At 34.5% G+C, this 72089-nt stretch overlaps 1 protein-coding gene across 1 annotated transcript; it reads left to right on the forward strand.

Moving 5' to 3' along the window:
• The first annotated feature begins 33582 nt into the window (after positions 1 to 33582).
• Positions 33583 to 57655, forward strand: LOC149414551 (serine protease snk-like). The gene is made up of 8 exons (XM_089643803.1): positions 33583 to 33722; positions 36989 to 37092; positions 37779 to 37902; positions 47649 to 47773; positions 53040 to 53146; positions 55274 to 55426; positions 56662 to 56767; positions 57546 to 57655. Exons 1-7 carry the CDS (start codon positions 33641 to 33643, stop codon positions 56735 to 56737), a joined length of 771 nt encoding a protein of 256 aa, XP_089499929.1. The 5' UTR covers positions 33583 to 33640; the 3' UTR covers positions 56738 to 56767; positions 57546 to 57655.
• Positions 57656 to 72089: the final 14434 nt, after the last annotated feature.

A 72089-nucleotide genomic window follows, 5' to 3' on the forward strand; every position in this document is an offset into this window, starting at 1 on the left:
TCCCACAAAGCTGTCACACATGACGGCTTGTCTGTAGGTTCTACAAATAATATATATAAACATTTTTAATTTTTAATACATGTATGACACAAAATTATACAATAAACAATATCACAAAATAATATATATCAAAGTACCTACCTATATACAAATTATTTAGGCAGGTACGTTGAGATGTTCAGGAATACATCAATAATAAAGTTCAGAGATACATTGATTCGTCGCTTATTAGCCAACGCTTAGTGTTTTTGGGGCAGGGTCTCTCATTATTCTGAGGTTTAAAAGAATTATTAAATTTATTGAAAATCTCTGGTATTAAATATTTAAGCGTTCGGCTTCCATACTTATTTGTTACTCTTGGAATAATGAGGCCCTTATTTTCAGTGAATCTTGTTGTGTGATTATGCACCGGTTGCTTTTTATATTTGCTATCTCCCTCATTATCCATTATAATAATGTACCAAAGAAGACCCTTTATTGGAAGTAGGCCCTCAGAACCATACAGTAGTTTTAGATTACTTCTTTGTCTGTAGATATTCGGTGGTACAATTTTTTTTATTATAGCAATTTGTAAGTTTTGTATATATTTAATATAAATATTGCTTGAGTGCCCCCAAGTTCGTATGCCATATCTGAGTATGGATTCGACCATAGAAAAATAAATTATTTTAAGAGTACAATGAGGCAAAACAAATTTCAGTTTATAAAAATTACTTGCAAAAGATCGAAGCTGGTTACAGATTTTAGCCACTTGTTTATCCCATTTAAATTTATTGTCTACTATTAGTCCCAGATAAGTATATTCGTTAGTAAAGTCAATTGTTTCACAGTGGCAGATATTTTCAATTTTTCTATGAATACATTCAGAATTATGAGCAATTATTTTGGGTATATTCCATATTCCCAGGCTTGGTGATTTTACATACATACATTTTGTTTTTTTAACATTAATAATTAAACCAACATCATGAGCCCATTTAAGTAGCTCGTTAAAGTCACTTTGCAATTGTTGAATAGCTATGATAGGATTTTCATTGGATACTACAAGTGCAGTATCGTCAGCAAAAATGAATCTAAAGGCCTTTTTAAAGAGTTTTGACATAACAATAACATATATAATGTACAATTTTGGACCTAAAATTGATCCTTGCGGTACTCCTGATTTAATATGTCTTCCTTTGCTCATATCATTTAAAATATTTACGTTCATTTTTCTATTAGTTAAGTAGTTTTTAAAAAATGAGAGGAGTTTACCCCGGATTCCAATGTTTTCAAGAACCTTAATTAATTGTATATGGCGGAGAGTGTCAAAAGCTTTTGAGTAGTCAATAAAAAGCACCAGTACATGTTTTTTAGAATTAAGTTGAGAATTTATAAAATCAGAAAATTTTTCCAGCAATTTATCACAACTTTTTTTTTTCTGGAACCCGTACTGGCATTCATCTATAATATTCAAATTATTCAAATATTTATCTAAATTTATCGAAATATATTTTTCTAAAATTTTTTCTAGTGCCGGGAGAATAGAATTTGGCCTGTAATTGTTAATTTCGGAGTGATCTCCATTTTTGAAAATAGGTCTTACAATGCTATTTTTTAATTCATCGGGGATGAGTCTGGTATCGATTATTCTGTTGATAAAGTGAGCAATAACAGGGCTAAGTAATTTGACATGTTTTTTAAATCAAACATACGAATTAGATCTATGCCCGGTGACTTTGAATTTTTCATACCTCCGATAATATATTCAATTTGCTTAGCATTAGCTCTAGGTAAGTACATTGAATGCGGTAGGGATTATTGCAAGTGATTAGACGCTCGGAAATCACATTCATGTAACAACTTATTCATCTCATTAACTCCTTCATCAAAAAAGTTAGCAAAATTTTCTGCCACTGCATCAGAAGATTGTGACTTTAGGAAATATTTAGATAAGACTTCATCGCAACCAGATTTATTTTTCCTACCCAAAATTTCATTCCATGTTTTTTTAATGTCCTTGAAACAGTGATTAAATTTGTTATTATAGTATGCCTTTTTTGTGTTTAATATTTGTTTATTAAGTTTATTTCTATATTTTTTGAAAGCGATTTCATATTTTTTATTATTAGGCGTGTTTTTCCACTTTTTCCACATGGCATCTCGTATTAGAATACTTTCAGCGAGACTGTCATTTATCCAAGTTTTTTGGTTATTTCGAAATTTTTTTGTTTTTAATTTTGTAAAGGTACTTTTTTCATAAATATTTTTAAAAATCGATTTTAATTCTGCATAAATAATGTTTGGTTCAGACAATTTTAACATTGCATTCCAATCGGTGATTTCGATCAATAAATCAATCCTTTTGTCCGATAGTGCAGTGTAATACTCTTGGTGCGATTTGTCGACGGTACATTTATCATAGTAACAGAAGTTAATACTAGCTGCAGTTAGGTAGTGGTCAGCTATTATTGAATCGCATACGCATGAACTGATTTCGGTCGTCTCCTTCACTCTTATATACTTCATAGATATGGTCTAAACATGAAGCCGTTACATAGTTAGTCAATATCGCTTCTCTAGTCACATCATTTATACATCTGGTCATTCCAAAATGAGACATGAGGTTTTCATATTGCATAGTTATGGGTTCGTGTACATTTAATAAGTTAATATTCGTATCACCTAGAACCAATACGGATTCTTTTATATCAATATTTCCCAATATTGTCTCCAGCTCATCAAGAAATAATTTTTTTTTGTATTAGGCGGTCTATATATTGCTAAAAGATGTAAGCGAATATGTTTGTTTACTGAAATAGTTCCGTAAACGCATTCAAAATTATTAGTCATAATATTTATTTTTTCAAATGTAAGGTGATCTTTCACGTACACAATAATACCGCCACCCGATCTTTTTGTTCGACAAAAATGGTACGAATTAAATCCCGGTAATTTATAAAGATTTATATTATTTTCATTAATAGACGTTTCGCATAGCGAAATTAAGTCGATGTTTCTCAAAGAGCTAGAAACAATTAATAGTAAAGTGTCCCAATATTTAGATAAAGATCGTATATTTAAGTTGAGGGCAGTTATTTTATTATTTCCTAACACATGTTTTTTTGTAGCCCAGTTTTCAAAAATTGACGTGCGTGCATAATCTATTTCTGCTGTGTCAAAATCACAGTTCAAGTCACCCATATAGAATAATATTTTAATTGGCAGCAATAATATATAAACATGTATTGGGATTTATAAATATAAATACGATAGATACATAACAATATAGCAGTAAGTATTTCCGATATGTTCCAGGTTAGATTATAGTTTTGTACAGAACAAGGTAGGTTTACTAATTGGCACCAATAATTACATATTGAACTTTTCAAATATATAATTTGGTTTTTTGGTTTAAACATTTTTATTAGTTTAATCGTGTTTTTAGTATCGCTATTCATGATATCTTTTATTCCATCGTTTTGTGTTTTTATTGCCTCAATTATGTCCTCTTCAGTTAAATCTACTTGAAGATTTCTTATGAATATTTTTGGATTTTTCTTTCTTAATTCCTCTGCAACCATGTTTTTTTTAAGGGTTTTATTGATTTCATCTGTCAATTTCTCTGCATGTTCTTTTGAAGGACAAGATATAATTAATTTATTTTGCGAGGCTTTTCGTATTCCGTTCACTGCGATACCCAAGTTTGCTATTTTAATTTTCTTTACGATTTGTTCTTTAATAGCATCCGATGTCATGTTCGAATCTTCACCTTTGATGATCAATGAGAATTTGGATTCCGGGATTACTTTGAGACAAATTACGTATGTTTTTTTTTCAAAATTGCTCGTATTCTCGATTTTTTTTTCTAATTTTTCAATTAGTTTTGACTGGAGACAAACAATCTCGTTTTGAAAAGATATTTTTTCCTGAGTCCATTTTTCTTCTAATAGTTTTATATTTAATTCCAGATTATTTTAAGCTTTCGAGTCCTTTACCGTAGAAATATTTGAAATTTCTAATTTTATGTTTTCTATTATCGACAGCACGTCCATAATGGGTTAAGCTTGTGACCGCCTCGCGGAACACCTCGCTCCCGGCAAAAATTAGATAAATGTGACAATTCTCTAATAATGTATTGTCTTTCTATAAACACGTCTACTCACTACCACGGTAGAATGACGAATGATATTTACTAATAATATTATTTATTATTTACTAATAATATTATCTACTAATAATGAAACAATAAAAGTACCATTGCTACACAAAAAATCACAAACACTGGTAAAAAATGTAGTCAAAAATCATAAAAGTTATTTTATTTTATTGTCCTTCTTCGAATTCGATACTGGCATTATATGACAAGATTCTAGATTGTTTTGTATCCACCCTTCACGTCTTTCAGGGCCGCAAACAGCAAAGCATGATGCAGTTACCACTTTGATGCATCTTTCCGTGGCTTGCGTGTGACAGGGCATTAATCGGAACTTACACAAAATGTTGGATTCGATAATTTCGTGGTCTGCAATGGCATCAATTATTGTCTCGCTAGATATCAGTTTTGTAAGAGGTGCTTCTGATGGTTTTTCCCAGTAGATCAAGTCAATATAGTCTTCTGCGTTGAAATTAAAAGTAGGTAGCTTAAATACTCTTATTGGAGAGAACCCCAACGTAAGTTCTCGGATACTTAGAATCCGTCTGAGAGCCAACTCTCTAATCTGTCTTCGTTCGTCGTTTAACATACTAATAAGTATATTTTCGCTTGGCCAAAATACCCGTTGCGTTGAATTACGGGATCTGCCACCTTTTTCAAATGCTCTGGAATGTAACGAGACAATTTTATGGTTTCGTGGAGGTGTCTCGCCGGTTGAAGTCTGCTCTCGGTTGTCTCGAAGGTTGTGTTTTTATTTTAAACCACATCGGAGCATACACTCTTAGCACAAATTCAGTCAATATCACCTGATTTCTGTCGGATTCTTGGTTGATGTGTAAAGTCGGAGAATAGTAATGGCTGTTGTTAACCAACGCGAATGACAGATTTTACCCGGGTTTCTTTTCGCTAAGATTTCATTACATTGTCCTTCGGCGATTGCTCGGCACATTTCCAATAAATAAAGCTGGTTTGTGCTAAGGTCGTCACGGGATTTTGTAATTTCATAAGTAAGGTTTATAGGTAAGTTGCATTCTATTGCTTGAAATTCTATCACAGGAAGATGTTCACAGTTCTTGAGTAACTTTCCTAGTTGGCCGCTAAAGCTTCTAGGACCTGTTGTCAATCCATCAAGGTATTCGAAAAGGTGTCTCAAACTTAACTCTTTAGCATGTAACTGACAGACCAACCACTGAAGTGAATGATGGAGCTTTCCTTCAAGAAGTCGAATAATGCCAGACTTAGTTTCAGTATTAACTGCTGTTCCGTCACATCCGATAGCCACGATGCACGCTAAATCAATGGATTTTGCCACAAAATATGCAAACAATTTGTGAGCCATTGTTTTAGCATCGCCGAACTTAACGCCTATGTGGCTAATATATTGTGAGCTAGGTTCATTCAAAAGACTGATTTTTCTTCTATCACAACTTTTCTGCGTCCATCCTCCATGATTAATGTTTTATCCTTTGACCGTCAAACGATATGCAAATGCACAAATCAAAATGGGGCTGATTGATGACAGTCAGTGTGGTCCTAGTTTTGGCACGAGCACGTCGAATCTTATTACGATCGATCACGTTTGTTAGATTGTCTGTTGTCACTAATCCAATATCTTGCAATATAGCGCAGACGATGGCAGCACCTGCCTGATCAGAAATACTGTATCGATCCAATGCTCTGGATACAACAGATAGTCCACTGTCTGTTGGATTTATTACATAAGAAGAAGGAGTAGATGAAGCAAAGTAATGTTAGTCAGTTGGAAGATCAAAGTTAGTAAAACTTGAAACTGTACTGCGAGATATGGAGGGTTGATCTAAAGATGCGCGGTGCGTGAGCGAGGCGCGAGAAAGTGGACTAGGCAATTTGTCAAATTTTCGCGGGAAAATAAATATCATCACACTTTTTTAGTATTATTATTTAAGGCGCGGCAATTTTTATTCATTATGAAATGTAAAAGTAAAAATTAAAGTATTAATATTGACACAAAACTGTTTTATAAAGGGACAATTTTATACGAGATTTTAAATAATTCAGCTGCTTTGGGGCAGTACTTGCTATCAAAATTTTAAATTGATATTTTGGATGCTTAATTATATGTACCTAGAGCATCTATTCCGCACCCCGCGAAAACTAATTTATAAAAAAAAAATCCATACAATGGCGATCCACCCTAACATGCAGGTGCTTCATTTATTATTTATTTATTCAATTATTTAATTACAACCTTAGGGCTTTTACCTTAAATGAGTCTTAATAAATTATATTAGTGCATAAAAAAATATTTTTATTCAAGAAATACAACAAAAGAGCCAGGACATGGAAATGTGCAAGAAGTCGACTGCCCTCATAATAATAATACTTGGATGACTTGTATAGCGCCGTTTTTGTGCAAAAACACCTCAAGGGCGCTGTAAAATCATAGTCTGATTGAAAGACATCTACGACACATATTTAGTCCGTTATCACTGCTGAGATCGCTTATGAAAACGAAGTCCAAATCTTTCAATTTTGAACTCATTCAATTAAAAGTTTCAGATTTTTTTTGTTTTTTAGTCGCATGAAAAACAATAAATAAATTCTTATCTATGAACTATAATAAAACCAACTAGGCACACGACTAACAATAATAAATATATTTTTATACTAGCGCACACCCATAACTCAAATCGCAGGATATTATAATTTTAGGATTTTAAGAGCTTAAAGTATTTAAAAAAATAATATTTTACTCACGATAAACAGGATAAATAATAAGCTCACGGCAAATAAAACCTTTCGAAAGAAATGTTTTTTTTTTAAGTAAACTTTAAAAATTACATTTGTCAAATGAAGGTAACGAAACAATAAAAAACAAACCAACACACATTTCAAATAAAAATTTAAAAAAAAGTTTAATAGTAATCAGTTCCAATTTTCAACTGAAAATTGAACTTGAATAATTTTACGCATCACTCAAGATTTTTTTTAATCACGCATGCACCGACAACCGATAGTAATATATTAGCAGTAGGTACCTTTGTACTTGTGCATTGTTTTCAAACTTACATAATATTTATGTAGACCAATTTTTGTTAAAAAATCACCTCAAGGATGCTGTTTATATATTTAAAAGTAATAATTAAAGTCAACTACTAACTAAGATAAAAGTAAAGTGTTTGAATTCTGAAAATCACCCTGTATAATATTTACAATTTACCACAAATTGGCTGATAGAATAAAAAATATCTCAAACTTATGGGAGCCCAATTGTTCAATCTCCAAACGATATGTTCAATATCCCAAATAATCATTCATCATTTCATTTCAAGCCATGTTCAACGTCCACCTTTAAAGTCATAATATGGGCATATTATAGATTCAATCTAATAAAAATTATCTTTAAACATTTCCTGTTACACATATGTTTTAAACGGAATGACCAATTACGAGAATTTTTTAGAATTTGCCTGTACAAACCAAAAAAACGTCTCCGGTAGAATTTGCTAAATGGTCTTTTGACCATACAAGCATTAAGGCAGCGAAAGTGAATTTTTCACAGTCATTAAAAGATGAATAAAATAATTGATGAAAATAATCATAAAAGTCATTGTTGTTACGTAACATCTGTTCAATGGTGTTTGACTTAAAATGGCAACACTTGAATTAAATGTTTTCTTCGATTTTTTTCTTAATTGTGTAATTTCTATGGCTAAATCTTCGCGGGCTTGCTGTCACTTTTTTGTTGGTTATAATATTTTGTCTTTACTCGTTTCGTTGATTTAAACAACTTGAACTAAAACAGCCATCCTTCTCATAAGAAATCCTTCAACCACATTACAAAGTAAAAGTAAAATCGAATTACCAGATCGTTACGTAAAAGCATGGATTCCACCGCCATCAAACTAGAACCAGGCACAAGTGCTGAAGAGAGAGTTCCCGTGATACTTGCGGAAATGCATATGGATTATCGTTTTATCAAAAAAGAATGTCCGCAATCCAGTTCCGAAAGCAATTCAGGTATTTCTTTGTTATTACATACCTGTTATACAGATGCAAAATACGATAGGAAATATGTAATATATATAATTATTTGCAGGTTTTTGCTAGGCTATTACTACGCTCATTGCTGATACCTACATATCGTTTCTACATAATACGCTACGAGTAAATGAAGATAATGTTGGTATGTCTTATTCGAAGTATGATTCAGTTTAATATGACCGAAGGAGATAGGGCCCCATTAGTTATGTTGGAAGAGCTGCGCCCCAGCAAGGCGTTGGTCCTGGGTTTCAAGCGCTAGATGCAACTATCTTTTTCTAATTTTTCTGTTTCAAAAGTTCCATCTTTAATATTTTGTCTTCAATAATCAAATATAACAATTTGAGGTTTTACTCATTAAGTTATTAAAAAAAAAGAAAAAAAGTTTCCTTTCTGTTTTACTAAGAAGGTGGGTTCGTTTCTTTCCGAAGTTTTTGCAAAGTTACCGTAGCTTTTATGTTTGGGGGTGACGGTAGAGAGAGACGAGTGAGAAAGGTGTGTGGTATAGTGACTTTAGGGAGTAGTCAGTGTAGTTGTAGCGATGACTCCAGACCGATGGTCGATGCTGTTGGTGCAGACCAGCGAATAGATGTCGCAAGACCTAGGCGCAACTGTGAGTTCGGTGGTTTGTTGTATATTCACTCAATGACTGAGTTTGAGAACTGACTGAACTGTAGCGCTGCGTGCCTTCATTTATATCACCCGCGTCTACTAGAGCCGGGAACATTCCAGCAGTCGTAAGTTGATAGGTGCGCCTTCGTTATTATTCCACAAAAAATCTCTATATTTCTACGATTTACCGCGAATTATTTTAGTAACTTGCCGCTATTGATTTTAAGAAGTTGTTGGTTTTTTGACAAAATTCTTTCAAATCTGTAAAAATTTTAGTTCCGCTGTTTTTTGATGTTTTATAATTCAGATTTGAATTTTCTTCTCGATATTTTCAATTTCCTGCCAAAGAACCCAACCCATTGCGTGATACTTCACAATTAATCTACACATTGTGGTTTATTTATGACATTGTCATTTCATTCTGGAATCTCTTTGGCTGTGGTGCTTGTTTAGCGGCAGTGCGTAGTGACTCAATAACTCTCGCATACAGATCGTCGATGAAACCTTATGAAGGTTATTTTTGCATCCTGACTTTTTCTTTCTTAAAAAAATGATGCTGTTGCAAAATAAGACATGTTTTGTGCTCTCCACTTTATTTGGTCCGAAGCTTTCGGGCAGTTATTTATTTAATTATTTATTTATTTAATATCTACGGTATAAATATACCATAAACAATGACAACATGTCACAGTTAAAATCGTGGAAATATTTTAAAAAAAGAATTGCAAATGTATGTGGCATTTGATTGTGAAATGGAAATAGAGAGTAAGTAAGTAAGTAAACAAGAGATACAAGTACATAAGTTTCTATAGTGCATGGGCCGGTGATCTGTCCATTCACCGTCGTATTTTATTGAAATATTTCTGGTTATCTTTTAAATTGTGGCCGTCCCTATACAGTGATATAAACAGCTCGTTGTGTATAATTTTGTACAAGTGCATCGACTAAAATATTGACTAAATGTATGAAAAATGGTAAGGCTCTCGGTTTCGACAATATTGATGCTGAATATTTAAAAGGAGATAATACCGTATAATTCGCGCGTGGTTGTGCAATCTTTTTAACCAATGTTTAAAAAAGGGATACACCCTTTAGATCGGAGAAGGGCTGTGATCATGCCATTATGCAAAGGTCACGTATAAAAAACAGAAACTTTTCTATTCCTTTGTAGATCTACAAAAAGCATATGACCGAGTCGAAAGAAAAAGCTATGGATGGTTTTGCCGAAGTATGGAGTGAATACGAACCTGAATCAGGCAATTGTGTATCTGTATGACGGAAGCGTTGCATGTGTTAGGGTGAACGGTGGTTTTACGGGGTGGTTTGGTAACACAAAAGATGTTAAACAAGGCTGTGTAATGTCACCGTGGTTATTCAATCTAAATATGGATAATTGTACGCAAGAATTTAAAGAGGTGGCCGCGCATTTGAGTAATCTGAAAGTATGTTGCCTGTTGTAAGCTGATGATGCGGTCTCTCGTTTCTAGGATGTGTATGTATGAAGAATGAGTTTATGATGAATATAATTAAGTCAAAAGAAAATTGAAGAAAATTGGTCAAGAGGGAGTACGAAAACAGTGTGCAATATAGTTGTGAATTAGGAATACTTGTAGCAGGTAGATGAGGATATGTAGTTAGCAAGGATGTTTACGAGAGATTGGATGGCTGACAGAGATATTGAAAAAAGGTTAAATGCAGGTAACTCCATAAATTGAGGACTGAACGCAGTTGGTGCTAACAAAAAACTGTCGGAAGAAGTTAGCAGTCCACAATGGATTGCTGGTACCTATCCTGATGTATGGAAGTGAGGCATGGAACTGGAAGAGAAAGGATTATGGTAGATTGAATTCTGTTGAATTGAGATCCCCGAGGCATATGTGTGGTAAAACCATATATGATGGTGTGAAAAAAGTGGAGAACCGCAAAGAGTGCATGGCTGATATAAGCGTAGTGAGTAAGATTAAGAAAGGGTCGCATAGATGGTTTAGGCATGTAGAGTGAATGAGCGAAGAAAAATTGTTATGAGAATATCGATGATAATGTGAATGGTAGCATAAGTCGGGGACGCCCGAGGGAGACATGGCACGATCAAGTGAACCAGTTACTCGAGTCGTGCCATCTCAAGAGTCAGAATTATAAAATAGTATGTATGAATGTGAATTAGGCAAGAAGAGTGTGTCCGTCCTCTCTGCGGAGTTAGTTAGTCTTCTTCCCGCGGAATAACTTTATTTGTTGATAAAACCTGTATAAGATGATGCAATTGCATTTATTTAAATCCCCTCAACCATTTGGTCGTTCCTTTGTATTATTTGATCTTGCATTTTTACATATTCGAATTTCAGTTCGTGTGATTTTCAGTCAACTATGAAATACATTTTTAATCATAATTTTTTTTCCGTATTAACTAACTCCTTAACCGCCAACAGGTGTCTTTTACGACCGTTAAAACGCTTCTCACAATCAAAATATCATTTGATATAGTGTTAACTCGGAGAGGGGCGACCGAAATTCTCAATGTTATACACTTTTGTTCTCAGCATATCACTATTCGTATTGTGTTTCGTTTCTCCAGGTGATATTGAAACTGTTACCATCAAGACAGAATCAGGACCCCGAGAAGAAGTTAGAGGGGGAATGCCTTATACAGATATTGACATAGACCTCCCAGATGTTAAAAAAGAATGCTTAGAGCACTCCGAAAAGATTTCCAAGATCGCAGGTAATCAGAATATTTATCCTTTTTTTACAAAATTAAATTTTATTGATTCTGTTTTTGCCTTTATCCAGGGCATCAAAAAATTAAAAATAATTTATTTTTGCACTGAGTTCACTAGTTAAATAATTGATTAAAGCGTTGGCGGTAAGTAAAACGCAATTAAGGAGTGGTAAGGTCCTCGACCAGAATATAAATAATTTGTTGTGTTTTCACATTGAATTTATATAAAATAATTCTACATGTAACACATTCCAGAGCCATGGAATTTTTGTCGTTGTTAATTTAACATTGTAAAACCCGCTTAACAGTCAAAGAAAATTTTGAGCAGGCTCAAGTAAACAATTTATGCTCTTCCAATGCTTTTATGATTTTACTGTTTCTGCTTACATTTATTATATGTTTATAAGCTTTATGCATAATCTTTTTCAGGCGGCTTCCGGAAGACAGGTTCTGGAAAAAAACAACACCATTGTCCTCATTGCAACTATTCCTGCAATTACGAATCAGCGTTAGAACGACATTTGCGCACCCATACTCGAGAAAAACCCTTTTCGTGTCCCGACTGTAAATATTCATGCTCTTCAAAAGGATCTCTTAAAAGTCATATGATTACCCACAGTGGTGAAAAACCTTTTTCATGTCCATACTGTAACTATTCATATAAGCGGAAGGTTGGTCTAAAAAGTCACATGCTTACCCACAGTGGTGAAAAACCTTTTTCATGTCCCGATTGTAATTATTCATGCTCTTCAAAGGGAAGTCTTAAAAGTCATATGATTACCCACAGTGGTGAAAAACCTTTTTCATGTCCGGACTGTAAATATTCATGTTATCGGAAGAGAGATCTAAAAATGCACATGTTTGCCCACGGTAGGGAAAAACCTTTTTCATGTCCCGATTGTAATTATTCATACTCTTCAAAGGGAAGTCTTAAAAGTCATATGATTACCCACAGTGGTGAAAAACCTTTTTCATGTCCGGACTGTAAATATTCATGTTATCGGAAGAGAGATCTAAAAATGCACATGTTTACCCACGGTGGTGAAAAACCTTTTTCATGTCCCGACTGTAAATATTCCTGCTATTGGAAGAGAGATCTAAAAAGGCACATCTTTAATCATGGTGGGGAAAAACCTTTTTCATGTCCATACTGTAACTATTCATGTAAAATTAAGTATAGTCTAAAAATTCACATGCTTACCCACAGTGGTGATAAACCTTTTTCATGTCCCAATTGTAACTATTCATGCTCTTTAAAGCGAAATCTTAAAAGACATATGATTATCCACAGTGGTGAAAAACCTTTTTCATGTCCCGACTATAAATATTCATATAAACGGAAGGTTGGTCTAAAAAGTCACATGCTTACCCACTGTGGTAAAAAACCTTATTCATGTGCTAACTGTAACTATTCATGCTCTTTAAAGGGATATCTTAAAAGTCATATGATTACCCACAGTGGTTAAAAACCTTTTACATGTGCTGACTGTAAGTATTCATGCAAAAAATAGAAATCTTAAAAGTCATATTCTTACCCACGGTGGTAAAAAACCTTTTTCATGTCCCTACTGTAAATATTCATGCCGTCAGAAAGGAGATCTAAATAGACACTTTTCTGCCCACGAATTAGACCTTAATTCTAAAAAAAAAAAAATCTTTAATACCTACTCCTATCATCCCGTAGAATCACCTCCCGAAGGTAGCTCCCTTTCCGCCGGACATCATGTATAAGCAGTTTGTTTCCCCTATCCTACAGCAGTAGTGTAGAACGTGACAGTAATGATTTAGGTATTTTGTGTGCATGAATTAAAAATAAATTGTTTGAGTTAATTTTTTTAGTCTTATATTTTTTTTAAATAATGTGTATGTATATATTTTGGTCAAAAATAACAAATTTTCTGAAAAAGATAAATGTTATAAGCTAGTTTTGTTTTGTTTAATTGCTGATAAAACTGAAATAGTAATATTGTTTTTTTTTTTTTTTTCGGGGTGTTATGCCGTGTTGCGCTAACTCCTTCTTTAGCCGACGTTTCGGACAGCGTTGCAGTGTCCATCATCAGGGCAGATCTGGTAGATCAGACACATCTTCGGATCTACCAGATCTGCCCTGATGATGGACACTGCAACGCTGTCCGAAACGTCGGCTAAAGAAGGAGTTAGCGCAACACGGCATAACACCCCAAAAACAAACAACAAAAATGCTTTTGGCCGTGAGAATCTAAAAACTTAAGCAATATTGTTAGTTTTTAGGCTATATTAAAAATGTTATTAAAATACAGGTAAAAAATTCTTATAATAGACTTTACCTTACCTACGAGAACATTGCATTCACCTTTTGATTTGTTTTTAACACACATATTGATGATTCTATACAAGTTCGATCATACTTGCTTTATATATTATCATACGTTGATTTATTTACTATTTCAGCTCCTGCTATTTTAAATCTAACAAGAAAAATTATTTTCTATTTCTCTGCCTTTCAACGAACATGAATATTTTTTTGTATTTATGTACAGGTAAACATACTTTCTTTCATATTGTAAGCTTTGCTTAATTTACAATATCAGGTGTTGTTATTTGAATTCGATGTTCACTAAAGTATTAGTATTTGCATTATTCTTAAATATAGTTATGCCACGTGTGGTTAGTATGCGATATAAAAATATGTTTATTCCTGTATCCTGTCATACTTACCTATTGTAATAAAGTGTTAATATCTTTGTAATAGCCCGAAAAGGCTTTAATCGTATAAATAAATAAAAAAAATTATATGTTCGTTTGATCAAAATTTTAAATCCTCAAAATTTCTTCACCGATTGCTTTGAAACTTGGACACAATGTTGCATTCGAATGCGGGTGTTTTTTAAATAACAATATCATATAAATTTTACTTGTGACAGAAAAAAAAAGCTTTTTTGTCACGCGTGACATGTAAAAACATGTTTTATTTTATAACAGCGCCATCTGTTCGACGTAAAAGCTACAAGCTTTTGTTTCTGATGTCAACCTTTGATTCATAACTCAGCCAGGCCGAAGAAGGGTGTAAAAAACCCTCTAAGGTCAACTAGTACATACACGATATCTCGATAATTAATTGTGTAATTCAATTCATATTTCTTGTAATCTTTTAGAAAATACCAACCTAATTTTTCCAATATTCAAGGTGAATATTACGAAAATTACGGATGCTGTCATTTTATTTTTTATTATATAAGTACATTTTTGTTTATTTGTTACAATATATGATCAAATATTTCAGGACCCCTCTTCCATAGAAGCATTAGCTTGTGGCTGGAAGAGGAGTGTACATTGTTTTATTACAGTAAGTAAGTAATTAAAAATAAAATGATTTTAAACTTATTTGAAGAATGGAATGTTACTTAACATACACACTCACACTAACGAGAGTTTTATGCCATATCTAAGTTGTTTTTTACACCACATACTCTGTAATTTAGGTTATCCTAAAAAAACTATTTGGTTATCGATCTGCATTTAAAAAATATATATTTTATTTCTAGTTTCTTAGATATTAAATAATTTGTACAAAATTCCGGCAAAATTCCTGTCCCCTGCCCCGCACCTCAGCTTCGTAGCATCGGCTAAAATTCCCCCGTCCCCATCCCTACTACCCGCTCACCACCGAGAACGATCCAGCGAGCTGCGAACTGGACCGTAAAAGTTGCATTTTATAGAAAGGGCTAACTCCCGGTCGCGTACACTGCACTACTGGTGTTTCCTTTTGCGATGCTAAAATATTCCAAGATACGACAAAAAATAAAAAATGTTTGTAAAATAAAAGTGTAAAATTGATCTTGAAGCGATCAAATTTGTAAAATGGTTAAGTTAGTATTTTTCGCAGATCCCCCGTGACATAGCGCTCAGAAAAAGAAAATATTCACTATGCTACGAGGTTCCTAGATTTTTGTGGAGGCAAAATAAGTAAAAATAATTGTACAAAAATGGTTACACAAATTCGTTTATAGAAAAATCTGAACATCTTACCGCTCGGCCGGGGTACGTGCACGATACGGTACCGATCCTTTTCGGAGTCAGAATATTCAGGCCATTTCGGCCGAAACGGGATACAAATGAGCAGTGGCGGTAGTGAGGATTTTGCCAGTGGCAAAAGTGGTGGAGTTGGCACATTTTATAAATGTAAACATTTTTTGACAAAATGAAATAATGTGGTCAACAACGTCCGTTACAGGAGGAATAGGTTTGTAATAAAATAGTTTAAAATTGATCCCAAGAATATAAGTAATATTTTGAATATTAATAATGAATCTATTTGCCTACTTGAACATGTTCCAACTAAACTCGATCCATAACTGTCAAGGTTACTGTCATGACCTGATCTTTACTAACACGCCTAGCGTTTGTGTTAGTGAAGCTTCGGAATCATTACTACCAATAGATAAATATCACCCACCACTCGATATCAACTTCACTAATCCTTTCGAAAATGTTACCTTAAAATCAACGGTTACATACCACTACAAATTTAACAAAGGTGACTATATTAGCATGAACAGATATCTCGCCCGAACTGACTGGACATTTCTTGAATCGAACATCAATATTAACGATGCTACATTTAAATTCAACGAATGTATAACTCATGCCATAGACTTATTTGTACCTAAGGGAACTTATTCCCTGCCTAAGTTTCCCATTTGGTTCAGCATGAAACTAAAGAAGTTGATAATCGAGAAAAAGAAAATACACAAATTATTCAAATGTACGAACAACTTGGCGCATTACCATAAATTTTCTCAGCTAATACAAATCCTACATCGAACTCACTGAGACACAATTAAATCTTAACCCTAAGCAATTCTGGAAATTTGTTAAACAAAAAAGTACTAATGATAATGATCTCCCTCCAAGTATGTTCTTTCATGAAAATCATGCTACCAACGGTCTCGACATTGGTAAACTTTTCGCTGAACACTTCTCCTCCGTCTATTCTGATACCTCGTGCACTATCCCTCCACTCAACTATACTAATACTATTGATTTAAATAATTGCCAAATCACACTCATAGATGTCTTTAACTCCTTAAAAAATCTCCCCGGCAAAACAAGCACTGGTCCTGATGATATTCCAGAAATATTACTGAAGGAATGTAAATTTACTATATCTAAGCCAATTTGTTTGTTATATAACTTGTCAATATCATCTGTCACTTTTCCAGACTCCTGGAAAGTTTCTTATATCAGACCTATTTTCAAATCAGGCAATAAGTCGAACGTAGAAAATTATAGACCCATATCGATATTATCACATATTACTAAAATATTTGAGTCAATAATCACGAAGAAAATCACACCTATCTTTAAAAATGTACTGATCGAGGAACAGCATGGATTTAGATCTGCTAAATCTACTACTACTAACTTACTATCCTTTACCAATTCCATCGTCAATGGTCTAGAAGATAACTCACAAATAGATGTTCTATATACCGACTTCTCTAAAGCTTTCGACAAAGTAAACCACTCAATCCTTATGGCCAAACTATATGCTATCGGTATTAGAAACCCCTTGCTATTATTCTTTAATTCTTATTTAAGCAATAGAAAACAAAGAGTTAAATTAAACAACTTTGTGTCTACTATTATTGAAGTAACGTCCGGCGTACCTCAAGGAGCACATCTAGCACCGCTTCTTTTTAACTTGTTTATAAACGACATTATAAGTATTGTTTCTCATACACGCTTTGGCTTTTTGCGGACGACAATAAGATTCTAAAGATAATAAAAAATCACGATGACTGCCTTCTTTTCCAATCGAATATCGACTCTTTCAATGATTGGTGTAAAATTAATTGCTTGAAACTAAATGTCGATAAATGCAAAATTATGTCCTTCTATAGATCAAAAAAACCGATTGTCTTCGAATACAAACTTAATAATATTTGCTTAACAACTGTTACATCTATTAAAGACCTTGGTGTCTCTCTTGATAGCAAGCTTTCTTTTCGGGATCACATAACTGCAATCGTTAATAAATCGCTCAAACTACTTGGATTCATCACTAGAATCACTTCTGACTTCAAAAACGTAAATACCCTTAGAACTCTTTACTGCTCCTTGGTTCGCCCCCATCTTGAATATGCTTGTGTTATTTGGTCTCCTTTTTATGCTGTCCACATTCGACGCATTGAATCTGTTCAACATCGGTTCTTAAGAGGGATTGCTAGGAGGCTAGGTTTAGAAAAAGGCAAATACTCATATGATGAAATTGAACTAACTCTAAACCTCTCTCCTTTGGAAGTCCGTCGGGAAAGAAATGACCTCATTTGCTTCTTCAAAATTATAAATGGTATTATTGATTCACCTACTCTACTGCAACTCATTCCCTTCAATATCCCCTCGCAAAGACTCAGAAATAATGAACTGCTCTTCCTCAACCATCATTCGACAAATTATGTATATTATTCACCATTGTCCAGAATGTGTAGACTGGTCAACTCAAGTCAAAACTTAACTTTTTTGGGATAAGTCTAAATGATTTTTGCCAGTCGCTAAACAAGTGACGGAATATTATAAGTGTCCTGTGGTCCTGACCCACGGCGTATTCTTGACTTGATTCGACTTGTCACTTTATTTTCTTATATTATATCTACCATATGTCTTTGCTTTCATGTACCTTTGTCTACTCCTATATTTTACATTTTACTTTATTCGTGTTATTATTTTGTAATTTGGACGATGTCCGTTAATAAGGAAATAAATAAATAAAACATCGTGGAACATAATAAAAGAGAACTCAAATAATTCTAATTCTAAAACTAAACCAAAAATCTGACTTAAAATAAATGATAACCTGGTATCAGAACCAAAAAACATTGCAAATGAATTTAACATTTTCTTTGCACCACCGCCACCACCACAAAATACATCTCTACATCCACAATCTGCCAAAACAGTCAAAAACAAACAGTCGCGATCATTCTTTATAACGCCTGTAAACAGGGAGGAAATTATTAAAATCATCGTAAAACTGAAAAATAAAAGCAGTGTCGGCACTGACAAAATCCCTATAAAAATTATAAAAGCATGTGCAGAAGCGTTAAGTTACCCGTTGGAAATATTAATTAACAAATCTTTTGAATCAGGAACCTTCCCAGAACAATTAAAACAATCTATTATTGTACCTTTGTATAAGAAGGGTCCTAAACTGGAAATCTCAAACTACAGACCGATATCCTTATTACCAAACTTTTCAAAAATATTTGAAAGAGCCATGTACAATCGCATTTATAACTTTCTCGAAAACTTTGAGATAATATGTCCACAACAATTTGGATTCCGTAAAGGCCGTTCAACAACACAGGCAGTATTCAATTTTTTAAACAAAATTCTAGAAAATATTAATATTAGTAAAAAAACTGTAGGTATCTTTCTCGACCTCTCAAAAGCATTCGACAATGTTGATCATGAGCTTCTTCTAATTAAACTTGAACATGTGGGTGTTAGAGGTTTAGCATTAAAATGGTTTGAATCGTACTTAAAAAATCGTCAGCAGAGAGTTCAAATTTCAAATATCAATGAAAAAATGGTTCAGTACATGGTAGAATCTAAATGGAGAACAATAAACAAGGGTGTGCCACAAGGAAGCATTCTTGGGCCTCTCCTCTTCCTTATCTATATAAACGAACTTCCAATAATTGCTGGCACAGAATGTTCAATGTTTGCTGATGACACCGCTTTGAATTTAACAAACAAGTTAACGAAACTTGCCAATTAATAGCAAACTGGCTGTTATCGCAACATCTATCACTCAACACAAACAAAACCTAAATCTTAAAATTTTGTCCAGTGCAAGCTACACCTATAAATATAAATGAAAACATTAAAAATAATATTATCGAACCTTCCCAAACATGTTCACTACTGGGAATAGAATTAGATATAAACATAAACTAGAAAGAACATGTCTCAAAAATTGTAGCAAAAATCAGTAGTTTTTCTTATTGTAAGAAAGACTTAAGTCGGAAACATCGGATTGCAACATATTGTTCGGGTCGGTAAAAAAGGCCGGACCGAAATTATTGTTTCTTCACTGGAAGGAGTGAAGAAGAAGAAGAAGAAGCCACTAAAGCCAGCCAGCTTCTCGGAAGGGGGAAGCACGGAAGGGTCCAGGGCGTCAAGCGGCAGCATCTCCAAGGGTCAAAGGATCGGAGGGGTCCGGGCTACAAGAGTGGTCTGGGGCAGCCATCAGCAGCACCGAGGGTCAAGGAGCGGTTTCCTGAGAGGGTCCAAGGAGCAGATTGGAGAGCGGAGAAATCTCATTGGGAAGTTTTTTTCTGTTTTTCTTTTCTTGTCTTGTGGGTACCTTCTGGGCAGAGGAAGCATGGAGTCAGGATTGGGGTCCTTCAGTTTGCGTGACGGTAACTGGGAGAACTTCAAGGTCCGTCTCGAGCAGTACCTCCTTGTGAATGATGAAAAGTACGCATCGGATGATAAAAAAAGAGCTATTTTCCTAAATGCTTTGCAAGATGATTGTTTTTCTCTACTGGTAAATTTGTGCATTCCTAAAAAAAAAAACAGAGGTTGATTTAAAAGATTTGATATCTAAGCTCAATGAATATTGTTGTACGACAAAATGTTTTTTTGAAGAAAGATCACAGTTCTATTCAGCTAAACAAAGGAATGACGAATCAGTTCGCGATTTTGCTGTTCGTTTAAAATCTCTTTCTAGCAATTACAAATTCGGGAATAGTTTATCAGAGAAATTAAGGGATTTCTTTGTATTAGCTTGTAAACCCGGTAAGATTAGAGAAAAATTATTTCTCGATAGTGAGTCATATACTTTCGATAAATGTGTGCAAGTAGCAGAGTGTATTGAACTGGTAGCTTCAACTCAATCTCAATCAGCTGTTAACAGAGTTTTAGCTAATGTAAAAGACAGCGGAGGTCGTGTTTCACCTAATACGCATGTGAAAAACAGAGATGGATACAGTTTCAAGCGAAACGGTAGCTATAATCGGGCACGTTCACCGTCTCATCAAGTTACAAAACGTAATTGTACGGTTTGTGGATATAATAATCACACGGCGGTAGAATGTAGATTAAAAAATTATGTATGTAAAATTTGTGGTACTAAGGGTCATTTAGCAAAACAATGTAAACATGTAACAAACACGTAAAAACGTGAATATTTTGTTATCGGATGGAATGGTTGGTGATGTACTAAGTATTGAGCCATATTATATAGAAGTTTCACTCGATGGAATAAATAATAAATTCATGGTAGATTCTGGAGCATCTTGTAGCGTAATTCCCGAAGAGTGTTATTTCAATAAATTCAGCAGTATTGAGTTAATGCACGAAAACGTGAGCATACGGAGTTTTGACAATACGCTCATTGGTGTGGTAGGTACTTTCACACAGATACTAGAGTTTAACGGCTTAAGCCACCGACTCAAAATTATTGTTGTCAGTAGCTCGTCTATTTCCATTTTAGGACGTGATTTCATGAATCTCTTTAACGTGGGAATAACTGGGATCATTAATTGTGTAAAACAAAATACATTAAAGGAGCGATTAGTAAAAAAATTTCCAGAAGTTTTTACGGATAAATTAGGAAAGTTTAACAAGTACGAAGTGAATTTAACGTTAAAAGTTTCTGCCATTCCGATATTTCGTAATCACAGAATAATGCCGTTCGCTTTGAAGGAAAAAGTTGAAAGCGAATTAAATAATTTACTTTCTAACGGTATTATAGAGCAAGTTCAATATGGTGATTTCGCGAGTCCGATTGTGCCGTTGATCAAGAAAAATGGAACCATTAGATTATGTGGTGATTATAAATCTACAGTAAATAATCAGTTATTAATTGACAAGTATCCGTTACCTAGAATTGAGGAATTATTGACCAAAGTGAATGGAGGCAAGGTTTTTGCTAAAATTGATCTAAAATCCGCATATAACCAGTTTGTTTTGAAAAAGGAGTGTAGACGTTTCACAACAATCAATACCCACTTGGGATTATTTCAGTATAAACGGTTAGTGTTTGGGTTATCACCAGCGCCAGCAGTTTTTGCTAAAGCAATGGCAAATTGTTTATCAGGATTAGGGAACATGACTTTCTACTTGGATGATATTATTGTGATTGGAAAAGATGAAGTCGACTTAGGAAAAAACGTGTGTCTCGTTTTAGAGAGGTTAAAAAGTTGTAATTTAACGGTGAATAGTGAAAAGTGTGAATTCAATTTAAAAGTTATTGAGTTTTTAGGTTATAAAATAAGTGAGCAAGGGATTCAACCGTGTCAGCGGAATACAGAAGCCATTTTAAACGCATCAGCGCCTAGTGATTTAAATAAATTGAGAAGTTTGTTGGGTATGGTTAGTTATTATCGTAATTTTATTCCAAACATGACAGATATATTGTCACCATTATACGATTTACATAAAAAAAGATGTTTAGTTTCAATGGGGTACGGAACAAGAAAACAGTTTTGCGATAATAAAAAAAATATTAACTTCGGATAGGATTTTAACGCATTTCGACGAGAATATTCCTGTAAAACTTATCACGGATGGGAGTATGAATGGAGTCGGAGCAACGTTAATCCACGTCTTTAAGAATGGCGTAGAAAGACCAATTGGGTTCGCAAGCAGAACTTTAAATAAAGCGGAAAAGAATTATTCGATTTTGGATATTGAAGCAACAGCTATAATTTTTGGGATTAAGAAGTTTTATCAATATTTGTACGGCAGAGAATTTATTTTAACTGTAGATAACCAGCCTTTGGTCAGAATTTTCGGTCAGAATAGAGAAATTCCTAAGATTGCGGCGTCAAGATTACAGCGTTATGCAGTGATGTTAGGATCGTTCAATTTTACGATTGAATACGTAAAGTCGAAAAATAATTGTTCAGACTTTCTGAGCAGGTGTCCAATTGAAAAGGTTAGCTATGAAGATAATATAGAGTCTGGTTACATTAATTATTTTGAAAATAACGGGTTTAATTTTTCTTTAGACGTGATAAGAAGTGAGACCGAAAAGGACGAAATTTTAAGTCAAGTAAAACAATTTCTTATCGAGGGTTGGCCAGCATCAGTAAAAAAGGCACAAAATGGTAATTTTATTAGAGTTTTCTGGGAAAAAAGGTTAGAATCAACATAGAGTTGTTATTCCTGAGTCGACAAGAAGTTTTAAAGATGTTATACAGATCTCATTTAGGGGTTTTTAAGACTAAAAGCATTGCAAAAAGCTTTGTCTGGTGGCCAAAAATTAATCAAGATTTGGAGAAAATAACAGAAAATTGTAGAGATTGTTTAGAAATTAAACCAGAATCACAAAAGAGTTCATTAGCAGTATGGCCTTATGAACCTGAAGTATGGTTCAGGGTGCATATTGATCATGGTAGCTTACATAATAAAAACTTTTTAGTTGTGGTAGACTCTTCTTCGAAGTGGATCGAGTGTCTGGAAGTAAACAGTCTGTATTCAAAAGAAAATATTGAAGTACTTCATAGATTATTTTCACAATTTGGGTTTCCAGCAACTTTAGTTAGTGATAATGGTACGTGTTTTTGTTCTGAGGAATTTGAAAATTTTTGTAAGAAAAATGGGATAGAACATATCACTAGTCCAGTTAACCACCCGAGTAGCAATGGGCAAGCTGAGAATGCTGTTAAAACCTGTAAAAAATTTCTTAAAAAAAATTGTAAAAATAATAGATTTCCTTCAGATTATAAAGAAAAGTTAGGTAACTTTTTAACAGACTATAGAAATACCGTTCATGCAACAACAGGGTGTGAACCATCTGTATTATTAATAGGAAGGAAAATTAGAACAGTATTTTACTCTCTGATTCCTAGGAAGGTTGATGAAAGAACGAATAGTTCAGGTTCTACTCGACAACACGAAGTAAAGCAAAAGGTTATTCAGAGTCGAGTCAGAAAAGACAATATAAGGGTAGAAATAAGTCAGATTTGAATGTAGGTCAGAAAGTGATGACTAGAGATTTCAGAGCTCAGGGTAATAGGTTATGGGTCCCTGGGGTTATTGTTGAAAAAAAAGGTAGCAAAATATATTTCATAAAAATTAACAAGTCTAATATGGTGTGGAAAAGACATTTAGACCAGATTAAAAAATTACATGTTTCATGGCAGGAGGGAGATAAGCCGGCATTCGGTACGTCTGACACTATGGAACTGTCGACGGATGAAGTTAATCTCTCAGGTATGTTACGTAATAGAAGTGACTCTAATACTGTTTCTCCATGTTTCAGGTCTAACCCGTGGCAGGGAAGGCTTCGTCCAAGATGAGGGTACTTCGCAGTCCAGGAGGAGGAGTGGATGGACGACGAGACAAGAGAAGGGAAGCAGAAAGAACGCGGCATATGATAGTTAATTTAAAAAAAAAAATGTTGTGTTAATTTTTTAGAGAATGAAATAAAATTGTAATATGAAATATGTAGTAATAGGGTATAATATATGTAGCTAGGGGCATTCAATTTTAGTAGGGGAGGATGTAAGAAAGGTTTTAGGTGGTACGCCTGCTTTTTGAATGTGTAAGAGCGAGATGACAGATAGAGGTATAAAAGATGACGGATGCATCTGCTCGCTCTCTTTTCCCAACCGACAGCTCAGAAGATAGAAGTAGTCAATCCGTACTAAATTGTTAATAAACATTATATTTGAACACGCGTTCTATTTATTATTGAGTACCACCAAGTCTGTAAATAACACTTATGTTCTGGGTACCTTGAGAAAAATATTAAACACCGAATCAGTAATCGCCGCATACTACAGTTATGTATATTCAATAATAAAATACGGTATTATTTTTTGGGGAAACTCGGTAAACGCTAAAGATGTTTTCATCATACAAAAGAGATGCATAAGAAAAATTACAAACTCTGATCGTTTAGATTCATGGAGACCTATGTTAAAAAATCTGAAAATTCTGACAGTCACAGACATACCTATATATAATGGAGTTATGCATGTTAGTGCGATCATCTACAGACAAGTTCCCACTAAAAAACTCAACACATAAATACGCTACAAGGCTAACAGAAAACTTACTAATACCAAAAGCAAACAAAACAATATTCCAGAAAGGACCATACTACATGGCCATTAAAGTATATAACAACCTTCCACATAACATTAAACAAATACAAGATACACACAAATTCAAATCGTTACTAAACACTTTCCTTGTTAATAAATGTCACTACACGTTGAGTGAATACCTCACGTAAATGAAACGCCTATTTTTATTGGTATATATATTTGTATTTTTTTATTTTTTCATTGGTATATTGTTATTTTATCTGTATAAACATTGTAATTATTATAATAAAACAAATAATATTATATAAACACTGTTATTAAATAAATGTGGTTAGCTGGAAGAAATGGGGTCTACCCATAAGCTACACCTTTTTTAATTTTTATTTTAGAATAAGTAATTTTTGATTTGATTTGATTTGATTTGATTTGATTTGATTTGATTTTGATCTATCATTGAGGGTGGAAAAAATGTCAGATAAAGGAATGTAGTTTTTGAGGGAGACAATGGGATTGGGTGCTCCATGTTTTGCCAAGGAATCCGCAGTAGCATAACCCACTATGCCAACATGTCCAGGAATCCAGCTCAGAGTTATGGTTTTACCAGAGCTTTGAGTGGAAGCTATCTGCACTCGAATAAGGCGTACAAAGTGATCAGAAGGATGAAGAAAAGGACTGGATTTAAATTTTTTGGTGGAACTCAGAGAACCAGAGAGATCAAGGGAGTGTTTAAAATTAGTTTTCATTATATATTTGAGAGATTCAATTATTTCAATGCACTCGGCTGATAATTGGTTTTAAATTGCACGTGATATTCGGTTATCAGAATTATTATGATAACCGATTATATCTATACCCCAGTTAAGAGAGTCTGCATATTTGGAGCCATCAGTAAATAAAATAAAGGAGTTGGGCCATTTAGATGAAGTAACGTCACTAATTGATTTAGTAATTAAATTAATTTGACTTAATAAATATGATTTATTTATCAAAGTACAGTAAATTAATGTAGTTATTTATAAGTAATTAGTACTATATATATACAAGGTGTATCGGCACGTACCCGACAAACTTTAACCAGCTATTCCTTAGCACATTTGGAGTAAAAAATCTTATGTGCACTTTGCTGTGCGGTAAGGTTTTTGTTTTAATAAAAAATGTATTATTAATATTTTCACCACATGTCACCACTGTTTTATCCTTTGTCAAAGTTTGAAAACCCATCTGGCAATATTTTATTCGAATTCCGTTGAATAATGCACGTGTGTACCTATATTGGCGCACTTTTACAATCACAACGAAATGGCACGGCACCATTCGTCTCATTTTTGAATTTTATTATTTAGTGTGTGCGAAAGAGCGAAAACGCTTTTCGACATACTTGCTTATAACAGCTGTTGAACACGAAAAGCGATGCCGATGACAGTGATGTAGTGTGGAAATTTTTAATTTTTTTGTTTTTAATTGAAAAAAAAATGCTACCGGACAGCAAAGTGCCCATAACATTTTTTACTCCATTTTTTACATATATATATATAGGTCCCACAACATTTATTGCGTCCGTGCGTAAATCCGTCTTTGGGCGTCCAGCACTTCTAGTTCTTTTTTTTAGATTGTTTTTGTGAATATTGCACTATGTTTTACTCACGATAATCGCTAATATCATATTTTTTTAATATTCATAATAATGCAGGTTTTGATGTTTATTACACTTTCATACATTTCTAGCGTCACGTACATACTCACGTCCGGGTGTATATTTTTTGTATATTGAAGGTTCCTTTTAATATAGGTTTCACGTCCGTTCACTCTAATTTATTTGTTACGTCTGCCGTATATTGCTGACTATTCTGATAAAGGTTTCACGTCCATACTAAATAATATATTCTTACGTCCGAGTGTATATTATTTGTTTGTTACATGGCGTTTTGAAGGTCGATTTAATTTTTACGTCTTCCGTATATAAGGCCCTTAAGACTCTTGGATTTGTTTTGAGAGTTTCAAAAGGTAAATTTAGGCCGTTGTTATGCCCCTTATATTATTAAACCCCTTAGGATTACATGACTTATTCTGATATGGGAGATATATTTCACCTTAAAAATAATCAATATAAATATTGTTTATTTTAATTCTTTTATATGTATATCGAGACAAATAGACATCTATAATTTTTGCAATCTTTTCTTTATTTTGAATATCTACTTATGTGAGACTTCTTATCATTTTTAGCAATGTGTCTTATTTTATTATACGCTTTTGTTGTAACACTTTTTTTTTTCATTCTATTTTGTTTTCTCTATTGTTTTAATTTTGAAGAATTTATAATAACTGCGATACTCAACTATTAAACTAGAATGTAAACGTCTATTAGGTGTAATAAATAAATTAACAAATAAATAAACAACACAAAATATTTCTTACTTTTCTAGTGAAGTTTTCACGTTCATAGTGAATTAATTAATTAATTACAGCATCTGTGGTTGAGAGATAAGACTCTCGACTCGCAATCCGAAGCCCGTAATCTGATTGTCAAACCCGGCGTGCGCAAATAAATTTTTATTTGTTTGTGTTATTTCACAATTAATACATTAAACATAATATAAAGTGTGTTTGCAGCACGTTTCAGAGTGAAATATACTCTCATTATCGCCCTGGTGTGTGACCACCATTCCGAATGGAAACGTTATTTCCAAGCTTTTGCCGTGTTTGGTGACCAGATATAAATATCCAGGTACTTTTCTATATTTCTTTTCCCCATCTTCTTCCCCTCGCCAATACCTTCACCCTTGTACTCAGATTGGGGATGCCACAGTCTCGCTGTTCCAGACGGGAGCGGTTGAGACTCTTGTGCGGTATTTAAAAAATATATGTATATATATTTATGTTTTATTTTTTTGACATCCAGAAACACACCAGACCTGACAACAAACTGTCTATTGATAGTGAGAAGTTTGAATGAATATCTTGTTGCACCTTGTATACAAACGTACCTACTGGGCGCAGGCGTGCGACAATTTTTTTTACAACGATATCCTTAGTAAAAATGTATCATTTCATAACGCGCCAGTTCGCTCCATTGCAGAGGGCGGTTGGACATTTTTAGGTCGGGATATCAATTTACCGTCCACTGTAAACCATCTTACAAAAATGTCCACCCGCGCAAGGCGCTTTTTAGTTCTGAGTGCGAAGTGGCAACGTTGTAAATGAACTGAATGTTGCCAAATCTGGCGTTTTGCTTCACCAAGGACTCAAACAATACATAAAAATGTACAAATTCGCCAACGGCCATGGGGACGCAATACTATCGACGAAATGCGTGGACGCAGCACGGCCGTCGTTATGTATACAAAATAATATCTACTCGTGATTGGTCACGAGGATACAATACCATCGACGCAGAACTTCTGTCGTTACGTATTCAATATAATAATATCTGTTTTTATATTTAACTTAATTAGTTCAACCTCAATTTGCAATATTTTAATTAATGAGTTAAACATATTAATACCATTAAGTTCAAAATAAAAATATTTTTTTTATTTTTATTTCTTAACATCTTTAGTGTTGCAATATTTACAACATAATATTAAATAATATTTAAATCACTTTTCTGATAAGTAAGATGCTTGTGCTTAGGAGAGGACAACAATATATTTTTACATATTTATATTGCAAATATTATTACAAAAACTATTAATAGCCTTACAAGAAAATACAATAAAAGTAATAAAAACAGGTTAGTTATAAATAATACCAAGGAATGATAAGCAGAAACACAATATGTGGAGTTTATTAAGCAGAATTGATTTGAAAGTACCTACACGGCACACACGCTCATGTAATCTAGTAAAATAAAAATGCTTGTCTTAGAAGAATATGTTCAACATATGTATAATAACATTCTATCTGATTTCTTCAATGTAACCAAAATAAATATTAAAACTATATTAAAAATGTATTAAACGTGTACCAAACTGCATAAAATGTTATTATATTATGTAATGACATATATTATGTAGTATTACGTTATAATAATCTTCTGTTTTAATAATCTCCTGTTATAATAATCTCCAGTTAAAATAATCTCATGTTATAATAATCTCCCTCTTGAATAACGTTATATTTTTTACAAAATGAAACAATACTATGTTTTAAACCACTTTATATTTATTTTATACAATATTTGGGTTCAATCCAAACCGGTCGACGAAATATAAATTAAAATAAAGTGGTTTAAAACAAAGTATTTGTTTCATTTTGTATAATGTCAAGCCACTAAGTGTTTGCTTTCTTCGATAAATTTAATATTTTTTAGTTCTTGTAAGTATAGTTTTTAAATTTTTACATACATAATAGAATAGAATATTGCGGAAATCTGCAATTGGTTTCTCAGTTAGGTAAATTACACGTGTATAAATGAACCACATTGTAAACTGTTGATTTCCCTGAAATAAAATTAATAAATAAATAATTTAAAACAATAAGAAAATTTATTAGGTGGTATTAGAGAATTTTAAATTGTTTTTTTTTGTAACTGTCATAATTTTCCTCAAATATATCCAGGAGTAATTTATTGAATAATTTTATACCGTTAAATAAATAATGATGTTTTGCTGTTGTAGTTCGAACAAGTGGTACGGTTAGTCCTCCAATATAAATAATTATTTAGCTTAAAATTAATTATGGAATATTATTTTTATCAAATAAATCTTTATGTAATTGAAGTTCTTAATGTACGAGTATTTTTGTCATAAATTTTTGTGAGAAGGGGAACCGGGAAATCTTGGAAAACATTTATTGTTGGATAGTTATATGGCTTTTTTAAATATGATTTTTATTAATATTTTTTGAATTGTCACAAGTGGACGTAGGTATGATTTATACGCACCCCCCCCCCCCCGCAAACCACGATTTCATATTGTAGTAGTGTAGAATGTGCAAGTGCAAAATAAATACCTTTAAGTATTTTTAATGATACAGTATTTCTAAGTCCAAAAAACACAATGATGAGTTTTCTCATTCTGTCTACTGTGGAGTTTATTTGACTTTTCCATTTGATGTTATTATCGATAATTATTCCAAGATGTTCACAGCCTTAGCACCCTGATCAAGTTTCTGAAAGAATCGCTTGGGTACCTACTGGACTATAAGGGTATAATAGAGCTATGTATTCGATACATGCGATTATATTAATTAGCTAATTATTTAGATTCATTAATTGACAAACAGTTTGCGTTACATATTGGTATTTCGTTAACATTGATATCAGTAAATTTTTCTTTGTGATAATTTGTGACATATTGTTTGTAGTTTGGAATACTTGGTATATTTTTATGTATTGCATGCGAGTGTGCCTCGGATAGTATTAAAAAATCTGGTTGTGGACATAATGTTAAATACATAGGTATACCAGAAGTTCGTCCATGTTTCAAATTATACTCCTTATGTTTAAGTGCAAGATTGTTAGTAGATTTATTATATTGTTCTAGATTTTAGTGCATTCGCTGTATGTTTCACATACGTATTCTTCTATATTTTGATTTTTTGTTGATTTCATTTAAGTTAAAGTTTTCATTGCATTTATGAAGGTGTGATAAAATATATAGTTATAATTCTATAAATATATTAATAATAATCCTCACAATTTGTGTTACGATATTCTTGCTAGATTTCAATTCATATCTTGAGGTTTTTATTTTATTCTATAAGATTTATTTTATATTCAGATAATATTCGGGAACTTATAAATTGTTTGTTAAATTGACAACAATATTTAATTTAAAATAAAACAATAACTTTGTAAACACCACGTTTATTTTTTATACTTTGTGCCGACCGGGTTTCGCTCCCATAAAAACGCTTTTTCTTAAAAAAAAAAACAACAACGGACGCAATACTACCAACGTCATGCGTAAACGCATCACGATCGTCGTTATGCATTAAAAACTACGCAGGATGCTTCTTAGTTCTTAGTGTCAAGCGGCATCGTTGTAAATTAACCCAACGTTGCCAAATCTGATGATTTACTCAACCAAACGCTCAAATAATTTATAAAAATGTACTGGTGAATGGCCATGGGGACGCAGTACTATCTAAGTAATGCGTGGACGCAGCAAAATCGTCGTTATGCATTAAAAACCACGTAAGACGATTCTTAGTTCTGAGTATCAAGCGGCATCGTTGTAAATTAACCAAATGTTGCCAAATCTAATGATTTACTCAACCAAACGCTCAAATAATATTTAACAATGTACTCCGAATGGCTACGAGGACGCAGTACTATCGACGTAATGCGTAGACGCAGCAAGACCGTCGTTATGTATTCATAATAATATTTCAACGTGATCGGCCAGGGGGACGCAATACTATCAAAGTAATGCGTGGATGCAGCATAACCGTCGTTGTATATTCAAAATAATATCTACTCGTGATCGTTCACTGGGACGCAATACTATCGACGTGATGCATGGAAGCATCATGATTGTCATTATGAGTTAAAAATAGTATATTCTCATGAGCGGCTACGGGGACGCAGTACTATCGACGTAATGCGTGGACGCAGCACGACCGTCGTTATGTATATAAAATAATATCTACTCGTAATCGGTCTTGAGGACGCAATACTAACGATGTAATGCGTAGACGCAGCATGATCGTCGTTATGTATCGAAAATTATATTACTTCGTGGACGCGGCAAGATCGTAGAAATGAATAAAAACATACACTGCTCGATATATACATCGTGTAGCGAACCTGTCGGCAAAATGTCAAACGTTCAATATTCGTTTCCAGACATTCTGAGACATTTTTTGCTTCCACAAAAATTTTTGCCATACGATTCTACATGGGGTAAGCATCGTTCTGGCCAATTTTGAGGTCAAAACATTGTAGCGTCCGTATATCGGACGCTGTAAGTCGGTGGACGCTGCAATGCTATGGAGTTTTTAGGGGTCGGACGCAACAATATATCCCGCTACATTTGTTGCGTCCGACCCCTAAAAACTCCATAGCATTGCAGCGTCCACCGACTTACAGCGTCCGATATACGGACGCTACAATGTTTTGAGCTCAAAATTAGCCAGAACGATGTTTACCCCATGTAGAATCGTATGGCAAAAATTTCGGCATAATGTATAATTTTATTTAAATTTACGTTACAATTCACTTATGTAGAATCAGTGATACCAATTTACAGAAATTATATGAAATAGCTGTCATCCCATTCAATGAGAGGGAATTTTCATTTTACGTAATTAAAGGTAAGGTATATATATATATATATATATATACCTTACCTTTAATTACGTAAAATGAAAATTCCCTATATATATATATATACCTTACCTTTAATTACGTAAAATGAAAATTCCCTCTCATTGAATGGGATGACAGCTATTTCATATAATTTCTGTAAATTGGTATCACTGATTCTACATAAGTGAATTGTAACGTAAATTTAAATAAAATTATACATTATGCCGATAAACCCTGTATATATATATATATATTATAACCTAATATAAATATATATATATATATATTTATATTAGGTTATAATATATATATATACAGATATATATATATATATATTTATATTAGGTTATAATATATATATATACAGGGTTTATCGGCATAATGTATAATTTTATTTAAATTTACGTTACAATTCACTTATGTAGAATCAGTGATACCAATTTACAGAAATTATATGAAATAGCTGTCATCCCATTCAATGAGAGGGAATTTTCATTTTACGTAATTAAAGGTAAGGTACATCAAAAGATTGAAAAGAACGTGGCCAGCGTTTCCGAATATTTACCAAATCATTTACCAAATTGAATCAACCAAATTACACGGCATTTACAATGCATAATGAAATAAATAATGCCGATGGTCGATGGGACTTTCCTTGACATGACGTAACTATAGTTGTTGTTGTTTATTTAGAACTGCCGCAATTCCGAGTGCATCAAATAAACCAGTCAGGTCGGAACTTTAAATTTTTCGTTGACCAAAGCAGGGGTGACCCACCATTTCCTTATTTTCTTTGTCTATATTTTTCTTTTCGTTTACTTAATTTTCATTCTTACTATTAAGAGAAATATTACGAAGTTGCAAATAGCCTATTTTTATAAATCTTTTTTTCTCTTTATCTTTGTCTTTGTCTTTCTCTATCTCTTCCTTCTTTCTTGTTTCTTTTCCATTTCTTTTTCCTTCTATTTTTCCTTGCCTTTTTTGTTCTTACATTTCTTTCGTTTCATTTTTTCTTTATTTCCCTTTCTCTTTCTCTTTGTCTTTCTCCTTCACCTTCGCTTTTTATCTTTTTCTTTCTATTCCTCTCTCTCTCTTTCTCTTTCGCTTAATATTTGTGTAATTTTTCGTTTCGTTTACTTAATTTTCATTCTTAGTAATACAAGGTTGCAAATTGCCCATTTTTATTTATCTTGTTTGCTCTTTATCTTTTTCTTTTTCTCAATCTCTCCCGCTTTTCTTTTCAATTTATTTTTTATTTATTTTTCTTTTAATTTCCGTTACCTTTTTTCTTTAATACTATTAAGAAAAAACTTTCCCAGGTTCGAAATAGACTATTTTAGTTTTTCTTACATTTTCTGTTTGTTTCTCTTTCTCTATCTCGTTCTATTCCCTCCTATCTCTCTCTCTCTCTCTCTCTCTCTCTCTCTCTATCTCTCTCTCTCTCTCTCTCTTTCTCTTTTTTCCTTTTTATTTTTCATTACCTTTTTACTACCGTATTTTGACAAAAATTCCTGGGTTACGAATAGCCTGCTAATCTTGCCCTCTGATATAAAAAAGTTAAATAATAATGATCCGTAGTTTCTGATTTTACAAATGAGTTCCCTCCCAGATGGCTTAAATTAAAACCAAGTGATTTGTTTAATCCTTCTCCATACTAAGCGTGCAGCGGAATTCGGCAGCTTTTTTATCTCTAAAATTGAAATGTTTAATGTCGGTTGTCCACCCATGTAAACTCAAACACCAAACCAGTTTATGTTCGCCCGACCACGATAAAGTCAGTACCACACTGTCAGTCTCCGATGTTCTAGAGTCAGTTCACAGTTGTGTTCACCAGTTATACCGATACCTCAATAATACTCAATATGACCTTGCCAAAGTGCTTTGTTGTTATAATATCGTTGTTGGTTTTATCTTTCAATGAAGCCAAAGGATATAAGAAACAAGGTACGCTATTATTAATTCAATTCTACTTGGTATTCACTATCTAGTAGGTATTCCTGTTCCGAGGCGGACAGATTGTTGTGCGGACATTATAATTAACCTTCATGTTGAGTTAGTCATATTTTGATATCGTTTTCAAATGTTTTTTTAAAATTCTTATATGTTTTAGGTTTGCAATTATTTTACAAGCAATAATTATTCGCCTGAAACACTCATCCACATTGAAAATCTCCTGATAAAAGATACATGACGCCAACGGGACTCGAACCCGTGTCCCTTCGATTTCCGGTCGACAGCTCTGACCACTGAGCTATGGCGGCTTATCTCTTACCCGCGAAATGATTCAATATATACTAGTGTTTCATTCAACAATTACTGCTTGTTACATTTTTTCACCAGAAAACAACCAACTTTATTTTATAACAAGTAGCAATGTAACAAGCAGTAATTGTTGAATGAAACACTAGTATATTATATTGAATAATTTCGCGGGTAAGAGATAAGCCGCCATAGCTCAGTGGTCAGAGCTGTCGACCGGAAATCGAAGGGACACGGGTTCGAGTCCCGTTGGCGTCATGTATCTTTTATCAGGAGATTTTTCAATGTGGATGAGTGTTTCAGGCGAATAATTATTGCTTGTAAAATAATTGTTACCCTTTGTGCTATGGATAAAAAAAAACCTTGTCTTAAAACATTAGTTTACCAAAAAAATAATAAGTTTTAGGTTTGCTTGAAATAAGGTTTATAAGGTTTTTCAGACCAAAAGATGTATTTAATTTTGGGATGTTCGACAGATTTTAAATTTTCGTCCTTGCAGTGTAGGTGTGTGTTGGTAAATTTGTGTAGAGTTTTATAATACTGCAAACATATATATTTTTAAATACCTTTAAACTTATTTCATATTTTATATTAGTTTAATTTTTTTTTGTTTTTGATGTGTAGTCAAATAATTTCAAATCGTACCAGTTGATATAATCGCCTAAAACTAGCACTCCGAATTATTAGATATTAAATAATAAGGGAAAAATTTAGTAATTATATATTTAATAAAATAAAACAATTATTTTATTAAAAACCACGATTTTTTTATTAATATGTTGACCGACCGGTTTCGTTTAATCCGAACATCAAGAGGGTGCGAAAAACAAAATACGGCTAATAGCTGTTTGTTTCCAAAACCGAACAAATTAGTCCGAGGAGTTAATATTATCAAGAAGCCTTATTATTGGAAAGTTCGTATTCATTGAAGGTTACGCATTATTATTTCATTGGTTAGCAAAATGTAATTATATATAAATATAAACAGTATAAAACTAAGTCGCTCTCCGCGTCTGTTTGTGTGCTTAGTGCTTATAAACCACGCAACGGATTTTAATAGCGTTTTCATTATTATTTAGAGAATTTCTTCCGAAGATGTATATAGATAAAACATGCATATTATATTTATGGAAAGAAGAGAAAAGTCGATATTGCGTAATCAAGTGGTAAAAAATATTCTCTTGCGCTGACATTACTAGTTCTGATCTAAACCTTATTCGATACATCAAAATAATGTACTACGGAGTTTTATATCATATATATTTTATAAAAAAGGTCCAGGAAGGCGACCTTCAGGGTTTCCCGCCAGAGCAGTTTAGGGTACAGAACTTGTTAGTAGGAGCAATGGCCTTGTCAAGGTTCAATACTTGGTCAACTATGTATATTACTAGCGCATTAGGTATACGGTATTCTTATTACGAGTCACTGTCCGAAGTGTATACAGATATGTCTACAGTATCTGTAACAATGAAAACAAAGCAAATTTATGTAATTTATATATTTAGGGTCAAATCGACCAAACGTCACATTAATTAGATAGTCCTGATTTATTAATGTTTATTCACTTTCAAGTTCCTGCCATTAGATCAAGGTTCCCTAGAGTGTTTTATTTTACTAGAGTTTGTTTGATTTTATTGTAAATCTTATGCTTTGTTAGCGGGTCATTTTAACTATCCTGCAGTTTTGTTTTGCATCTTGGCCTGTCAAGAATTGATATGTCTCTATTGACATATAAACCTGTACTAATTAAACATTTTAGCAGTGCTTAAATTAATGAGATCACTGCATAATAGGTTTTTGTTTATGTTTATTTTATATTTCTTTTAATATGTACTAATTTAAAATACTGATTTGTATTATTTTTTTCTTGTTCTTTTCTAATCTTATAAATGTTCCTTTCTTTCCATGTAGTTAGTGTCAGTCTTGTACTTTAATGTATTTAAATGGCATTTTAGACAATAATTCTAAGTAAATAACTTTCAAAGGTTGTTAAAAAACGTTATTCGAATAAAATTGAAATAAGAAATAGAAGTTTAATCCCGAAAATAAAAATAATAATAAAATTATAGAAAAAAAGATGAAATAAAATAAATATGAAACTTATCGTTAAATGGATAGACATTATGTTATTCTCTTGTTTGCCAGCGTATCCTTAAAAATTGTTTTAAAAAGTAAATACTGTTCAAGAGTCCCAGCTGTTCCGAACCATTTGAAGCCAGTAAAAATATGGCATCCTCAATTGGGGTATTTGTGAGGCTAAAGATAGTTGGGAGGGGAAGGAGATAGGGAAGATGATGGTGGGGAAGTACCTGGATATTTAAATCTGGTCACCAAATACATCTAAAGTGAGGGTTTTTTCTGCTCTGGAACGTGTCGCAAATATGCTAAATATCTAAACATTTTGAATGAGTAAATTGTGAAATAAAACAAATTAATCAAATAAAATATACTTGCTCTCGCCAGGATTTGAACCCGCGACCGCCAGATGCTAGTCCAGGGCCTAACCCCTCGACCATTAAAGCTGTCAATAATTCCGTAGGTTAGTGTAGTGTTATTGATTGTAGTTACGATACCGCCCACCAGATGTCAGCAAAGTGTGTAGATCTAACTCATTATATTCCAGTCAATGTAGTTTTAAGGTATTTCAATAGATGGCGGTACGTAGCCACATGACAGAGACAGCGTGTCGGCTGTACCCGAATGGTTACGAGTACAGCCGATGCTAGCCGATCCTTAGGTAGATTACAGTTAGGATGCAGTTTCAAAGCACAGTATCTGTAAGAAAGTTGTTTAGTGACTTGGGTCAACTCTAATTGAGCGAGATTTGTCTCTTTACTCTCGTTTTGCGCACTAGTTGCTTGGATTATTACTAGTTGCGTTATGGCTGCGCTTGTTCTTCGGCCTTGAGATGCATTCTTATTATTAAGTTATTGATATTCGGATTGTTACAGAAGAAACGTGTTTACTGGAAAGCACTGGCAAAGCCGGGGTCTGCACTCACATCAGCAAGTGTCCGACGGTTCTAGCAGACGCTTTCGAAGGAATCGCCCCACAGGTAACACCACGGAGAAAACCTACTGTTAACTAACTAACTAACCATCACGCCGCAGGGGTAGGCAGAGAGGACGGACCGCCAAACAACTCGGTCACACCACACACTCCTTGCCTCATTCATATTCATACATCGTCTCATACATACTCTTTTATTGTTCTACTCAAGTATCAGATTCACTTGGTCGTGCCATGTCTTCCTCGGGCGTCCCCGACTTCTGCTACCATTCACATTTGCATCGTATATTCTCCTTACACTAATTTCTTCGCTCATTCGCTCTACATGCCCAAACCATCTAAGCGTCCCTTTTTTGATATTACTCACTACGCTTACATCAGCCTTGCACTCTTTGCGTATCTCCACAATCCTCACACGACCTACTGTTAATTATAATTGACAGAGTTCATCAAAAGGTATCAGTTAAAAACGAATGTTTTATGAGGACGGCGGAACACGTGTTCATACATTTACTGATATTGAAACTGTCGAAATCCTTCATGATATTTATTAGGAAAATAACACGTGTTTTTCATATATTCTGAATGACTAAAACTTTATCAGAAAATTGACATGCCATCACCTTTCCTACGAGATCTCTGGCAATCAACTTCTCATGCATATTACATCTATATTCTCTATGCTAATTAATATGGGGTATTTAAATGCTCTTAACTTATCATTATTTACAGGTCTGTTCCTACGAGGGTACAGTAGCAATAGTGTGTTGCCCCGACGAAGGTCCTAAAACCGCCTGTCCACCTCTGAACAAATCTCTGGTGACAGTTCCCCGGACAGGATCTCATGCCAGAGACTGTAAGTTTACTTCTAAAACGTTTCATTTATTGTTATCATCATCATCATCGGAGCTACGCTTTGGAGATACCACCTAGCTACGTCTAGGGCTGTAGATCAAACCAACGAAGAAAGGGGTTCGGTAAGTCAGTCTCGCGGGTTCGGCGGAGGTCAAGACACACCCCGACTCATATGATTCGTGATGACAGTCCCCGCTTGTCCATCATTAGCTGCAGGTGATCACGCAACCAACATCGCTTGTCCTATCTGTGCTGCAGGGAATTTGGTGCACCCAGTAGTCGAATTGTAACTGTCTTGATGGTACTTCGTGTAATATCTTTCTTAATATTTTAATACCTTCAATGAAGGGCCTTTATACTCACTATGTCATCATCATTGGAACAACGCTTTGGAGAGATCACCTAGCCACGTCTAGGGTATCAACTGCCCGGTGCCAGCGGATCTATGGCATTTTCAGTTATTTATTTAACTAACGCAATTTTTGCAAGATTAATTGAATATCATATTGAGAATTATACAATATTATGCATAACTAATTTTCTTCAGATAACACTATTTCGTATTATTTATTTAGTTATTGTAACGTATGTTAACTCTACATACTCAATAATAACAATGCTTGTATTATAATATTTATTTGAAAGAAGACTATCACGGTTCTGGACTGAGAGGCTCATTCCCGCTCATACGATCTCTTATATACGTCTCGTACTCGCTGTCTCGCTCTCATGCTGTCCCCCTTACACACATACACCACACCCCCACACTTAAATCATAATTACATCTTTTTATTTTTACAAACTTATATAAGCCAAATATATTTAATTATTTCCATTATGTATTTAATTTCCAATTTATATGTAATTATGTATGTTCTTGACTCTTCATTCGGTGTAGCATGGGCGTTGTCCTCGAGGGCGTAACCTCCCCTCCCAAGGTGTAGGTGACCTGCAAAAATCAGAGGAATTAGGAAACTTGGTCATGTCCACGTCCGAGAGTGGACCCAGGTCCAGCAAATCATCAGACCTGTCACTCTCCCCCCACCTAACCTTCCTCTCTGAAATTTGATCATGGTGGCGTTTCCACACTTGTCCTGTAGACATAATTTTTACTAAATAAACCCTATTCCCCAATCTTTTATAAATTTCTCCTAAAATCCATTTGTTTTTATCACTTCTCAAATCCCTGGTTAAAACTTTAGATCCAACATCAAAGTACTTTTTAATTTTTTTTTCCTCTATAATACTTTTTTTGTTTTTGCTGACTCAATAACATCTTATCTTTAATCGTGTTATCAATCCCTTTAAAACCTTGACCTTCAACATTATCTAATATTGGAATGATTGTATTAAAAATTGATCTAATTTTCCTTCCCAAAATTAATTTACTAGGTTCAATCCCCGTAGACATAGAAGGCGTATTCCTAATATCAACCAAAAATGTTAAAAGTTTATCCTCAAAATCAGCAGGCAATTTATTATTTATCATAATTTTTTTTAAAAAATTCTTTACCGTTCTAACCCCATTTTCGACAAGTCCGTTAGAAGCTGGATGGTTGACAGGAGATGTCAACGATTTAATATTAAAATTATGACAAAATTCCTTAAAAACTGTTGAAGTGAACGCTGTACCATTGTCACTTACTATCTGCTCCGGAATTCCGAAATTAGAAAATAATCTTTTCAAAACTTTTATTGTACAAAACGAATCTACTTTATTTACGATGTGACAGTCTATCCATTTTGTAGTTGCATCAACGATTATCAAAAAATTGTAACCACCAAAAGGTCCCATGAAATCAATATGCAATCTATTCCATATTAATCCACTGATTGGCCACGGCTGTAACTCAACTTTACATGGAGTGGGTAAACACTCCAAGCATCGAACGCACTGCTTCACAGTTGCTTCTACCTCTGAGTTCATACCTAACCAAAAAAAATAATTTCGAGCAAGATTTTTAGATTTAACAATACCTAAATGCGATTGATGTATGAAATTCAATATGATTTCCCTTAATTCCCTCGGAACCACAAATTTATTATTATAAAATAAACACGAGTCATAAGTCGATAATTTATTTCTAAAATACCAGAATTTTAACAAGTCATCCTTTAAAAACTTTTTATCCGGCCAACCATTGATTACGAACCCAATAATGCTTGCTATGTTTACATCTTTAATCGAAAACTGCTTCATCGTTTCTTTTGAAATTGTCGTTTTCGCCTCAATTATATTTAAAAAATCCGATTCAATCTTATCAACGTTCAGACTACCAATATAATTTAAGAAATATTCGCTACCGTCGACCTCGTCGATACAATCACTTAAATTATTATTACTATTAACCGGCAATCTAGATAAGAAATCCGCTTTGTTCTCACCCGACTTGACATATTCTATATTATAGTCAAATGTTTGCAAAATCAACGCATAGCGCTGTAGCCTATTTGCCGCTAGTATTGGCACTTGTTTTTCAGTGTTCAAAATATGTACCAAAGCTTTATTATCACAAGTTAGAACGAATTTATTACCATATAAATATTGAAAGAATTTTTTTAAACCGAATATTATTGCACACGCTTCCTTATCTAGAATGGAATACCTCAATTCCGTTTTTGACAATAAACGGCTAGCGAATGCAATCGGTCTTTCCATGCCATTCTCATATACGTGACATATAATAGCAGATATACCTATCTCACTCGCGTCTGTAATTAGCTTGATAGGTAATTGTGGGTCAAAATGCACCAAAATATTGTCTGACGTCAGCAGTTTCTTAACTTGCTCAAACGCAATATTGCATTCCTGAGACCATACAAATTTTATCCCTTTTTTCAACAATTGGTATAAAGGAGACAAAATACCTGACACATTCTGTATAAAAGACCTATAGTAGGAAATAACTCCCAGCAAACTTCTAAGTTCCGAAACATTTTTCGGTACACTCATTTGGGTAATAGCATATATTTTATTTTCTAAAGGCATAACTCCTTTCTGCGAAATTCTATAACCTAAATATTCTATCTCTGTTTCTAGAAAAGAACACTTATTTTCATTAATAGTTAATCCGCAATCACTTAACTTGCTAAGTACTGCTTCACAAATAGAAAATAATTCCTCTTTAGAATTCCCAAATAAAAGTAGATCATCTAAAAATACACGAACGTTCCTAAGTCCACCAACTATCGCCGTAATGACTTGCATAAAGATGGCCGGACTCGTGCTTGCCAAAAGGCAATACTTTATATGCAAATAAACCTATATGCGTACTAATCACACATAATTTTCTAGACTTTTCGTTCAATGAAATTTGTCCAAATGCATTTCGTAAGTCTATCTTAGCAAAATATTTTGCACCATTCAGAGATGAAATTAAATCGTCAATACGAGGTAGTGGGTATTTCAACTTCGCTAACATAGGATTCAATGTTGTTTTGAAATCAGTACAAATCCTAATTGAAGCGTCTTTCTTTTTTACAACAACAATCGGGCTTGCAATATCGCTTATTTCTACCTTTTCAATAATGTCTTCATGCAACATTCTCTGTAACTCTATCTCTACTTTCTCACGTAAACTAAAAGGTAATGGCCTCGGATTTACAAACTTTGGCCTAAAGTCCGAATTAACTTCAATGTTTGCCTCATAATTTTTAAGCCTACCCGATTTTTCTGAAAAAACATGAGCATATTTCTTCTTTAAACTTTCACGAAAAACAAGATGATTATCACAATTAATCTCACTGAATTTTACAGAATTTATTCCACTTAATCCGATACCGAAAACTTGTAAAAAATCTCTACCAACTATTGTAGAATTACCATTTTTAATTATTACGAACTGTATTTTCGCACTTTTACCTAAAAATGACACCTCTAAATTCACTTTACCTAAAACATTTAACTGCGTTCCGTCATACCCTGACAAATGAACATTATACTTTTCTAAATCGTAAGAAACAAAATATCTTAAATACACTTCATATGGTATCGCGTTTATCGCAGCTCCCGTATCTACCAACGCCTGTAATATTATGTTACCAATTAACAAATCTATATATGTGGGTTCCGGCCCCACATTATTATTAACCACGAACACCGAATTCAACCGTTTATTTTTAGTACCTACATAATTTTTATTGTATTTACACAAATTACTAGGATGACCCGATTTGTTACAATGATTACACAAAATTTTTTTCCAGCAATCTCTTTGCAAATGATTTTTTTTTCCACACAAAAAACAAGTTTTTAACGTACCATTAACCGGTGATTTACTCCGCATTGAATTTTTATTCCTGGAAGGACTATCTTTCCTGGATTTATGGAAATACTCGCTTTCCTTATGAACAACATTTAAATTCGGATTTACTTTTTTAAAAGCCACAACATGTTCCCACGTCGCCGCTAGATTAATGCAATCCGTAAAAGAAGTATTGATTGCCTCTACGAATAGCTTGTGTTTCAATTTTTCATTAAAAATCCCAATAACGAATATGTCCTTTAAACATGGTTCCAATCTCAGCTCAAAATTACAAGATAAACTTAACCCTCTCAATCTAGCCGCGTAATCTTTAACGGATTCGCTAGGAAACTGTTTACATTTATAAAATAATTCACGAGACTCAAAAATATTTTTAACTGGTTTGCAATGTGAATCAAATAATTTACATAAATCTTCAAAAGAACAAACAGAAACCTTTTTTGGAAAACATAAATCACATAATAGAGAGAAAGTTTCTTCCGTGAGGCAACTCAGCAAAAATGCTCTTTTGCGTTCTGGTGACAACAACTTATCATCATTTAAAATGAGGGCCTGATCCAATCGTTCCCTGAACAATGACCAGTCTCCCGTTCTGTAACAGAACGTCCCCAAATTCTTACAAATCGCCTCCATTGGGAGAAGAACTGAAACAAGTTGAATAAAATATACGTATCTCAGCCCTTCCAGAGGTTATGCTCCGAGCCCCTGCCCTGAGCCTGTGAATCACCAACGTCTCAGCACCCTTTTCTGGCTCCGTCTCCCTTCAGCTGCGGACACGATCACCTTCCAAGGTCTTCCTTCCCGCTGTAGCGACAGAACCCCGGTCCCGGATTCCGGCCAATTCACCCTTGATGCCGATCTTGATCCTGGATCTTCTGCGTACCCCGTGTAACGGTGTACTCTCGACAAAATGTTGCAATGTCGGCTCCCACACACGTGTAAAATTGCGTTTTTACCGCGCAATTTGCCCGGCCCGATCTGCGTGCTCGCCTCGGCTGCGTGTGAATTCTCCAATTTGATAGCCTTTTATTATTCTTCTTCTTCCTTCAAAATTTAGCGATCCAACGCCCAAAAGCGCCAGACTATACTGTGATCACCAAAAATTCGAATAATCTTCTTGAATCATCTGATTCTCCGTAAACTTTTAATAATTTACGAACTACCGTGCTGCGCCACTGTAACGTATGTGAACTCTACATACTCAATAATAACAATGCTTGTATTATAATATTTATTTGAAAGAAGACTATCACGGTTCTGGACTGAGAGGCTCATTCCCGCTCATACGATCTCTTATATACGTCTCGTACTCGCTGTCTCGCTCTCATGCTGTCCCCCTTACACACATACACCACAGTTATAAATATTATTGTAGATGTCCACCATCTTGTCATAATTATATCACTCTATTAGTATTCTAGGCAATGGGGAATACCTAATATGGTAGTTAGTCCCACAATTTCAGCACTGAAATAAATCTCGAATGCTAGAATGACGTAGTGCAATCCTTATCAATGCGAGCAATTCTGGACTATCAAGTGCATTATTTTGAATTTTACATAATACCAAGTCAGTGATAATCCTTCTGTCCGACAATTTAAAAATATTGCCACCTTTTAAAGGTGTATTGAAGTTCAACAAAATTGCTGGAATACCCATTTTACAACGTTTTTTATTCTTTCAATAGCTTGTACATGAATATTGTAATGTAGGTTCCAGACGGTAGAATAGGTAACGTGCAGTGTATTTAATTTAGTGTTTTCAATGTATTTTATATATATAAAGAATTTAAATAAAGCAAATGTCGTACATGAAACCCCCAAACATTTTATTAAAACTAAATATTTTACTTTTAAATTTGTATGAAAATTCAAATACCAATAAACGATTGTCTGCCGAGATTGTGACGTCACAACGTCCTCGCGTCAAGTTACTTGTAGGTGTTTTTGTTCCCGTTGCTGATTTAATTGCATTCTAAACCGATTTGTTTTTATAAAACATATAAGTAAATAGCTACATCATGACAGATAGTGGTTTTATAAAAGGACAGTCCGATAATTTGACAAAAATCGACGCAATCATGATGGCATCATTCTTCTCACAATCATGATGGCATCATTCTTCTCACAATCATGATGGCATCATTCTTCTCACAATCATGATGGCATCATTCTTCTCACAATCATGATGGCATCATTCTTCTCACAATCATGATGGCATCATTCTTCTCACAATCATGATGGCATCATTCTTCTCACAATCATGATGGCATCATTCTTCTCACAATCATGATGGCATCATTCTTCTCACAATCATGATGGCATCATTCTTCTCACAATCATGATGGCATCATTCTTCTCACAATCATGATGGCATCATTCTTCTCACAATCATGATGGCATCATTCTTCTCACAATCATGATGGCATCATTCTTCTCACAATCATGATGGCATCATTCTTCTCACAATCATGATGGCATCATACTTCTCACAATCATGATGGCATCATTCTTCTCACAATCATGATGGCATCATTCTTCTCACAATCATGATGGCATCATTCTTCTCACAATCATGATGGCATCATTCTTCTCACAATCATGATGGCATCATACTTCTCACAATCATGATGGCATCATTCTTCTCACAATCATGATGGCATCATTCTTCTCACAATCATGATGGCATCATTCTTCTCACAATCATGATGGCATCATTCTTCTCACAATCATGATGGCATCATTCTTCTCACAATCATGATGGCATCATTCTTCTCACAATCATGATGGCATCATTCTTCTCACAATCATGATGGCATCATTCTTCTCACAATCATGATGGCATCATTCTTCTCACAATCATGATGGCATCATTCTTCTCACAATCATGATGGCATCATTCTTCTCACAATCATGATGGCATCATTCTTCTCACAATCATGATGGCATCATTCTTCTCACAATCATGATGGCATCATTCTTCTCACAATCATGATGGCATCATACTTCTCACAATCATGATGGCATCATACTTCTCACAATCATGATGGCATCATTCTTCTCACAATCATGATGGCATCATTCTTCTCACAATCATGATGGCATCATTCTTCTCACAATCATGATGGCATCATTCTTCTCACAATCATGATGGCATCATTCTTCTCACAATCATGATGGCATCATTCTTCTCACAATCATGATGGCATCATTCTTCTCACAATCATGATGGCATCATTCTTCTCACAATCATGATGGCATCATTCTTCTCACAATCATGATGGCATCATTCTTCTCACAATCATGATGGCATCATTCTTCTCACAATCATGATGGCATCATTCTTCTCACAATCATGATGGCATCATACTTCTCACAATCATGATGGCATCATTCTTCTCACAATCATGATGGCATCATTCTTCTCACAATCATGATGGCATCATTCTTCTCACAATCATGATGGCATCATTCTTCTCACAATCATGATGGCATCATTCTTCTCACAATCATGATGGCATCATTCTTCTCACAATCATGATGGCTTCATACTTCTCACAATCATGACGGCATCATTCTTCTCACAATCATGATGGCATCATTCTTCTCACAATCATGATGGCATCATTCTTCTCACAAAACTTTCGATTAAACTTAGTGACAACACCTCAGCCATAGGTCACTCCAAGTGGTTCGTTACGTTTGGTAGCTTAGCATGGGTGCCCGGGTTTATGGGGCGAGGATTGTCTAGGTCTTGACAACGGATGCATCTGCCCACCTACCGTGTAGCGGGCCGGATTTGGAGAGACTGATTGAGGGATACCTTTTTATCTCTCCAGCAGGACTCTCTCGACCCATGGACACGTGATTCCTACACCCCCTTCATACTCAGCATGGGTGCCCGGGTTTATGGGGCGAGGATTGTCTAGGTCTTGACAACGGATGCATCTGCCCACCTACCGTGTAGCGGGCCGGATTTGGAGAGACTGATTGAGGGATACCTTTTTATCTCTCCAGCAGGACTCTCTCGACCCATGGACACGTGATTCCTACACCCCCTTCATACTTAGCATGGGTGCCCGGGTTTATGGGGCGAGGATTGTCTAGGTCTTGACAACGGATGCATCTGCCCACCTACCGTGTAGCGGGCCGAATTTGGAGAGACTGATTGAGGGATACCTTTTTATCTCTCCAGCAGGACTCTCTCGACCCATGGACACGTGATTCCTACACCCCCTTCATACTTTTCCTTCCCAGATCTCCGTCAACTTTCTTTCCTTAAAAAACACCCCTCAAAGCATCCCCAAAGATGACATGGGCTCTGAGTGGAGCTCATTAACCAAACAAAAATTGAAGATCCGGGTTTTATTTTTTTTTTAATATGAATTATAAAAAGCCATAATAATAAATAAATAAATTATTTAATAATAATAAAATGTAATAATGTTTAATGTACTTATATTATCCGTTTCTTTTATTTACATAATTTGAGAGTTATTCTGATAAGGAGTTTTTTTTTCTATTTTTACAATTCATTTTTCGTACCTAATTTATAATTAAGGGGATCCGACGTTTAAAGCCCCTGGTTTAGTGATTTTTAGATTGGCAGTACCTACCTATCGAATAGCTTTCACAATGTTTTGTCAAATATAAGGTTTTATGCGAATATTAATATTTACGAAAATAATATTCAACAGTACTATTTTTCTCGTAAATGCAAATCGTCGCATATTATTGTCATTAAGTTGAATCAATGATCTGTTTGAAAAAATGCGTTATAATGTTTTTTCCGTTATTTAATATGTTATAGGAATGAAAAAAATAACAGTGTTTCTTTTAATGCAACTAAATCATTTTTCTACAAATTTTTGCTCTATTTCAAACGAGTCGGGTTTTATTAAATATTCTCGGTTAATTATTATCGTTTTTTTAACTTTAACGCGCTCCCTCTAACACTCGTATTTACATGTCTCCCTTTCAAACCATCTTTGAACGGTTACTACGGGGCCTTAAGTAGTTGAGTTGCTCTGTTGATTGGCACGTTCTGATAGGCACAAGTCCTCGCTTTCGTAGTATGAATAAGTGCATTGGATCTTCCACTAGAAGACTTATTAGGGACATATAAGTGGATTAAGTATATTTCATGTGATTAGTTTAAGTAAGATGTTGAAATCTTGCATTCCTGCTAAGAACAAGAATGGAATGTTTTATATTCTATTTTTGGGATATGGTTTTGTTCAGTAGGGGCCCAAATAATAGAGCTTTATACTAGGATACTGAGAACAAGGGCAAAATACGTTCTTGCATTACGAAGAACAAATCCAAGCGACTAACTGTGATTTCACTGTATGCGATTAGTGAGGTTCGTGCCTTCTGGGGGATCTATTGCGGAACAGGTAAACATGGGAGATAGCGAACTGAGTGCTTACATGATTAACACAATCAACCTGTCAATAATAACATCCATATGAATTACCTTTCAGACTGCATCAGTTTGGCAGAGGTGGCTTTTCCTTGCAATGTGACAGACTGGACCAGGGGGGACATCTGTCCTCGAGTACCCGCCTGGAACCAAACGAAAGTGGTCACCGGAGACTTCCCGCACTTGGTGAGTAACTTCTATAACAATCCCCCTCCACACAGCATCACCAAAGGTTAAACAGTAGCGTGTGTCGCTCTCCATAGAGAGAAAAAAAATTGCCTTATTTTTAAACGCCTGGGGTCTCAAAAGTTGCGTATGATCTGTAGCTATTCGAAAACGTAAAAATATATATATATATTTATTTTTTTTAATTTATGTAAGGTATTTTTTTTTTTTTTTTTTTTTATTAAATATCAAAATAATATACAAAAAAAATCAAAAAGTCCCAATAAACTACTTTAAAGTAGTTTGTCATTGGGTGCTTTGAACTTAAACAGATTATATCAAATGTATACATTCATATCATGAGAGGTGTAATACAATAAAAATAAAAACAAAAAACAATTAAAGCGTATTTTTTTTTTTTTTTTTTTTACAGTATTACCGCACAAGAGTCCCAACTGCTCCTGTCTGGAGCCAGTGAGACTATGGCATCCCCAATTGGGGTATGTTGTGAGGCTGAGGGTATTGGGGAGGGGAGGGAGATGGGGAAGAGGAAGGTGGGGAAGTACCTGGCTATTCAGATCTGGTCACCAAACACGGCTAAAGCCATTTCAAGCAACGTTTCAATTCTGAATGGTGGTCTTACACCAGGGCGATACTGGTAGTATCTTCCACTCTGGAACGTGCCGCAAATATACTATATATTATTTTAATTAATTAATTGTGAAATAACACAAATCAATCAAATAAAATTTATTTGCGCACGCCGGGTTCGAACCCGCGACCTTCGGATCTGTAGTCAAAAGCGTATACCACTAGACCACGCCGGCCGTCTAGTATGCAGTTAGAAATAGTTTGTATTAGAGTCTAGTACAAACTATTTCTTTCAGCTAGCCAATTTTTCAACAAAAAATTTATTTTTATATTTGTACATTTTTTGATTTCTGCAGGTAACATATTTAAACAATTTGGTATCATGTAGTCTAGCGTTCTTTGTCCATATTTGTTTACATGCTTTGGTACGATTAGTCCTTCATTTAATGTAAAACGAGTATTGTAAGTGTGTTCCAGTCGATTTATGTACATAGGGCTATTTATATGCTGAAAAATTATTTTATACCACATAATTGCTCTTACCGAGAGGATTTTCAGATTTTGATAAAGGTATGGAACATTATGCCTTTGTTCATATAAACTTTTATGAGCTAATAATTTAACAAGAGAATTTTGAACTGATTGAACATGATTTATATTTGTTTTAGAGGAAAATCCCCAAGCTGTAATTCCATACCTTATGATAGATTCAGCTAGTGATAAATAAATTATTCGAAGTGTGCATATTGGAACATAAAATTTTAATTTATTTAATCTACTTATAATAGATCTCAGTCGTTCACAGACTTTATTTATCTGTAAATCCCATTTGAAAAAACAATCAATAATAACACCTAAATAAACATATTTTTTAACAAGTTCAATATTTTCACATGTACACAACGCAGGGATACCAACATGTAGGCAATCTGAATTGTGTGTTTTAATTTCGGGTATAATAGTATTTACCTTGGCATTTGGTGATCTAATGTGTATCAATTTAGTTTTTTTTTGCATTTATGATTAGGCCAGAGTCGTGAGACCATTTTAAAAGTTCAATGTAATCTTTTTGTAAAAGTTCAATACATAATTGCAAATCACTGCAAGAAAACACCAATGCAGTATCATCCGCGTACACAAAGTGTTTTACATGTTTAAAAATAAATTTAATAAAAGATACATAAATTATATATAAAATAGGACCTAATATGGAACCTTGAGGAACACCTGCTAAGATTAAATTGGTCTTCACTATTAGCTCGCTAAAATGGCCGGAAGTTTTGAAAAAAATTAGATTTCGTGATTTGGGAAAAAAATAAAACAATGGGTCCATATTTTATATTTTGTAGCACACTTAATTTTATTTCCATAACTGAAGTACAAAGAACGAAAAGTAAATATTTTTTAAACAAATGTGATGTGTTTGTTAAAAATATAAAAGGGAAAAATAACACTTTTTATGGTTAAATTTAAGATACTAAACAATAACGTACAACAACATTTTTGACCAAAATACAACGAATAAAAAATAATGGATTTTCAAAATTGAATGAAAACATATTGTTAAAACAGTAATTTCTTAAAATCTTGCTTTGAATTAAAATTTGGCATTATGTTTCTTGAATGTTGCTTGGCGTAAATATAACCTTTTCTAGCATTGTAACCAGCAACAGAAGAAGACGCCTCTGTGGTCAACTTCACACACCTTTCCACTGATTGTGTGTGGCAAAGGAAATTTAGGAAAATCGAACCTTTTTACATTTCTTTCATCACACTATTTAAGTAATTCGTCCGTTTTTACGTTGCTCAGGAGTAGAGGTTCTGTCAGAATTAAATCTGTGACCTGCCAGTCAATTAATTCTATGTAGCTATTGCAGTTGAAATTAATTTTTGGAATTATGAACTCTCTCACTCTTGAAGTTTTAAGGGCCCTCTATTTAATGATCCATCTACATCCTAGCTCCCTTATACATTTATTGTCATCAGTTAACATTGATAGAATAATGTTTTCCGGGTGTGCAAAATATGCGTTCCTCTGAATCACGGGGTCGACAATAGCTTTCAATTCTGCTGAAAGATATCTGGAAATGCTAACCATTTTCCAGAGATTACGGGCTCCATCTATACAAGAACTATTGCACTTTATGGTAAACCATGTTGGAGCATAAACTTTCACAATAAAGGTGGCCAATATCTGAAAAATTTTCTGTTGGGTTTTCCGTTGCAACATATAGCCGTAATATTCTGTTTGCAGTTGTTAGCCACCTGGCATGAGACATTTTCCCTGGTTGTTTCCTTGCCAAATCTACAGTTATCATACCTTTTGACACAGCCAGACAAATATTATATAAAAAATGTTTCGTTTAAAAAATCACTAATATTGTCTTCAATATTTAAATATTACAATTTGAGGTTTTACTCAATAAAAAATATTCCGAAAAATAATAACATATTATATAAATAATTTTGGTCCGTGCTTAATTTTTCTGTTATATTTTCCGGTATGGATGATTGAATGGGAACAAACCGAATAATTTTAACGTTCTCACAATTGTTTCTTCCGATTGTTCCCGAGAAAGCTACAGGTCCGCTAGTCGGTCCATCTAATGAAGATAGCAGATGTCGCAATGGTAGTTCATTGGCAGATAAGCCATTGCAATGGCTTTCCAAGTCTCTCTTCCATTCTTGAAATGATTCCATTTTTCCGGCCAGTGTTTGTATTTGTTCCGTCACAACGAATTGCAACAATTTTCTCCATTTGACGATTTTCCTCCTACAAAAGAGAACATATGGCATTTTCGCTGTCTTTAGCAGAACCAGATGATGGCGTAGCGTGTCCGAGATACACTGATCCTGGCTCCTGCACAAGCGTTATGTGTTCTTCAACTTCTATTCGTCGACAAAATTTTCTTCCTTTCTTGATAATAAACATTGTTTTGTCCTTGCGCCCATCGAAAAATAAACCTATGATATTTGTCAATTTACGGCTATTTAGCAACATATCTCTAGTTTGCTTTCTAGCTCTTTGTAATCTACTATGATCTATAACGAAAGATGGACCAGCTTCATTTACATCTTTTAAAACCGCAGAAGCAATGGCAGCTGCTGCTCTGTGTGATGCGCCATATCGATCACAAATTTGAGATAACTTCGTCAAGGGATTCTTCATCTTCGAATATTGTATATTTCAAGGAGATAATGTATCATGAGCCACTGCAGATTGATGATAATCACTTAGCGCTGGTTCCTCATCAGAATCTGAAAAACTGTTGGAAAGAAGCGGAAGAAGAGTAGATGGTTTTCCTAAAGGTCGTGACTTATTCGGATTTACAATCCTTTGCGCCCTTGTATATTTTTTACGAAGTTTTTGCGTAGTGTTGAAATCGATATTCCCCATAATCAATAATCTTTGACTAAGTTGATAAGTCCAATAATTGAAAATTAAAGCAAACTAAATGGCAATGGAAAACGTTTTAGTGGATTTTTATAATTTTTTTGTTACTTTCGGTATTCTTGTAGATTTACTTGCATTAATAATATTGTTTTTATTTTTTTTTATTTAATTCTTGTCAACTATACGCAGTTTTTAATAATAAACGAACGTTAAAAGGTTAAATTATTGTGAAGAATATATTAATTACCATTATTTAAAAATACATGTTTTAGGATTTTTTTTCTGTTTTTCAATGCATTTTAGCGAGCTTATAACCATTTTTTTAAAAATAATTTTAAATCTAGTTCTCATTTTATTTGTAAGACGCAACTTTTGAGACATCAGGCGTTTCTGAATTCAAAAGTTGAAATGATTGACACATTCTATTAAACAGGCCCTGAAGCTTGAATGAAATCATATCCCTCAAGGCTTCCTGTGTTGGTACTTTATTATAGATGAAATAACTCTATTATTCCCTTCCTCACTCCCTAAAGCCTCGCAGCGTGCCCCGGATAGGGGTGCCATAGTCTCACTGGCTCCAGACGCTCGGGAGCAGTTGTTATTATTATAGATGAAATAACTCTATTATTCCCTTCCTCACTCCCTAAAGCCTCGCAGCGTGCCCCGGATAGGGGTGCCATAGTCTCACTGGCTCCAGACGCTCGGGAGCAGTTGTTATTATTATAGATGAAATAACTCTATTATTCCCTTCCTCACTCCCTAAAGCCTCGCAGCGTGCCCCGGATAGGGGTGCCATAGTCTCACTGGCTCCAGACGCTCGGGAGCAGTTGTTATTATTATAGATGAAATAACTCTATTATTCCCTTCCTCACTCCCTAAAGCCTCGCAGCGTGCCCCGGATAGGGGTGCCATAGTCTCACTGGCTCCAGACGCTCGGGAGCAGTTGTTATTATTATAGATGAAATAACTCTATTATTCCCTTCCTCACTCCCTAAAGCCTCGCAGCGTGCCCCGGATAGGGGTGCCATAGTCTCACTGGCTCCAGACGCTCGGGAGCAGTTGTTATTATTATAGATGAAATAACTCTATTATTCCCTTCCTCACTCCCTAAAGCCTCGCAGCGTGCCCCGGATAGGGGTGCCATAGTCTCACTGGCTCCAGACGCTCGGGAGCAGTTAGCTGACAGAGGATTCAATCCTTGACACCGCAGTGAAAACGTACAGCACTCGTCCCTTCGGCTACTAACAGATTGAAATGAAGAAAGGTAAAGCTAAAAGAATGTATTGTTTGTTTTAATTCCAGGCTGCGCTCAGCTACGATGATGATATGAACGAGAAGGGATTTGCCTGGCATCACCTGGCATCTCTCATCAGCGATCAGTGGGTACTCTCAGATTACTACTGCACCAAGTGAGTACTACACACCCAGTTTAACTATGTAACCTAACCTCACATTATTTAATCACCCGACATCTCTCATCAGCCACATGATAGTAATGATGATTGGATTATTTGTATGGCACCGTTTTCGTGAGAAAATCACCTCAATCACCTCCCACTTATAGGTAACTTATTACTTGTGGCTTATAACTAAGATTAATGTCTAGCCATTTACAGACTTTTAATATACATATTTTTTATGACCGAGGAAATACAAAATAATGCTATAATAAGACTTACAACTACGGCTTAATCTAGTGATTTACGACTAGCATATATATTTACCTTTACAAATACAGAGAATTATGCTTTCTGCCCGTGTTAGTGGTAAGGTATAAAATATTACAAAAATATTTTATGCATAATAAATGGTTATTAAATTAATGTCGGTATTCAAGGAGAAAAACCCTGGACTGAGCAATGAAATACTAAAAAAATGAAGTCATTATTATGGATTCGAGAAGTTGAAAAGGTGAGTCTTTAGTTTTTCTCTGAATTCGGATGAGCTGTCGATCTTTGGCAAATGTGAAGGGAGTTTGTTCCAAGCTGTTGGGCCTGCTACTGCGAAAGCCCGGTCTCCAAAATTGGTATTGGGATTGCGCATAGGTAGAGATGGCAAAATTTAGCATTAATTTTCAGATTTTTTAGCATTAATAATTGGAAATTTCGCGTTTTATAGCATTTTGAGGCATAATTTAGCGTTTTGTAGCAAAATGGAAAAAAGTGTATTTCCTGAATGTTTTTAGCGCATATTTTTGGTAAAATATATGTTTAACCTTCATTTGCAAGTATTTCCATGTGAAAGATTATAAATAATTAATTTTAATATTAAATTAATAAAGAAGGAAACTCTAAGTACGGGTCGAACAAAAATACAACAAATGCAGATTGCGATTTACATCAATAGGCGTAATTTATTTCGCACAATTTGTGTAATGTCAAAAAGTAATTTTAGCCTAAGTTACAAAAATATTAAATATTTACACATAAAATAGTAACAAAATTATAAAAAAAAATTTGAAATTCTCACATATTATTTTAATACCCGGTATTTTCGGGAAATTCGCGCCTATTTCGCTAAATAGAATAATTTAGCTGAAATACGGCCAAAATCACGTTTTTCGCGTTAATTCGCGAAATAGAAATCACTGGAAACACTTTCAAATGCCTTGAAACGCAAAGAAAACTTATAAATGCCCTATTTTCGAAACACAAATATTTTTTCGCGTTTTTAGTTAAAACGAAATTTTGCCATCTCTAGGTATAGGTACTGAGAATCTACTTTTGGCTGTTGAAGATGCTGATCGTAGGATTGCTTCCCTAATATTAAAGCCATGATGTTGCCAGTATCTTTCCAATAGGTCTGTTTCAGTGTGTTCCAAATCTCATTCCAATTTATTTACAGCCTATTCCCAGTCTGTCAGTTAAATCCCATTCTATTTTCAATATGCTTCCAGTCTACTTACAGCCTATTCCCAGTCTGTTGCTATTTAGCAGCACTGCAATGTCAAGAAGGATATAATGTCAACACGATAGTGACAAAATCCGTCATCTATGATCAGTTAGCGATATTTGCGAGCATGGTCAAAATATGATTTCGACAGTCGGTAGACAAAAGTCACTACTTTTAGCGCGGCCTCCAATGTGTCCGATATGCACATTTTTTGGATAATTTCGTGAGTTATGCAAAATAACTGACTTATTACGGAATGGGGGTGAACTAACTAAGTTACCGCCGTATATAGAATTCTAATATATTGCATTATCAATTTATCTAACGGTCTGGCTATCAATAGCGCGAACGTACTCGGGAAATTGGTGTTAAATCTTAGGTAGTTACGCCTGTCGATCCGATATTGTGAAGTTTTCCATTTCACTGTGCTAGACTCCCGAGGCTGTCAAAATGTCCGTTAATCATTTTAAATTATATAAAGATGCTGTTTTTTTCGTCATTTCACTGTTTTTCAACATTTTATCATGAAACCCATCATAATAAGTACATATGGCGATGATTTAAATCGGGTAGATACATTTTTTTTGACGATAATTAATTCATAATTCATGGAATGAACTGTTTGTTGTTTTGCTGTCTTTCAGTTTGGCCAAGTTCGTGAAACTGGGCGGGCTGGACTGGAGTCCAAAGTCGGACCGTTCCCTGGTCTACTCCATCATGATCAAGGCCTTCCACCCGGACTCTGGAGGAGCCGATGGGGATTACAATCGCGTTGGACTCATAAAACTGGATCGCAAGTAAGACAGAACTGCGTGGAAATCTAGCAAACATAGTTTTCTGACGCTGTTCAAAATATTTTTCAATTTTATTTACAGTCTGTTTCAGCATTATCCCAGTCTCTTTCCATTTTGTTTCCACTTCAAGCCTGCCCCCAGTTTGTTTCAATATGTTCTCAGTCTGTTTTACCAGGATATTCCCAGAGTCTCTCCAATTTGTTTCTAGTCTACTTCCAACCCGTTCCCAGTGCATTTCGGCATGTCTCTAGTCTTTTCCCAATTGACCAATCATTCCTCAATTGTATCAAGTCTGTTTCCAATGTGTTCCGGACGAGAACCGAGGAAATCGGAGCCCTATCATTGATAACCGCACTTATAAATTTGAGCTTTTAATAAATATGGGGTTGAGGCAATAATTGAGAAAAAGTAAGACTTGAGTGTCCATCATCAGGACAGATGACATTTACTGTACGCTAGTGACCTGCGGCATCTCTGATTCAGTCCTTTCTTAGTTAATGCATTTACTGTACGCTAGTGACCTGCGGCATCTCTGATTCAGTCCTTTCTTAGTTAATGCATTTACTGTACGCTAGTGACCTGCGGCATCTCTGATTCAGTCCTTTCTTAGTTAATGCATTTACTGTACGCTAGTTACCTGCGGCATCTCTGATTCAGTCCTTTCTTAGTTAATGCATTTACTGTACGCTAGTGACCTGCGGCATCTCTGATTCATTCCTTTCTAAGTTAATGCATTTACTGTACGCTAGTGACCTGCGGCATCTCTGATTCAGTCATTTCTTAGTTAATGCATTTACTGACTGTACGCTAGTGACCTGCGGCATCTCTGATTCAGTCCTTTCTTAGTTAATGCATTTCCCGTTGCAATAATGGTAGTAGTAGGAACTAAAATAAGGTCAGGTTTTTCTATGTGAGTACCTCACAAGAGTCTCAACTGCTACCAAGCGTCTGGAGCCAGTGAGACTATGGCAACCCCAGTGGGAGTGGGAAGGAGATTTGGATGAAGAAGGTGGGTAAGTACCTCAATATTTATATCTGGTCACTACACACGACCAAAGCCATTTCATACAAAGTTTCATTCTGAATTGTGGTCTTACATTAGGGCGATATTTCCCATTCAAGGATGCCATAGTCTAGCTGGCTCCGGGCTATTTGATATTTTAATTAGTTATTTTACATGCATTTAACATTTAAATCACAATAAGTATGTCAGTTATCATTTTTAATACGTTTTTCAGAGTGACTTTCTCCGCGGTGGTGTTCCCAGCTTGTCTCCACACGGGCGGGGCCTTCAACGAAAACCAACTGTCCTAAATTTCCCAGGAGAGTAACGTTTATACAAGGGTTAGTATCATGTCTATTCGAAGTGCTATTTAACTGACAACAACTTCGTAATCGAACAACCTGGCAAAATATTAAATTAGATCATGGGCGTTGGCAGGGGGGGGGCAGATGCCCTCCCTCCCCTAAACAAATTAGTGCCAGATAAAGATATAATGCGTCGTCATAAGACCTCGATGGGAAATAAGTTCCTTAAGGCACAATATGTTGTTTGTGGGGATGCTGGTACACATTGAGGACACAGGACTCGGAAAAGAATATATACAATTTAGGTTAGGGGCTAGGTTAGCTTGGTTTGGGGGCTATGTTCCTAAATGATACACATTGAGGACAAAGAACTCGGATTTTTTTCACATGTTTGTGTTAGTGGAAAATGTTGCTTGTGCAATGATGGAGGACTTAGCAAGCAGTAGTTTGAAGTTGCAACGCCAGGGTTTAAATTCGACGAACGTCCACTAGCCGGTAAAAATATGTTTTTAATGTTCCGTTTGCAGTGATAAAAAATTTCTGTTTAGGAAAATACCAAAGAATTTTCGTCTCAATATAGTTTGATTATATTGATCTGCGCTTCGACCTACAAACATTTTCACCCATACCACATAGTAGGTACCAAGGAAATAATTTTGCTTGCGTCACTTTCTCCGTGAGTTTATTAATATAATAATTCATATTCCATTACCCACACAACATATATACCCCCCCCTCCCCCTATCGGGAATTCAATTAGAATGCAGCAATCCGACTAAATTGCTCGCTATAACGGCATTGTATGTGTTTTCAGTGGAGCATGAAACCAGTCTCCTACGAGAAGTGTTCCGATGTGATCACCAGGCCAGTCAGGAACGCGACGCAGATGTGCGTCACCAGAACCAAAGAGGGGGGAGTACCCACCGTGAGTATTGTCTTCAGTTCTTTGTTATTATATTGATTTCCTCTAAATTCTAATTCAAAGAAAATTGACTAACATCACTGGCCCGATTATTCTTCTTCTTTCGTATGGTGGGGGATCGGAGGGGAACATCTAGGGCCTCAGGCGTCGCCCTGTGAACCCCATCAACCCCTGTGGGGAATGAACGCAGCGGGCATTCATTGAACAGATCGCCGACTCTTTAAGGTCCCACCTGTGGGGGCATCATGTGGGCACTGGAACTTATCCTATTGATGGCGGACTACAGGCAGTGAGAATCCAGGCTGTCTCTCAGTGGGCAGATGGGTATTTCTCATGTTGGCCGATTGCTACTCAAGTTTCCACCTATCTTCTGGAGTGAGAAGTAATAGAAGGAGCCTCTCTCCTTCTATCAAGACGGGCTTTCCGGACAGGAGTAGTGCCCTAACTACCGCACCGTGTCCGCCCCGATGTCGCCAGCACTTTAATATTAGTATAAGAAGAGCAGTGAGTGATGCGGCACCCAAAATAACTTGGCGTTTGACTACAAATTATGCTGCTACATAAGGGGGCGAAGACCGATAGGTCTCCCAGACAAGGAGGATCACTAAATATTGGGGAAAAATTTATAATATTGTCTCTGATATTGTGGAAATATAAAAAATGCTTACAAACCCGAGAAAAAGATGCTATTTATTAATGTTTATAATAAAATAAATTACATCAGCGCGATTCAAATAGCAATAATCTGTAAGGTTTGTAGTTTGATTTGAATCCTTTGATAGGTTGCAACGAGTTACCTTCTTTGACGGAAAAGATTTTTTTGTTTTATTATTTTTTTTGTGTTTTACTTATTTTACTAAAAATCTTTGTACCTATCTATGTATTAATATTTTTTTTATTCATATTATTTCAAAACATGGAGTGTATATATGCACTATCCCTGCATACATTCTGGAATAAACTCTTATTATTATTATTTTCTGGGGGCGGTTCAGTGAATAAAACGTCGTCGGGTTTTCATATATGTTACAATTCATACAAGTACAAGTATACAATGCATTCAAGTACAAGTATACAATGTATACAGGATCGAATACCTAATTATTGATATTTCCACTGTACCCGAAAAACTTAACAATTTTTCCTTACAATGTACCCAAATTAAAACGATAATTTTTCATTGTTCGTCTGTTCTTTTCTTTCATTTTTTACGAATATCTTTAAATATCTAATGTAGGTATACCTAACCTGTAACGATAAAAAAGATTGAAATTGGAAAATAAATGGTTTATTTTATATTCAATTAAATTGTAAAATCATTTACAAGTACAAATGTGAGTTTCTTAAATAAACCCAAAAAAATATATAAGAAATAATGTTACAATCTAGTCGTCGACTTTCTTATTTTACTCTGGAATTTTTTTCTGGTTCTGATACATCCATAATATAAAGTGCTTGAAGTAAATTGAAATTTTTTTTTTTAATATTTTTCAATATCAAAATAATAATGTATAATTTGATATTTGATATTTCACATTAAAGGTATTTTCTTTTTGTATTCAATGTACCCGCCTTAGAACAGAAACTTTCTAGTGAGGCGGGTTACTTTCACATTATTTATTGTTATATTAAACATGTAATTGTAATAAACGCCCGGGTTTCCGGCAATTTAATAAAAATAAAAATAAAATATTTTTCCAAACATCTTCAGATTTCTGAAAAATTCCCGAACGGGTTTTGCAAGTCGACAACTCAATTATAAAATATATGAACGATGTACCCCATTATAATTAAGCTAAGCTTGTTTGTACGGGGAGTGAGTTTTTGTCGTAATTAATTAAAAAAAAATTAATCCAAGGTATTTGTTTTAGAATTGCCCATTATTATGACCGGTCGGTGGCCGAGTTGACATCGCGCTTGGGTCCCACCCAGGCGTACCGTGTTCAATTCCTCGGCTGGCTAAGTCCTCCATCACAACACAAGCAACATTTTCCGCTTTCTGTGGTGGTAGTAGGAGATTTTCAAATATTGTCAGGTTATTCGTAACCCGGGAATGTTTGTCTTTCTTTTAAAAAAAAAAAAAAAAAATCTTCACATTTTGAAGTGAGAATTGATGTATTTTGCCTTCCGGTACCTACTCCAAATAACCTAATTTTTATAATTTGACTTATGATACCAACTCCACATAACCTAATTGATGTATGTTGACTTACTAAACCTTCTCCCCATAACCTAACTGTTGTATTTTGCAGGGTATATCGGGCGGGCCGCTGCAGGTGAACAACGAGGAGGCAGTGGCGTGCACTCAGTTGCTGGTGGCCATACACGCTACCGAGGAGCCTAGCAAGACAGTGTTGCTGACCACCAGGCTGTATGGAGTGCTGGCCTGGATCGAGAGCGTCGTCTGGCCATAGTAGGGTAGCTAAACAATTATACTAGGAGGTCGCACAGAAATTGAACGTTGTAGAATACGGAGGTTGAAATAGCATTGTTTAGTATTAAAACAACCCGGTTTATACCTAAATTTCCATTTTCTTTGTTTTTGTTCCATTTTCTAAAGGACTTGCCTTCAAAGAAAGCAAGCAAGAAGATTCGAAAAATAGAAGCCCACATCATTAAGTTTCTTTTGTTTTGGAATTTCATTGTCGTTGAATATAGTAGCATATTTTTGCTCCTCTAATCTCTAAATAGTTTAAAACAAATCACTACCCACGTGTGTCTGTTTGTGCGCTTAGTTTTTTAAACTATGCATCAGAGTCAATAGGGTTTTTACTAGAATTTAGAGAATTTCTTTCGGAATACATATAATAGGTATAATACATGGATGTTAAATTTATTTAGAATAGAACAATTCGACTAACGCCGGGTACACACCAACTGATAATTAATATTTATCTCATGAAAAGTTTGTTAGAGTACAAATTATCAGCTCCAATCACACATTAAATAAATATTGTATATTGTCGTGTGTGATCAAAACAGTTTGTGTTGTGGAACGGTGCTTAGATATACAACTATAGACTATAGTGCTTACGAACCTTCAATAAAACACCAGAACTCTTGAACACAATTGAAGCAAGATCAATAACAAGGAAAAGGCCTCATTTTATCATTCCTTAATTTCCTTGATAAATAAACAATCGTTTGATTTTTTTTAACTTGTTAAAATTACAGTCCATTCATCCAGCACCTATCGATTAATACGCAACAAATTTTTTGCGTCGAAAAGACTGGGGTATTCAATCAACTATAGCCGACACACGCGCCGCAATGTACAATTTATAGTAAAATTGTACAGATTCAAGAAGCTTATGATCCTGAAAGGTTGATGTGTAAAATTCACTGGCCATCGCCCATAACACACATCTGTACATCGGTTTATCTCTTCAGCGTGCTTATAGAAGTGATTTTTTCCATAAATAATTATAGTTTCGGAATCCGAATTGTCGACTTTCATAATTAGAGAACGGAAAAATGCACAGCGCATTTTTCATTGTTTTTCACTAAACATGCATTTTTTAAGTGATTAGAGCAACTTTTGTGCTTTTTCCGCTAAAAAGAGGCAGTTCCGGTAGTAAATGACATTATTAACGGTACCAGCCTCCTTAATTGATGTAAATCAGTTTGAATCGGAGTAAAATAAACATTTTTTTTTAATACTTCAACAAAATGTGTCGGTTACTTTTTCAAAATAATGTGCCTGATGTAGAAATTATAAAAAATATGCTAAAACTTAATAATGTAATGCTCCCATTTTATCAGTAGAAAGAAGTTTTCCAATTTTCATAAAAAAATTTATAATTTTGTCCTCGAAAAAATTAGTAGTTTATTATTTTTACCATGAATTGTACGGCATAATTTAAATTTACAATTTTCATAGAATTTTTTCGGTTCTCTTTATATCAATAAACCACTTTTAAAAATACAAAGAATGTTTCCTTTTATCGAAATTACCTTTCCCGATGGCGGGTGTGGGTACCGCCGCCCCGGGAATCAATCAGTGGATAACCAACACTTCTGCTATAGGTCACCCCGAGTGGTTCGTTACGTTAGTTTAGTAGGCAGGAGTGCCCGGGTTCTCGGGATGAGGTTTGTCCAGGTCTCGGAGGTGCATGCGTCTGCCCACCAACTCTGAAGAGAGGTCGGTTGAGGGAGACCCTTTCACATCTTCAGCCGAACTCTCTCGACACATCGCATTGAACCGCAGTGGGAGAGACGGATTTATACGACCGGACACATTGACTCCCATATTCCTACCCATCCTTCATACCCATTTCATTCCCAAAATATCTTCTCCTTCGTTTCCTTAACTTCCCCAAAAATAACATGCCTTGAATTATTTTCTTAACGGCTTCCTTTGGAGAGCTAATGTTTTTATGTTTAACCATAGTTCTATTTTTTATTTCAATTGTATTATTTTTTGTGAACGTTGGGCCGGCTTTGTGCAGGTGCAATTGGAGCAGTCGAAAACATATTTCCAAAAGATTGTGAGTTTTATATTCAAATAAACAAAAATCAATTTATTTTTTCAAAAAAAGCAAACACATTGTGATTTGACATTTTAAATAAATGAAATGAAAATAATCGGTTTTAGGTCATTTTATTGATAAATTTTATTGTCTACCGGTTTCGGTACCACCGTACCTACATCAGGACAGTTATAGATTCAATTATTTCAATGCACTCGGCTGAAAATTGGTTTTAAATTGCACGTGATATTCGGTAATATATATGAAAAAAGTTAATATATAAAACCCAGTTAAGAAAGTCTACATATTTGAGAACCATCAATAATCAATCAACCAGAAATAACGTCACTAATATCCAGGCGATCATCGCGAAGACAGGACCCAATTGATTTAATTAATTTTGGACAATTCGTTGATATTATACTTCATAAAAAAATTATATAACACAGTACAGAAAATTATTGTAGTTATTTATTTATACGTAATTAATAGTATAATAGGTTTATTATAACGACAAATAACTTTGTTTACATCACTTTTATTTATATACACAATCTACATGTTTGTGAACGATGCTCACATCATCAGGATTAGATTTACACTAAAGTTAATAATTCATTATTAATCATAAAATAAAACACAAACACTTTGTATTTAACCACGAATTTATTATTTCATATATCGACCGGTTTCACTTTGACCAAGCTTCTTCAGGATATAATAATAACTAAATGCTAAGACAGAGTTATGGCTTATATATAAGAGTGACAGAGGGAGAAAGAACAAAATTAGAGGGAGACAAAATATTTGACATAGGTAAAATGGATAATCAATTAGTGGGAGGGAGACAACAATACAATAATCAATTACTGGGGGGGAAACATCAATACACATCATAATCCCAAGTAAATGAACAAACAACAGTTAACTGTAATCTATGAGATATTAAAAAAATAATTTTTTGTTGTATTTTACATTAACTAAAGGACAATATTTAGATATATGATAATATTAATAATGAATCACGCTACAACACATATATACTATCATGGGTTAGGATGGATTGCGGGAAATAAGTTAAAAATAGGACTATAGGGTGTATTTTTTTGATTTGATAAGTTAATTTGATTATTAAGTAAGTATTCTGACATATTTGTATTTAAAGATTTCCTAATTTCTAAAGCTTCTAAGTTATCTAGTTTTATACCTATACTATTTTTATGTAAGATGCGAGTTCCTGAAATTTTATTAAATGTATGATCTGTTGAGATCAAGTGATTTGCGAGCTCAGAGAAACCTTTTCCATTTAAGCAGCGTAAATGTTCTTTTACTCTAATGTTGACATTAACCCATTACCTCCATGACGATGTCTATAGGCATCAAAAAAATAGATGAAAAGTATGATTTTTTTTCACTGTGAATAAAGCTAAATCCCACCAAGTTGTTATGCAGCATTTATAGATTGGTATGTTAGCTTTCAATAATTAACATAATTTAATAAATTTTATAAATTATTCTATTTTTAATATTTTTTTTTACTAAAGCCCTGAAAATAGACCCATTTTGAAAAAATAAAAATAAAATTAAAACGGAAAAAAATAAAACATGTGTGAATCACATATTGTTATCAAAAGATGAAATAGTCGACAACACTGTTTCAACATAGTATTATATGCATAAGATGACCGCTGGATGTCACTGAAATCAGGTGATGCCTGCGCGCAACGTTTGGAGGTTAGCTGTGACAGTGTTTTCATATGTTTTTGGTTAGCTTGACTTCAAATAATACGGTTTTGTTGTGTTTTTATGGGTGATTTTTATTAAAAATAATAGTTAGTCTGCAGTTTTCGGATATTTTTTAACTGAGAATGTTGATGAATACACGGACGAATAGCTGATTGACGATGATTTGATGGCATATCACGACATGACTGGAATCAGCCTTCGACATCCTCTGGTGCGAGTCGTAATACCTTGCGAATATCTATTTCAAATGCACCACCAGCCAAAAAATTAAAACTAGAGTAAACTGTTGAGTTCCTGAACCGCTGAATGCGGTGCATAAAGCTATGTACGAAAAGCAGAAGTCTTATAATGCTTTTCAAGTATTTTCATTATTCTCTGATGACGAAGTGATTCAGTTTATTCTTGAGAGGATGATCAAATACGCTCGATTTAAAACCAATACCGAATTCCAGTAAGATATTTACGAATTGAAGCGTTTTCTTGGTTTCTGTGTTGACCGGCTACAATACATTGCCATCTACCACAGATTATTATTCGTCTGACCCGACCTTGGGTGTAAGCGTCATCAAAAAAGGAACCAACGTCCACATTTCGATCTTATAAAGCGCTATATACATTTTTGCGATAACAACAATCTAGATATAACCGACAGAATGGCTAAGGTATAATAATGACTAACGTTCCATCTTTATTTGTATTTGATGTTTTTGCACACAAACTTTCCATCGACGAGCAAATGGTGCCATATTTCGGTCGACATTATTGCAAGATGTACATTAAGAATAAGCCAATCAAAGTTGGCTACGAGATTTGGTGTCTTGCTTCCTCCAAAGGCTACCTGTTTCCAAGCAATGCCATATTCCTGAGCATCTGATACACATGACCCCATATTAGGTCAAAGATTATCCCTCGTACTGTCTATGATGGAATATATAGAGTTCCCCGCACGCCATGAGTCATTTATGGACAATTTCTTCATCTCACCATTTGATGTGTATCCTGAAGGATTGGAAAATGTGCGCTACTGGCATATGTAAGCCAGTTCGCTTTCCTAACCTTGAAGCTTCAGGCAAGTTGAAGACAGGAAAGTAATTGCCTAAAGGTAACATTTTCTTCCATATTTCCCTTGCGCATAGCGAACATTTACCTAGCAGGTGAATTTGATGCGGTGGTAGACGTAAAAAGCCAAATCCTCGTATGCCGTTGGTTATGACAACCGTGAAGTAACAGTGGCCACGAACTATGATCGAATGGAGCCAGTAAGTTAAGTGCAGAGTTGGCAGAAATTGAAGAAAGACAAAAAAGGCAAAGTTTTGAAAGAAGCATGCAAAAAAATCGGTTGCCCAGCGTGCCAACATGAAATTATACTTTGGGAATGGGTGGGGTAGACCTCCATGATAATGGTATACAAAATTATCGGGGCAACATTCGGTCAAAGAAGTGGTACTGGCCTTTATTTGCATCTTGCCTGAGCAGCACTCTTTTAAATGGATGGAAGTTGCTATGCTTCTTTAGGAAGTACGAGCATGATGATATGGGAAACCAGATGACTAGGCGACAGAGAAAACTTTCCCAGAAGGCATTCCGTGTGGAGGTTACCCGTACTCTTTTATTGTCTTTTCCAAATCAGGTCAATGCCGAATTCGGAGATTCTCGTGTGAAGGAAGAAGGTCATGACGCAGAAGATGGGAATCGTGTGCGTCGAATGCAAGAATTTCATTTGACATATCGTGGCGAATCTCGAATTCGTTGTGCTCTATGTAAAAAAAATCCAGCAGTCTATCGATGCCGGGCCTGCAACCGCGCCCTTCATTTTGACTGCTTCGAACGGTATCACTTAGAAAATAATTTGGTTAGATTTGGTTAGTTTTCCTCATTCTAGAAGGTTTTTTCTAATATTGAATTTTTTGTTATTTTGCGTATTTTCCATTAATAAATTGTATTTTCATTGAATTATAAAATAATGGCAATTGTTTATTTTAAATTATCAATATAAATCATACAGTTTACTGCATTTTACCCATAGTTGACGTAAATTTTGCTAAGGGGGGTTACCTCCAAGCGTTGCGTTTAGGCATCAATTTTCTAGACGCTCCGGTGAGAGGGTGGGCGGGCGGAAAATTCTAAAACTGATTTTGGGCTCTCCTTTAAGTCTATACTATCGAGTTATAATGATGATTCAAGTTTAAAAAAATAAAAATAAAATCATGGAGGTAATGGGTTAAGTGCTGTTTTTCCAATGTAGAACGCAGGACAATCGCTGCAGCTAAGTTTATAAATACCGGAGAAGCTTAACTTATCTTCTTTATCCTTAGTATTAATTAACAATTTGGCTAGCATTTAGTTATTATTATATCCTGAAGAAGCTTGGTCAAAGTGAAAGCGGTCGATATATGAAATAATAAATTCGTGGTTAAATACAAAGTGTTTGTGTTTTATTTTATAATATAATGTCTAACCACAAAGTAATTGATTCCTATTAAAAAAAAAAAAAAAAAAAAAAATTCATTATTAATCACCTGTAGCGAGGAGGGGTTAGAATAAGGTGGAAGGTTTAGAAGTGGTGGGAGTTTCAAATTGGGAATTAAAGTGTCATTAGAAGGGAAAGTCCAGTTAAGTGGAAAAATATTTAAAATATTCAACATTTGTGAGAAACAAACAGTTTATATAATACAAAGGTAAGTCAATAAAGTATCATAAAAATGGAAGATTAATTATTTTAGTTTAGATTAGGTATTTATGTATGATATTTTGCCTTGGGTTCTATCTCGTATCCAACAGCCAAAAAGTTTTCTGAATTGAAAGTTAAAGTAACGTTTTGTATTCATAAAATTAAGTTGAAATTATTGTGAAATTAAATTTAAAAAAAAAACGCAAAAAATGAAATATTTTTTAAGAGGGACGATTATATTAATACGTCTAAACAAAACATGAAAAATACAGCGAAACTAAAAGGTGACGATCGCAAATGGGGATCGAAGATCGAAGACCCAGAACCAATGATAAGTTGAATATTCATTCTAGATTTGTATAAAAGTCAATAGTTGCCCCATATAAATAAAATAAGATCGCAAAGGAATGTCCGAGACACTATCTATGTAGGTAACCAAAATATATTCGGGTAGAACCTTATTAATAAATAACTAACCATCACGCCGTTTCTCCGCAGGGATGGGCAGAGAGGACGGACCGCCAAACAACTTGGTCTTAGCACAAACTCCTCGTCTTATTCCATGCCTCAGAAACTTATAATCATATGAAAAGAAGGTAATCAAAAAAATAAGGAATTCATTACCGGTTATATTATAATTAATTAAATTTAAAAAACGCCAACGAAATGTCAGAAAAAAATTGTTCTTTGAAGCTCAGAGGTAGAATGTTGTCCCAGTAAGACAGAGTTCCTGATATCGGTCTCCAGTTACTACCGTTAATATTTTCTTTAATTTCGGCGCCTTGATATGATAATTTTTCATAAATTTCCGACTTTAAGTCCGGGTTAATTCTTCCCCATAGGAAAAACTAAACCCTTCCACAAATGATCATCTAGTCAATCAACATTATGTAAAAGCATTATATAAGCAAAATAAATACAAAACAATACAAGATCAACACGTCAACTCACCAGATATCAAATGGGGAAAAAAAATTCACCGTCTCCAGATATTTTCATATCAGAGGGTTCGGCTCGGTAGAACTTCTAACAGGGCCTATAAATCCTACTGATCCCTCAACATAAATATTTAAAAAATCTTTTGTTATCCTACATGTATTTAAAATGACCGACTTTTGCATCTTTATATAGAAATTTTTTGATAGATCTAATACGCCTAAATTTTTAATTAGAGAGCTAGGTATAATGCCAGTGGCCGAAATAACGAATGGTAATATTTTTATAGTCTGAGAATGCCAAATTCTTTTTATTTCATTTCCTAAATCTGTGTATTTTCTTATTTTTTCGCTAACAGATTTTTGAATATTACAGGAATTTGGTATAGCGACATCAATGATTTAAGTTATTTTTTTAATTTTGTCATGTAAAACTATATCGGGTCTATTATGACTAATCGCTCGGTCTGTTAGTATAGTTTTATCATAATATATTTTATAAAATTCGTTTTCTAAAAATGAATTTGGTTCGTATTCATAATATGGTACAATATTACGGCAGTCAATCAAGTTATGTTTAATTACCAAATTTTGGTGAATTATATTTAAAACTTGATTGTGCCTAAATGTATACTCGGTCGGTGCTAAAATAGAACATCCCGATATAATATGTTCTATAGTTTCCAGAAAAGCCAAACATTTTCTACACAAATCATCAATTTGATTTGTATCTTTGATTATATGCTTTCTATAATTTTTAGTATTAATGACTCTATCCTGAATGGCAAGCATAAATCCTTCTATTTCTGCGCTCAACTCTCCAATACTCAACCATTTGTTTGACGAATATTTGTCAACATACGTTTGGTTGAGATAATTGAAGTGTTTTGCGTGTAAAATTGTATTTGACCAGGAATCTAATAATTCACGGTTGGGATTTATAAAAATGTTGGCATTCTCATCGTATAAATTTAAAGGTGTAATATTTCCATCTGCCTTGCAAATTATTTTGTGCATTTCTGAGCTATAGCTTTATTTAAAAAAATTATAAGATTAAATATAACCATTGATTTGTGCAACTTAATTAATGATTTTATTCTTTCGTTCCTTTTGTTTCAAATGGGAAAAAAAAACTAAAAGTTTACCATGAGAGAACCGGTTAGTTTCAACCTATTCTGTGAATAAGCCTGCTGTATCAAATAGCAAATATATTTTAGGAATATCCGGCAAACTTTACTAAAGACGAATAGTTACACACGGAACTGATTTTGGTTCACTGTGAATCAAAATGTAACGTATTAAAGATGAGTTGTGTCAAAATTAATAGTTGCAGTATGGACACGAAAAAGGTGTTTCTCTACCACGGGTAAGCATGTGACTTTTAAGATTTCCCTTTGTATAACATGAAAAGTTGCAGTAGGAACACTAAAAAGGTATTTCCCCATTGTGGCTTACCATGTGTGTTTTAAGTAATTCATTTGGGGAACATGAATATTTGCAGTCGGGACAAGAAAACGATTTTATTCCACAGTGGGTAAACATGTAAATTTTATGATATCCCTTTGTAGAGCATGAATAGTTGGAGTCAGGACATGTAAAAGGTTACTCCCCATCGTGGATAAACACGTGTTTTTTTTTAAATCTTTCTTAAAATTGCATGAATAGTTACAGTCGACACATGAAAAAAGTTTTTCAGTACTATGTGAAAACAAGTGACTTTTAAGATTTGTTTTCGTAAAGCAGGAAAAGTTGAAGTCAGGACATAAAAAAGATTTTTCCCAACTGTGACTCAGTACATGAATTTTTAAATGCCCCTTATTAGAACACGAATAGTTTTAGTTGGAACATGAAAAAGGTTTTTTTTTTTTAATAAAAAGAAAAATAACTTTGTTAACATCACCTTATTTGTACAAATAAAGTAAGGTAAACAAAGTTATTTGTCTTTTTGTCAAAATAAATAATGCCATCACAAAGTGAAAACCTTTCCGAAGAAGTTTTCTTCGGAAAATTAAAAAGGTTTTTTTTTCATGTGAGTAAACATGTGACTTTTAAGATCTCTTTTTGTAACGCAGGAATAGTTGCATTCAGGACATGAAAGAGGTTTTTCTCCACTGTGGGTAAACATGTGATTTTTAAGACTTATTTTTGTAATGCATGAATAGTTGCATTCAGGACATGAAAAAGGTTTTTCTCCACTGTGGGTAAACATGTGTCTTTTAAGATCTCTTTTTGTAATGCAGGAATAGTTGCATTCAGGACATGAAAAAGGTTTTTCTCCACTGTGGGTAAGCATGTGACTTTTAAGATTTCTTTTTGTAATGCAGGAATAGTTGCATTCAGGACATGAAAAAGGTTTTTCTCCACTGTGGGTAAACATGTGATTTTTAAGATTTATTTTTGTAATGCAGGAATAGTTGCATTCAGGACATGAAAAAGGTTTTTCTCCACTGTGGGTAAACATGTGTCTTTTAAGATTTCTTTTTGTAATGCAGGAATAGTTGCATTCAGAACATGAAAAAGGTTTTTCCCCACTGTGGGTTAACATGTGAGTCTTAAAACTTCCTTTTCTATAGCAGGAATAGTTGCATTCAGGACATGAAAAAAGTTTTTCTCCACGGTGGGTAAACATGTGACTTTTAAGACTTCCTTTTGTGTAGCAGGAATAGTTGCAGTCAAGACATGAAAAAGGTTTGTCTTCACTGTGTCTCATCACGTGAATTTTTAGATACCCCTTAGTAGAACACGAAAAGTTGCAGTTAGAACATGAAAAAGGTTTTTCTACACTGTGGGTAAGCATGTGACTTTTAAGATTTGATTTTGTAAAGGAATAGTTGCATTCAGGACATGAAAAAGGTTTTTCCCCACTGTGGGTTAACATGTGAGTTTTTAGACTTCCTTTTGTATAGCCGGAATAGTTGCAGTTAGAACATGAAAAAGGATTTTCTCCATTATGGGTAAACATGTGATTCTTAAGACTAACTTTTCTGGAACATGAATAGTTGCAGTGAGGACATGAAACAAGTGTCGACTTATGAGAGCAGGAATATTCACAATGATGACAAGGATATTGTTTTTCCCCAGGACGCACCCTTAGCAATCCGCCTGAAAATGATAAGAATGAGATAAATATACATTTTGTGTATCAGATACAACATAATTGTAGTTTAGAAAATAAACAACTAAAAAATCTACCACTCCAGAACGGTCCACAAGATTATTCTTATGAATAAAATGCGCAATAACAATAAATTAATTCAATTAAACTCGCAATCGAGGACCTTAACCCCTAGCCATACATAAATAATACCGCCAACTCCTAGTCAGAACCCAAATACATTAAATTCTGTTAAATAATGGTCCGGTGAAAAACCACCGCCCCAGAATCGATTAAATTTAATATAAAAAAATCGAATTACTTGCGGTCAGGGTTATTATTTTAGAGCGCTTTAAGCATTCCATTTTAACATCCGGGAGGTCTATGTCAAGATCAGTATAAGGAATTCCACCTCCAACTTCTTCTTGGGATCCTGGTTCTGCCTTGATGGTAACAGTCTCCACATTAATATTACCTGGAGAAACGAAAAACAATACATTAGCCCTACTTTGAAAAAACTGAAAGAAATTAATGTTTCCGCATCAATATTAACATTCTAGCATCAAAAGAGACCCAAGTTATCTTGAAAATTAAAATTTTGGACTAGTAAACACCCGTCAATATGGAAAGAGGAGTCAAACAAGGGAGTATTTCTATATAAGATTCTAAACGATGCATTTGACAGTCAAGAAATTCATAAATCGAAAAGCTTTTGAATACGATTACGTAATACTAGAAGCAGGGATTTATTTTAGTGCTGACTTAATGGTATTAAGTACAATAATATGTATTTATCATTGCCCATAATACAAATGGAGGGAAATAAGTATGCCGAGTCATTGGATATCTCCTATTTATAACTAAACTAATACAAAAGGTTGTAACTCAGGCAGTTCAGGCATGTCTAATAGTAAATTATATTTACTAATCCCATATAAACGAACTTCAAAAGGGCGTTATTATATAAATAAATACACAATAGGTTCGGAAGTATGTCAATGTAGCCACGTAAAAATCTGCTGTCAATAACTTCGAGAGTATTGTTCAGAACGAAATCAAGAACGCCAAAATAAGTGATGTAATCGAAATTTTTCATCTGCAAGGACAATAAATATTTTCGACTTTAGTTAAACAATTTGAGAGGCGGGTTTTGGTACCGCCGCCGAGGGAACCGTTTATTGGATAACCAACACAACTGCCACAGGACACCCCAAGTGGGTCGATACGTTTGGTGATTTAGCAGGGGGACCCAAGTTCATGGGGTGAGGTGTATTCAGGATGCGCCTGCCCACCAGCTGCTTGACGTGCCAGATCGGGGAGAGGCTGGTTTCCTAGATTCCTGCCCAAGCCTCATACCTTTTACTTTTCCAGTACTTCCTCTCCCTTCGTTTTCTTGTAAAAGACCATCCTCACAGCATCCCAAAAGATGAGATAGCCTATAAGGGATATTATTTTCCTTTGGGCCTTATGTTAATGGATAAAATAAAACAAAAATTTCAGGGAACGTTTAAAATAAATATC

Source organism: Hesperophylax consimilis, chromosome 20, assembly GCF_061612785.1.
Source record: "Hesperophylax consimilis isolate HC1 chromosome 20, BYU_Hcon_1.0, whole genome shotgun sequence".
Lineage (NCBI taxonomy): Eukaryota > Metazoa > Arthropoda > Insecta > Trichoptera > Limnephilidae > Hesperophylax > Hesperophylax consimilis.

What these genes read in the sequence shown, in the direction of transcription:
- LOC149414551 (XM_089643803.1), top strand. Translation starts at nt 33,641, where the DNA reads ATGACCTTGCCAAAGTGCTTTGTTGTTATAATATCGTTGTTGGTTTTA. An exon ending in CCGGAGACTTCCCGCACTTG is followed by an intron (nt 47,774 to 53,039) that starts GTGAGTAACTTC and finishes TTTTAATTCCAG; the next exon opens with GCTGCGCTCAGCTACGATGA. An exon ending in CTCATAAAACTGGATCGCAA is followed by an intron (nt 55,427 to 56,661) that starts GTAAGACAGAAC and finishes TACGTTTTTCAG; the next exon opens with AGTGACTTTCTCCGCGGTGG.